The 62,043-nt window shown below is 46.4% G+C and overlaps 1 protein-coding gene across 1 annotated transcript; it reads right to left on the bottom strand.

Moving 5' to 3' along the window:
* Window positions 1-3,246: 3,246 nt before the first annotated feature.
* Window positions 3,247-42,993, bottom strand: LOC107189022 (B-cell receptor CD22-like). The gene is made up of 12 exons (XM_015577451.1): window positions 42,856-42,993; window positions 29,715-29,898; window positions 29,007-29,142; window positions 26,116-26,324; window positions 15,341-15,610; window positions 14,704-14,812; window positions 13,794-13,980; window positions 11,758-11,896; window positions 10,696-10,883; window positions 10,174-10,307; window positions 9,311-9,545; window positions 3,247-3,406 (listed from the first exon to the last, which is right to left on the bottom strand). Exons 1-12 carry the CDS (start codon window positions 42,991-42,993, stop codon window positions 3,299-3,301), a joined length of 2,037 nt encoding a protein of 678 aa, XP_015432937.1. The 3' UTR covers window positions 3,247-3,298.
* Between the last annotated feature and the right edge of the window lie 19,050 nt (window positions 42,994-62,043).

The raw sequence follows: 62,043 nt of genomic DNA, 5'->3' as shown, positions 1-62,043 counted from the left end.
GAGTACCACTATTTTTTGAACGGTGGCGCCACCCGTGGCGAATCGCTGAAACTGGTAGCCATATAATTGACTAGCAGTTTCAGCGATTCGCCACGGATGGCGCCACCGTTCAAAAAAATAGTGGTACTCCGCGATTAAATGCGATTTTAACAGTGTTCTGGTCGTTTATTGTTATTATCAATAAGAGTGGATTAATCTACGTTCCTTCAGCTTCAAACTGAATGCTGGGACAAGACGAGAGCTGTGCTTCAAACTGAATGCTGGGACAAGACGGGAGCTGTCAGCATAACGTTGGAAGAGTAGTCCGAAGTGTGCTAACCGGCGCACACATGACGAGATACACTGTCAACCGTTGCAAACAATTGAGATTTTATCAATGTTTTGTAATTACTGGTACCCAGCCGCTGGAGAGTATTAATCTGCGTTCTTTAAACGTTGTATCTAATGCAAGACGAAGAAGAATGATGCCCGTTTAGCTGTGTAAATCCGATAGAAATCTGTACAAACAGGGTTGTCGCTCCATAAGGGTCAACGTTAATACAGGCATAAATAATTTTACTAGTCCTGGGGTTCTGCAGTATTGAGTCGATGCGTTAAACCCTCAGGAACAATTTGAGACTAATGACGTTCATTTTGAACACTGAATTACTGAGATATTCGCATTTTTCCGTCACTAGGAATTTTCACTCACCTGTCGGTATGATTTGGCTAGCAGTTTGAGCGAATTGCCACGGGTGGCGCCACGGGTCAAAAAAATAGTGGTAATCCGCGATTAAATGCGATTTTGACAGTGTTCTGGTTGTTTATTGTTATTATCAATGACAGGGGATTAATCTATGTTCTTTAAGCTTCAATCTGAATGCTTGGTCAACACGCGAACCGTCAGCATAACGTTGGAAGAGTGGTCCAAAGTGAACTAACCGGGGTACGCATGACGAGATACAGTGTCAACCGTTGCAAGCAAATCCTATTTTAACAATGTTCTTGTAATTACTGGTGTCCAGCCGTTACAGAATAGTAATCTACGTTCTTTAAACGTCGTGTCTAATGCAAAATGAAGAAGAATCATGCCCGTTTAGCGGTGTAAATGCGATCGAAATCTTTTGCAATTAGTCCTGAGGGACAATATGAGACTAATGACGTTCATTTTGAGCGCTTAATTATTGAGATATTTGCATTTTGCCATCACTAGAAATTTCCATGTTTTAATGCGTGACGAAGAAAAATGATGCCCGTTCTCACAAGTACTAGTTTCTAACTTCGTTTATGAAAATACAAATTCCTAAATATTCTCGCGCCACACGTCTAGGGCAGTTCTGTCCTGATCTTACGCACAAAACGTAATTAAAATCATTTTAAAAAAATAATTAATATTTCATATTTCTCATAAATACTAAGACGGGGTTGTTGTTTAATAATTTATGATAAAATACAAGTTATTCATTTATAAAGCTTCATTACAAGATCCACTAAATAATTTTCTATAACATTCAAAGTTCTAGACATTTTTAGAACACTGAATCTCATATCGATTTCTAAAATAATCCTAGTTCGATGTAATATAGAACGTTATTTTATGAGATAGATTCGAAGTTCGCAGCCATTAGCTCGATATTGTCATCAGTTTACAGTATTTTACCGATGATAATACCGATTCCCAGGCCTCACCACGAGGAGGTTGCTGCGAGTGGAGGCCCAAGGCAGGTAGATGGAATCACAAGTTCTACATCTTCCCACCTTTCACAATAAACCTTATAAATAACTTAAATCTTAACTATCTAATACTATCGGTACCTATACCTAGGTTAGGTATAGGTCTATCCTATACCTAGTCGATGATACCACGATAAACGAGGAAGAAAACGACAGCGGCGCTATCTATGGTAAAACGACCAAGCTACTGATCACTTTGTACTATGTTCTTGACGTTAGACAGCGTTATAATACTCTTTAGACGTACTTTTGACTAAAAGTTTATGAAATACACAATTATATTAATACGACAAACTACAATAAATAACTTGGTAGACATATAGTATTTAATTGTCGCGTCACTGTCGCTTGTTATGTCTTTTACTTAATGTTTATTTTTTTATTAAAACAAACCCGAAAAAGTATTGTTGCATCATCTAGCGACAGGAAAATGATTCTAATTGGCTAGCAGTTTAGCTGTTCTGCCGTAGATGGCGTCAGAAATGTCTCGAGTAATTATCAGACATATTTAATCAAATTGAATTATAACATTAAGGATATCCGTTGATCTCATGCGATCGTGGGCCTTGGATCACAAGTAAATTTAACTGTTCATGTCACTACGGAAATTGATCAAGGACTTCGTAATTTTTTTTTATAGGAGTAACTAGTAACTACAGCAAACCATATTTTATTTACGTTTCAGTGACAATAACCATTGGTCGGGACTGTTGGTCAATTATAACACTAAGTTCTTGCACAATTCCTTTATTGAAAGTCTCTGAGTGATATCAGCAACAGTTACGCAGAAAATAAAGGAACGCTCTCCCCCCGGAGAAGTCGCGTGGCGACGCGAGCCGTCAAGACATTTCGTCGCGCAGTATTAATAAAACCAGTAACTGCTGAAAATCACCGCTTTATTAACAACATTATCGTAAGCATTATAAATACGATTTCATATAGTTCTCATTTTGATTTGGTTCCGACCGGTGTCGTACAGATCTCGTCCGTTAAAAATCGGACCATTATACTGGCAGTATTGTTTTTTGCGAGAGAATGATCTTCACTATGGAAAACTCTATCGATTAACATTGGCGAGCGGATCGCGTCTTTCCGTGTTTCTCGACGATAATCTCGACGATCGTATCGACGACCGACAACAACGAACGACGAGAACAATCACAAATTCTTGCGCGTCCAAACGACGATCCTCGTTGGAAACGTTTAGGTACTGTCGCGCGACGAAAAAGACCGAGTTCACCGAAGAACCCATTGATCTGGAATATCCAGGCGACGATGAGAATCACACTCGGCCTGAGACAAAGTCGAATCTATCCCGTGTGCAAGTCATACGTGTACGAACGACGAACAAGTGAAACGGGAGGAGAACGAATTACGGTCGGTCACCTTGTTTTGATTGCTTGCCACTTTTTCAGTCTCTTCCCTGTCCTACAGATTATTCTCTTCTCTCCCATCCCTCTGCGATTTTCCTCATCCTCTCTCTCTCTCTCTCTCTCTCTCTCTTTTTTCCCTACGGCGCGCGGCGTGTGCGTGTGTTTCTTTTTTTGCGTGTGTACATCGATAGAAAATAGAAATAGCAAAATCTTCAGTTGTTCGAGCTCGGCTTGAACGTCGTGTACTGTGGCGGCTTCTCGATCTTGCAGTGGGGCTTCAGTGTCGCTAAACGATCTGGTTTGAGAAACAGCTGCTCCCCCTGCACAATTTTCATCTTAAGGATCTTAAGGGGATCACCAGCGATCGTTGCATGGGGGAGTCGCGAGAGCGTATATGTCTACCGTCTCTGTGCAGCAACGGTAAGAATCTTTTAAACAATTACTACGATTCTACGGGTTGTTGCGTGGCAAACGGGACGATGGTAAACTGATTAGTCGGAGCAAAATCATGCTTGGTCGCCGAACCCTTGAAAGGTCTTCCTGCTTAATTGCCCCACGTTCAACCGGTTCAATATATCGGATGACGATGGAAACGGGCCTCGTGCGGCCGTTACTGAATTTGTTCCGACTATAGGAATCGCGTGCGGTGTTGTGCAGTGTCATAGGTGAAGTGAAAAAGTAAGCAGGGCCGTTTTACTCTTCGTATACCGATAAGATTATTGTTCTTTAACGGTGCTGTTCAACTGATCGTGCGTTTCAGTGTTTTCTAACCCAAGAGTACATACTCCTCCTTCATGCGAAATCAAAACAGAAGAAGCCTTTGCGCGTGTTCAATATCGTTGTACGAAACGACAGGATCACGCGTTTCGAATTCTGAATATTTACCAGCCCCGAATAAACACCACGTGCACGTTAATACAGTCGATACGGTAAGCAACGTTGCGGTGAACATTGCGTTAATAAAAATAATAACAGCGCGTAATCGACAAAATCAAAGTATTCTCCTGTTTCCCTTCCATTTCCGTTCGGATGAAAACGGTCCTGCACGATGTGTGTGTGTGTGTCTAGAAAGCTGAATCTGAAGAAGATGCCGGGGAAACTGAAGCAAGCAAGAGTCCCGTGTGTTTGTTTTTACTGTACAAAATTGAAAGCAGGACTCTCCTCCGCCGGTTTCACGTTACAATTTTATTTCGTGTTCAGTCGTGGAGGAGCCTTGCTTCCGATCGATCAGAGTGTGACTCGCGGTGTCTCGGTAACGGCATGCTTTTGGCGAACGTGACAGTTTCGTCAAGGGTGCAAGGGGGGTTTTACGTTGACGGTGGGGCGAGGTGTGGTGGGTGGTTCCGATGAGGATAGAGCGCTCGAAGTTCGTTCGAACCGTTTCCAATAGATCGCAACAGCCATCGGTACGAGATTGCGGTCGGTCGATTACAGACCCGAAAGATTTCGGCTTGGTAGCGTCGCCGCAATTTCGTACACAAGTGACGCGCGCGGTGCAATTCGGCGGGGACTTATGCTTTGCAATAATGCCACGCGCGCAATATCCGCGAAGAAATAACGAGATCGCGAACAAGACGCATCCGTGTTGTTCGTGTGCACCGAACATTAACCCGGTTGGTTGGCGACAAGCGGTTTCGAGTCACGAGGCAGCGATGAAATTAATCGTTACAATGATCTCTCGATAACGGTAACAACGCGGCGTGTCGCGATCAAATTAAACGGAGAAACCGGCGCGAGGTGAAAATAAACTCGGCCCGTATCTGGACGTTAACATTATTATGTGTATGTGTACAGGGTGCTCTTTACCGTTTTGCGATCCGATTGAGGATCCAGTTGAACGAACTCCAATCAACTGAGCCGCATGTACGCGCAGGCCAGTTAAGAAGCGCGCGAGTCAGCTCTCTGGCCACTGCTACTTAATTGCGCCTGCGCGTACGTGCAGCCGACTGCTCAGCTGATCGGAGTTCGTTCGAATGATAATATCTCGGAAACGGTGCTTCAGATTACAAAACGGTAAAGGACTTTTCGATTGGTATTTGCATGAGGAATATGCACGTTGCGGTTTGTCCCATCATTTTGGAACACTCTGTACATACGCGGGCAGTACATAAACGTATGTAGTCCGAGCAGATCGTACGCGGTCGTAAAACGAATTCGCGACGATATCGGTCGGGTAACGGAGGGGCGGAAGGGGGGGATCGTTGCCACTAAACGCAACCAACGGAAATTTTCCCTTGAGCGATTAAATCGTTTACGGTTCGCTAACGAGCGTGCACGTTATTCCTCTCTCTCTCTTTCTCACCCACACACACACACACACATTCTCTCTCTCTCTCTCTCTCTCTCTCTCTCTCTCTCTCTCTCGGTGTATCGATTTAAGTAACTAGATGCACGTATGCGCTCAGCGATCCGTGTGTGGTTGTTCGAATGGACGCGCGTGCACAGGCCAGGCTAACTTCCGTCGTTCATCGACACCGTAAAGCCACCTTAAATAAACGTCGGCGTGTTCGCTTCTATTAATTAACGTTACGTAACACCCGCGGACAGTTTTCACGTTATTTTTATCCTCGCAAGCCGCCAGCCAACGCAACGGTTCGATATCGTGGCGCGTGTAAATCGATTAACCGTGGGCTTCGTTAATTAATAACACCCGTGGACGGCGGTTGCACGCCGCTCGAATATCCCTCGGCCACGTGATTTCTTCCAACGACGATTCATTTTATAACCCAACTACTCTCACAACCGTGATATACTCGATAGCTTCTTTCGTAACAATCGTTGCAACATGATCGCGACAATGTTCAGCCGATGGTATATAATTACGAAAGGAATACACTTAATGCGAGTCAGTCTTTCGTTTGGAAACATACGTGGAAGGATGCGCGCGCTGCCGTCGCCGGAAACGGCTCAGTTTTGATGGAAAAACGATGGATGGTAACGTACATCGATTGGTTAGAACGAAAAGCTTGGAACGCAATCGCTTCTCGTCGATACAAGTCGCTTCTTCCATAATGCGGATCAACGTTCATCGGTACATTGGACCCATCCTAGTTAATACCTGATACACGAGAGACTTCTTATGCAGATGATATGTCGCGAAACTGGGCCGTGTTGAATAATTTCGATTGGAAGTCAGGTAGGGGATGGACCGAGTGACATTCGTTAGGCCTGAAGAACCTGGGGCTGCGTCAGGCCTGAACTCGATTTCACTAAACATTTCAATGCTCGAGCCTGGCGAAGTTAAATCGAGGGCAGACTACAGACGTTTTGATTAAACTTCGATTAGATCCGGGCTAGGCTCGAAACGAGGCATGTGCACAGTGAGTGACACTCTCGCTATCAGGAGATCTCTTATAAAATATTCATGATTCATTAAGGAAATGAACGAAACGTATAACATGGTACATGTACCTATTCCGTGCCTCTAGCATTACCATTTTTTTTTACAATCGATAACAATAGCGAACACGTTTTCCTATTAAGTGGGTTCGCTTCTCGTCGAACAAGCGATATGGAAGTTTCTACCATTAATGTAGACATCCCTGTCAAGCCTTCTCGATTTTGTATTAGATCCAACAGGGAGTCCAATTAAACTAAAACTGGCTGTGGTTTGGGTTAGGTCGGGGATACGCGCAAATTGCTCTTCATACTTTCCCACGATAGCACCACCAGTTACGATTGCGTTTGGAACTAATTATTTTCTGCTAAACGTACGGAGTGTTGTCAAACAGAAGTGCAATCGTACCGATTACTACGTTCAAGTCCCGATACTGCGAGAATGGTATCGGTACCATTCTCGATTGAAGCCGCTATAACAACAATTCCTTTCGATCCGGTACCGTTTCGACGTTTGTCTCGACCCAGTTTCGCGGGTCAACGTGCAACGAGAAAATCGTTCGTTCGTTCGTTCGTGGTCCAACCTAACGATCGTTCGTCGTTAATTAATGCGGAAACGGTGTACACCCCGTGTTCGGCTGGCACCGGAAGATCGTAATCGCGTTATGGGAGAAGTGGCTGTATCCGCTACTTACGTACCACGTACCTAAATTAAATTACCTACAAGGAGATTGCGGGTAATTGGGAAAGGGACACCGGCGGGGGAGTGGATGCAACCAAATGCATGCGTAATGCACTCTGCCGACCGCATAAATCACTCAAATGACTATCTAGATCGGGGGGTGGTGGAACGAAGGAGGAGTGGGTGACAAGGGTGACGATGGTCAATACCTGCGAGAGCCTATATTACGAGCGTTATTGCACGAATATTACGGTAAAACTCGTCTTTTCTTTTGACGTATATATACACACGAGTATGTGATGATTGAAACGTTAATCGACACTTTAGGAGCGGTATACAGTAAATCGTCGATGAGTGTTCGAAGGCTCCTCGGCACTGAACATTAAATATTCCATAAACTAATGGCCATATGGGGCTGAAACAAATAACATTGGCTTCAGAATTCCAAGGTCTAACACTGCACTAAACCTCATTAACCTCTTAGCTGTGAGTGACGAGTATACTCTTCATAAATTAATGGTAATTTCTTCGTGTGATGTCGAGTATATGCGTAGTGTGAGAAGAGTAATAACCATTTGTTAATGAAATTACAATTTTCGTGATAACTGAGACATATTTGTTAATTTTAGAATTTTTTAGAATATTTTGAGACAACTTAGGTACACTTTTAAAAAGCGGCAACACAGCTAAGAGGTTAAAAAGTCTGCGTTACACCTGGGGATCTCTCCTTGTCAAGAGCCTTCGAGCACTCATCGACGATTCACTGTATATTACTGCACCCTCACCGTTCGTAACGCGTGTATGTATGTATGTACAGAGGACTCTCGAAGACGAGATATTTGTTTCGTCGGTAATGTACGACGTCGAAATTCTCGGCGAACGGTGAGGGTGAGCTGTTCCCTCGAAACGAGGGAAGGTTTTAACATGGAAACGCGATCGATCGGGGGACGAAAACAGCTAGAATTAAATGATCGCGGCCCAATAGACGGACTGCTCTTATTCATCGGGATTATCTGCATTCGAGTCGAGCACGTGCGCACTCACCGATCTCTCTCGAATACGTGTTCAATATATGTGTATGTATATATACCAGCACGATGCTTTCGTTACGAGAGACCACTTCTCGATAAGTGCGAACGGAAAGTTAGGGGAGGTAGACAGGGAGAGAAAGAAAGGTGAAGTACCAAGGGGGATCGGGAATATCGACGATGTCGCGCGTTTAGAGGGATCTCGAACATCTCGATGGAACGAAAACGGATATAGGAGGATGTGCGTCGACAAGCACGCCTACGCTAATACGTGCGGTTTTAAAAACGATCTCGTTCAAAGGTGGGGATGGGGTTGCAAACGCTTGCAGAGTACTCGAACTAACCACTAGATTCGAAAACTAAGGGGTTCGTTCATGCCAGACGGAACACTCCGATTCTTGCGAAGGTCTCGATCTCGTGTAAACATCTGAAAACGTGTAACGGGGATGACTAGATGGACTCTCGAACTGGGCCCCGCTACATTCTGTGTGTAAAATCATCGATCGAACGCTAAAAATCGTCCATTCTTTTCTAACCCCGTCGAAACTCTCGCTAGGGGGAGGGGGGTAAAAATCATGCTTCGTAAACCTCTAACCGAACGTAATCGCATCGCAAAACGGGGCTAAAGCGCGAACGGAACGAGACGCCGGCACGAGATTCGACCCTTTCTATGCGCGGACCATTCGCGGTACGCAGGTTTTCTCCAGTTTCCTCGGGGCTCTCGTTGGCAAAAACTATCAAAAAAAAAAAAAGAAAAAAAGGAAAAAGGAAAAAGGAACCGTATCTCCGTCCGGTGGTCGACGGAGTAAAAACACAGCGTGAATTAGAGCCGAGAGGGAATTTTATAAATGATTTCGGAGAATTTGCGGGGCGAACGTTGCCGGTGCGCGTAAAACGATTCAACCGGAGGAATCGCGGGAGTATTAAAAAATCTCTTGGAAAAAAACCAACGGGGCTCCTCGAATGGTCAGGGTCTGTGTGCTGCGTCGTTCGCGTGCGTTCGCGCAACTATCCAGGTGAACGAGGGAGCGTAAAGGTGAACGGAGGGGTGAAGGGGAATAAAGTGAAGTCCAAGGGACGTCGCTCAGCGACATCGTTCTCTACTTTTTTTTTTTCATTTTTTTTTGCGAGAATAATTTTTTCGTCTCTTTGTTTCTCTGTCTATCAACTTATCTGACCTGAAGAGTGTATTGTGGTCCGTGGTGTTGCCCGTGGTGATGATGATGCCTCTGATAGTGTTGCTGGGGGTGCGGCGGCGGATCGTGCTGATAACACTCCTGTTGGTACTGTTGCGACGGGACCGGCTTCAGAACGTGATTGGGCCGTTTTTCCGAGGCGTACTGCTGGCTGCCACGTTCCATCGTCTCCACGGCCAAACGTGGATCCTCGATCATCGTGTTCGAGGCCTTTGTACTGAAATAGACCAACCTGTCCGCTCGAATCCCGACAGATTCTATTTCTTTTCGTGATCTTTCCTCGCGGGTTATTCCATTTTTTGTGAACCCACCATCATGGGCGTAGCCAGGTTATCAGTCAAAAATATTAACACCTCGACTGCTACAGTGAAAAGGCTGTACGTAGCCAGACACTTTAGTTTGTTTTTCAAGTCATAATTCATTGCAAATGTATGCGTTTTGTTAACAGAGGCTGTTGGTCGTGTTTCAAATTATACTGCAATATTAAATATTATGCAAAAATTTTGTGACTCTGGGAAGGGAGGGGGGGCGGCAAAAAACCCTCTGCCACCCCTTGGCTACGCCCATGCCCACTATATGAACGTGGTACTAGTGAGCTATGTGTACTACTCAATGACTTGTCTGATCATTATTCGATGCTTCTACTGGTCAGTGGAATGGGAACGACGGGTATTATGGGATCGGGATTTGGGGCCTCCTACTAGGGAGAGATTGGGTCCTAATTTTTTTCCAAATCGACGTTTGGCTAGTTCGAAAGAGTTCCCCCCTCCCGGTTCTCCATGTAAATTACTTCGACGTTTATTCGTGGAAGTAACCAGCGAGGGACGCAAACACCGTGTGCTTACCAATGCACTTGCTGTAGCGCAGGTACCGTATTCCTGGCAACGCAGCATCTATCCGAACGTAGGAAACAAACGAATCCCATTATCAGGACGGAGAGCACCGTAAACCCAGCTACAGCGCCGATAACGAGCGGAATCTGTAACAAATACGGGAGACGAAAAAAAGCTTTCTCCCGCGGCCACGTTGGAACGAGAACCTCGGTCCGCTGCACGCGTACCGAATATTTATGCTCGTTTTAATGAAATACCAAGAGGGACTCCCATACCCCACCTCCCCCCGTGATTTAATTGGGCCGTCGTTCGCCTGGATCGCCACCTGAGCTCGTTCGTTCCCAACGGAACAACGTGGAATATGTACAAGGTGTCCTAAAATAGCTTCGATTTTTATTAAGGAAAGACTGTTTCAAATCACCCAAGGAACCTCTCATTTCCGGGAGTCGAAGCTATTTTGGGACACTCTGTATTATACGAACAACAGGGGTGGGGGTCCGTTCCACGAGTCGCGAGAAACATCATTATAATTACCTGGCCCGGTTCGTCGACTCTCAACATTAACGCCCGACGATCGCTGCCTCGCTCGTTTTCAACGATTACGTGGTACAACCGCTGATCCTCCTTGACCGTGCTGGTCAGCTCCAAAACGGCTGTGTAACAGTCCTCCACCGCCAATGGCTCTAGATCCAGGGCTCGATACCGTGACTCGAGGACCTCACCTACGAATATTCAGACGATCCTCGGTACACGACGGTGTTTACGCTTCCCTGTGCGATTCCGCCTTGAGACCTCGAGGGGCCTTTTCACGCGGGACACTTAGCGATCTTGTGTTCTCGAGTTCTAACTGGCATTGGATTTTTTTTTCTGTTATAGTAATTGAGATTGGCCAGGATTTAAGCCTTGTTACAAGTGTTGCCACATTTTCCGTGTTAATTGTACAATTGAAGTATTTATACCTTATAAAACATTCGAATTCGAACACAGGAATGATACAGACAGTATGAACTTATCGAAGAAACTAATCACCAGCTACCGAGTGTCCGTGAAAAGGCCCCGGTCATTATCTACTATTAATCAGGAGAGAACGAAGGAAGGAAACTGAACTAAGATTCTTCCACGACACTTCGATCGGGAAAAAAGTGAAAGAAATCAAAGCGGGGATTAATGTGTCTGGTACATACGGAGGACAATCGAAATTCTACCGAGGGGAAGAGGTAAAGGTGTCTCTGGATTCGAGAGGCTCGACGGCGCACGATCGAACGGCGTCGTCGTTGATTCTCGGTAGCATCGCTCCGGAGCAGGAAGGATCGAAGGGTCTCCCGTCGCGGAAGTTGCTGGCAGGGCTCGAGGATGACGCGGGAAAAAAGGCGAGTAATTAAAGGGGAGTTCGCGGCTAAAAGGGATGCTCGAATTAATTAATCGCGAGTGTACCACTTTTCAGCGATAAGGAGTACCAATTAGTGGAGAAGAGACGTAGGTAATAAAAAAGAAAAAAAGAAAAATGAAAAAGGAAGGAAAAATGAAGAGACTGAAAGGGCAAACCAAAGACTCGAATACTTTTTCGGCGGTAGAGCTAGGGAGAAGCGGTCTAACCGGCGTGGAGTCTGGTGCTGCCCCATTCCCAGGCCACCAGCCGGGGCTTCGGGTCGGAGCACAGTCGGATTTCTAATTTCGCCGGGCTCCCCTCGGTCGTCGCGACGACAAACTTCTCGGTGATGGCCGGCTTTACCACCTACGACACGCGTTTAACAACTCCTTGAATCGGTCAACTCCCCGGATCTTCTCCGTTCTCAAGATCCGTCCTTGTCCTACGTTTAATAGAGTTTACAGTGGGTGATCAAATTATTATGAACAGACGGAGAAATTACATATTTTATGTTTTTGGTGTTATTATGACTTCATTAAGGACGAAGTATACCTTTTCTTCTTATTTTTAACGTGTAGATACAGAATTTCACTATATTTGTATGTTCAGTAATCGGTGTATACAATAAAACGCATATTTGCACAATAAGAAGTTACCAATTGTGTACTACCGTTGATATTTTGTAAATATGACTTGTTACTGTTATTGCGGCGTACTGGCGATAGGTAAATTAATATCGCGGAGCTCGTTGGAAAGATGGTTTGTTGGTGTGTGGTAATATGCGTTCTAAATGATTCACACAACTTAGTAACAGACTTAGACTTTAATATAAACTTTACAATGTGATGTATGTGTATGTGTGTACTGGTTGTGTTCTGACTGATCGATGTGTTCTTTTTCACGGTTGAATGTGTTCTGGTGAATGAGTGAATGTATAGATGCTTATTGGAACGGATCGAGTCGTGATTGGTGGAAAATGCATAATTTTGGTTGGTGTAGATGGTCCAAGAGGTGGTAGTACGAGTTGAAAGAAGTGTATTTTCAATTCCGCCCCTGATCAAAATTTAAATGACTGGTACTTCGAAGTGTTCGTAATAATTTGATCACACACTGTACAGCTACACCTGTTTTCGATCGCTCCTCCACCTTCGTTCGTTTCTGAACTTTCGGACAATCATTCTATCACTTTCATCGAAATCGGTTTCGATCGATCGCGTCAAGGTGCAGAAGTATGTCCGCTAGCACTCTGTTTTTCAACGTCTCTATGTTTCGACAGCGTTTTCGAATCAACATTTATGCACTGAAATCACAACGTTCCAATCGATTCCGGGAAATATCCAGGAACCACGCAAATGGTCCTCGATGGTTCACGGATCGAAATACGCGGAGGTGATGCGAATGAAAACATTGTAGCTGCAATCAACCGACGGGAGTATTTCGTGAAAATGACGTTCCATTCGGATGTATATTTTTTTTTCTCTACCTCTTCCGTTCGCTCTTCGCCCGGTTAAATATGAATTTTTCATTTCATATTTAAACACGTCGCGGTGGTAGTTGGCGCGTGTGTGCGCGCGTGTGCGTCAACAGTTCACGATGTACACGCCCGCATAGCTGTACAGTGATTTTATTAATTATTCGTGGACGGCAATCCTCTGTTTCTCTCGATTACATTGATTTCGCAATAAAAACACCGAGAACCGTTGACACGGGTACCAGTGACGCGTTAAAAACGTCGGTTTCCGCGATTCCCGATATTTTCCGGTGGCTGGAGAGCGATTAAATTTTTAACAGATTCCGATCGATTTATTACTAGCCCCGGGTCTAAAGTTTTCCAGATAAATTTTCCGACGAAACGGGGAATCATGCAACGTTTTACGTTTGTCGTTCGTGTGTACAGTGTGTTAAGAAATAATAAATTCTGTCATAATTAATGGTCGTCACTCATGAACAAATTCAGTCGATCCGAAATTTGCAGGGTATTAGGCACTAATATACTAATAAACTTCTACGTTACACATTATTTAAAGATATCATGACAAAACAAAATTAGAAATTTTAAAATAATAAATGATAGCTTATGTTGTAAAAAATGTGGTGAAATGATCTGTCAATGTTCAAAGACTTAATATATCATGAAAATTAATAAGCTTACTAAATATTAATTTTCATGATACACATATTAAGTTTTATTACGCATTTCTTACCACACTGTATCTTTAGCTTTTATCTTTATACTTGATTACTCGACGGTCGTGGATCTTACCCTGGGCGCGCCGACCACTTGCAGAGACACAGGGTCGCTTTTAACTTCTCTGACGTTCCCGTTGATCTTGTTCGAGGCGAGACATATGTATTGACCCTGCTGCTCGTACGTAACGTTCGTCAGGATCAATCGCTGCCCGGTGCCGCACTCCATTGGCATCCGGCCGTCGGCGAAGATCTGGGCCCATCTGCTCCCACGGAAAGAACCATTGTCGCGGTTTCGAATACGACGTTGCCTATTACCCTATCGCGTGCAACGGTGCTTTGGCTATTTGGCAAACGGAAACACGTCTACGGCCGTGCGAAGCGTAATGTTTCTAGGTACAAAGAAAAAGAAACAAAGGAAACTTAAGAAAAAAAAAAAAGAGAAACTATAAGTGTGCAAATAAACGGTAATAAATGAGATTAAGAACTTCGTGCAACTACTGAATCGGTGCTCTTCTTCTTGTGTTTTTAACAGAAAGAAAGTAAGGAAGGTTTCTTAATTCCTGGATTTTAATTGAAGAGCACTGATTTAAAAAATAGTAATGGAAAAATATTTCAGTTGTTATTCTTCGTTTGCGATAAAAAGACATCTTTTTCCATGGCATAAAAATAATATTTAAATTTCAAATCAATGGGTTTTCGAACGCCCATTTAGGAGTTCAGAAGCTTAATTTGGGTGTAAAAATGAAAATTTCGAAACCAAACTTGGTAAAAATGTATTCAATGTTCATATTTATTAAACAAAAATATAAAATTCCCATTTTTACATCGAAATTAAGCTTCAGAACTCCTAAATCGGCGTTCTGTACTACTGTGCGACAGTCGTAAAGTGGAAACGGTTCTTGTACCGGAACCGAACCGTTTCCACACAAACTGTTCTTTTTCCACCCCTGGTTAAGTGTCGGAGAGCACGCAGATCAGGTCACCTGTATTCAGCCGGCGGTATTGAGTCGGCGTTGCACTCGAACGAAGCGCCGGAAAAGAGGAGCGCTGTAGTCAGCCGATCGGGTCCGACCGAGCTGATCGTCGGTGGATCTGCATGGAAACGAGAAACGACCCTATTGAATGCGCGAACGTTAATATTATGAGGGGGGATAAACGTTTAAGCAGCCACGAATCGGTTCGTGAATCGACGCTCGCGCATCCAACGGTGAAAAGACTGTTTTAACGTCTGATTAATTCGCGACAATGATCGATGCTCGGCGTACATTCTAATCCCGACGCTGTTCAAAGCCCTCCGATTCGCAAACATTTAAATGCACAATGTGTCACCGTTGCATATGATTCGATAGCGTTTGCCTTTCCGAGATCGATATTCGTCGAGTACTATTTCAGGACGCATGCTTGTCGCGATAATAAACGACGATAATAAAGCCTCTATTCTTAGGAAAGAACAATCATCTTTCTCGACGATTAATCGTGTGTGTCTGTGCCTCTTACTTAACAGACCGTTTATGTGTCAGCATGGTAGAAGGGTTAATCGCGGATATTTTCAGGACGGTTCACAGATACGGTATATATATAGACAACAGGGGAGTGGAAACGAGGACAGGAAACACTTACAGTTCACAGATACTTGAACGGACACGGGGCTGCTTTCACCCTCGGTGTTCGCCGCCTCGCAGATATAGACCGCCGCGTGATTCCTGTAGATCGGCGAGAACAGCAGGGACTCCCCTATGCTCGCCACCTCCGTCACACCGAGGCTCTTTGTTTTCCTCCAGAGGATCGAAGCCGGTGGATTCGCGTCGGCCAGGCATCGAATCTCCAGTTGATCTCGACCTTCTTCCAGCTGGCCGGTCGGTACGCCGACCAGTCTCGTTTCGGGCGCGTCTGAAAAGTGTATATATCGTAGAATTTGGAACAGAGAGTATGTATTTGTAAGCTCGTGACACATACACCTGGCTACCTAGGATCTAAAGTCCTCGATATATCACGACGACTTAAAACGGTGTTATCCATGTCCTCGCTGTATTCATGTCGGAACGATTCCACATTGTTCACCCCCCATTATCTCCTCCGAATAATCGGGGATTTTAATTACACCCCCTCGGTAATCGCGGTAAACACCCCGCAGAGGACCAATCTAGAGAAATTAATTTTCTCCTTAAAAAAGTTCCCCGTTGTCCGGCGGTGGGGGCAAAAGGCGAGGGGTAGCGCGACGGGGTGGTCCGACAAACGAGACGGGAGATTTAATCGGAATGGCACAGAACGGGAATTTGCTATCACGGTTTTAATCATACCGAGGCGAGTCCATTCGCGGCGAACGCAGGAGCACTGGCGAAAAATAAACACTCGGCGATGGGAGGGAGGGGCAAGAGTAAACGCGGCCCTCGAGCGGCGAGTTTTCAGATTTAAATCCTTCGTTAATGAGCGCGTAATTAAAAGTAGATCCGGGACTGTGTCGTTCGTAAGCCTCGTCGTCGATTCGGTACGCGCCTCTCCAGTTCGGGGGCCGAACCGATGCGACTGTGACACGATTCGATCGATTCCGGTCGGCTGCCGCCTCGTACACCCGCTCGAAACAAAGACTATACTGGTTCTCTCTGTATCGGGAGCAGAGTGAAAAACGAAAAGAAGAAAGAAACAACGATCGGGAAACCGATAATGGAATGGAAAACAATAGAGCACACGCGGGCGTATACCGAAGCGAAGCGACACGACGCGAAACCCGCGTGGATTCGAGGCACGAAATAATGAATCAGAGTCGAGGCCGGTCGCCTCCGAGGTATTTCGTTATTCCTTGTCAGAAATAATTAGTTAGCCCGCGTGGCTCGCGAAAAAATTCAATTACACCTGCGAGCACGCGAGCGCGGTTAATCCCACGGCTGTTTTCCCAACGGAAGAGGAACCGGAAACCTGGGTGGAATCTATATCGGAGCCGATTCCGGTCCGCTTGGTTAATCGATGCGCGCGCCCCGCCTGGAAAAATCGTCGGCCAACGGAGTTCTTTTTGTTCCCACGGAGAATAATTAATCGACGAATTCAACAGCGATCGATTAACCGTTCGTGCCCGACAAAAGAAGTTAATTGGCCCTCCGCGATGAAAGATCGGAGCTTGCAACGTTCCCCCGGAATAATACATCGTCGCGAGCCCGTGGCTCGATGAATGCGGTTCGAATCGTTCGATTTTTTTCTTTCTCTTTCACGAACGTTCCACGGCCGGGCTGAGAATCGCGTGTCCCATCGTTTGATTAATGTCGCTCGACAAATGCACGTTTATGACGCAGCTTGCGTGCTGGTTTTGTGTTCGGAACAATTACGAACGGAAAGACGACTCGCAGTGGTTCGGTATAAACATTTGACAGCGCATATTATTATTTTACTTATATTATTATATGTTATATAACACAATTATTAGTCGTTATTATATAAATAAAGAAAAATACAAGCTTTTTCTCGCAATATCCGGTAGATGGAAGTTTCGATCTTATTAATTAATTGTTCGAAAAATTTATCTAATATAATTATAATAGTAAGTCGATATGAGTTTCTTGGAAGATAAAAGAAATTTCTTTTCGAGCACCTGAACAGTTAGATTTTGATTCCGGACCATTATGCAACTGGCCATCGTAGCGGGCCACGTACGAGTTCCATTGAGTCGGTTAACCGATCTGAACGTAATGTGGCTCGACTCTGATGTCCGTCGAAATGACGTATTAACCACGCTGCTTTAGCAGAAAGCAATTTACATGGTTAAATAGTCGCTCAGTGGAATCGCATCGTGGATACGAAAAGTTTCGCGAGAAGTCGGTGCTTGATTTTAGTTCCGGTCCATGGTTGAAACAAAAGTCTCGATCCGTGGTGGTCGGGCGTGGAAAACAATTTACCGTGTTAATACGCAATTATTCCTGCCCCTCCCTTCCTCCCCCCGGCTACCCTCGACCTCGGGCTCTTCCCGTTGATTTAAACGAATGAAACTGCGTCCCGACCGCCGAGAAACGTCACAAATGACGGTTAATTAATGTTGGAGCACAGATCCAAATTGTATTAATTAATAATTTCAACCCCGACCTATTTCCCGAGTGGGCAAAAATAACAAGCTTCCATTCAGACTTGGAAAATACGATTACGCGACTGGCAAAGAGAGAACAGTGTAGCTGACGACCGTGGAAGCTCATCATCCCCCGTGCGTCTTACCCTTGTCGCAACTCGCGCTCCGAGCCAGGGGCACAACCGGGCTAACTTGCTTCCAACAGTAATTATTTCTTTTGTCTCTCGGATCAACGACCGCCACGAAGCTCCTGGAACGATCAAACGTTTCCCTATTTCTCTTAGAAGACCAACGGGTGGTTCTTGGTAGGATTCTTCGATCGGTCGATCGAACACGAACTAGAGAGAAACATCGAAGACCCATCCTGTTCCCTAATCGTCTTCCCTAGCGCAAAGAAGAAACGAAATCCTTCCGTGAGACGAGAGGGATGGATTCCGTGATCGGTAATGACGTTGTCTGTCTGTCGGTAAAAAATACTCGTTCCTCGGTGTGTTCGTTCCAACGATCGGAAAAGCAGCCATTATTCTTTCGTTGGGAAATAGCGTGCAAGTAGAAACAGCCAACCAACAGACAGACACACAGCCGTACGATAAAACCACCAACGCACGAAGCGAGGGTTTACTCGATCCGTCCCGAGGAAAATATCGTCGAACGTGAGTAGGTTTTACCAGGAGGATAAAACATATACAGGGTGTAACAAAAATGTTGTCCGACCAGGAAATGGGGCACTCAGCGGGTGAATTGGAACAAGTTTTTCTTTAGCAATGTAATCTGAGGCTTCGTTCCAGAGATATTAACGAAAAACCCCGACCAATCAGAGCGCGAGTTTGCCAGCTGAGTTCCCGCGGTAGATCACTGACTCAGATACATTATTGCTAAGGAAAAACTTGTTCCAATTCACCCCCGAGTGCCCCATTTACGAGTCGGACAACATTTTTGTTACACCCTGTATATTCAGAAGGGAATCGTCTGAAAAATCTCGGTCGAGGAATTAGCTTTTCTTTGAATCTGTGGGCGAGTGTTTCAGGTGCGAACGCGGAAAGTCGAAATTCAAGCCGAGAGTTGGGGTCGGAGGTGAACGATGAAAAAGTCGGCCGTCGGGGCGCGGGATGCGCCCGAATCGAATCGTCGTTTCTATGGGCAGTGCGGGTAGCTTGCGCAGCTGTTCATTTCACGTAACAATGATTTCGAAATACGCGCGAACGAACACTCGCTGACCCATTCACAATTTCAGTTGCACTCTCTCTTTCTCTCTGTTTCGTCCACCGTATACTTGTTTCTGTTCTTCCTTTTCCCTTTATTACCCTTTTTTACCGTAGCTGTCGGCATTTTGTAGCAAGTCGCGCGCACGCTTGCGGGGTCTGGGTGATCCTCTGGGCGATACTCTTCCCGCCTATTCGGCCAACTGGACGGCCCTATTTGTGTGGTTGCACAGCGTGTTTCTCCGCGGCAGAACCTCCGCCAGCTGTTTCGAAACCCCAATCCCCACTTTCGTTCACGTTTGTTTCTATTTCATTCCGTCGACGAATTCCATTCCACGGGCTTCGCACGCGCCGTTGCTCGTCAACGCGGCGTGATTGACATCTTTGGATCGTCACTGCTGCGCTTTTATTTTTGCAATCCTTTTTTGCGATCGATTCTTCGGCCGGTAACAGTGTATGCAATCGATTCTCCGAACTTTTCAACGATCGATCACAGTTTCCCCTGAACGGGGCTTGTTTGAATATTAATTTTGCGTAAGAACGTAGCAATTTTATAGGAAATTGTTAATTAACACGTTGATTGCCACGTTACACAGATATAGGTGACACGTTGCACAAGGGACTGGATTATTTAAATATCCTTGCAAAATGGTTGCGTAAAATTAATATCACGGTACACAAGACCAACAGCCTTTATTGACTGGACGTGTACAGGGTGCTCCGATTGAATCGACCCACTCGAATATCTCCGAAAGTATTGACGATATTGGGAAATGTTTCAGACAAAAGTTTAATGATAACAAGGAGCACACTGTTTGATATGTGGATGTATAGAGACAATATGGAGGTCAACTTTGTTTTTTTTAAATGTAATCGTATATTTTTTAATGCACCTTGATGTTACTTGCAGTTTCCTACATAAATATAAGATATATCTCAAAACTTTATACATTAACACCTAAATGGACAATTCTAAGCGTTCATATAGAAAAAGTTACATCAGAAAGTATGCCCCCTATACCATTTAACTTTTGTCTGAAACATTTTTTAATATCGACAAAAGTTATGAAGACATTCAAGTGGATCGTTTTATATAGGCAATCCTGTATACTGTCGACGATTTATGACTTAAAAAACGAAGTAAAGCCGTGTCTGGCTAGGCACGGCCTTTTTCACTGTGCCAATCAACGTGTCAGAGTAGCGACAGCTGCATGAACCACGGTACTTTCAATGCGACGCGCCGCGACAATAATCGAGCTGCATATCTTCTGGAATCCGAAGGATCACGAGATAATTTCGAGTTTAAGTACAGTGATATAGTTTTCCATGATTCAACAGCTTGACTCGTCCCCAGCGCTTATACGGTTCACTATTTCCATCCCGATATTACCGTTCGCGACCTCGTCGTCGTCGATTTTATTAGCGAATAATTTCCCCTCGGCTCGGGGATCTCGCTGGGGGAATATTTACGCCCGGGGAATAGAAAACGCGGAACCGACCTCGAAACAGTAATAACTGGGGAGCCCGGATCAATTGCTCGTATCATATTAAATTAATGCGAGTGACACGGTAGTCGACGTGTTTTGCTCTTCCGTGTGGCGTGCGTGCGGGCCACGCCGTGATTCCCAACGAATTTGATTATCGACGGCCCAATACTCCGGAACGGAACCGAACGAAACGGTACGAGAGACCAGAATGAAACGGATGCGCGACGGAATATCGATCGGGGGGAAAAAGGGGATGGTACAAAAAAATTTCGTATTCAGGTACGGTCGATCCATGGGGGGGGGCTCACGAACTACAACGTTATTATCAGAGCGGCCGTTTTGAAGTTTACCGAAGACTGCAGGTGGGCAGGGGGTGGTGGCGAAACATCCAACCCCCAGCTGTACATTCGAAAACTACGTGCCCTCGGTGCATAAATCGCGTCAGTCTCTCTCTCTTGGAGTTTTCAATAAATTTCGCAAGCCCCGGGTATTCGTTTTCGGACAATGCTTCATGAATATTCGATCGGCATCGGTGCCAGTAAATTACGGGCAAACGAGCGCAACGTTGATCGAAACAAATTCATTATCGCGTAGCGGGACGACGACGACGGGTCGCGGGGCGGCCGATAAATTTCCCCGTAACGCGGACAGGAGAAATGTCCGATCGAGCTAGCGCAGCAGCAGACTGTCCAACGTCCTCGTTACGTTGGGATTCCTGTTTCTGGATGTACAGTACATCCTCGGTTAGTGTTCGAAGACTTCTCGTCTGTACCAAGGACAGGTTTTCCCAGGTGTAACGCTGACTTTTTAACCTCCTAGCTGTGTCTCCTTACCTACAAATGGTAATTATTTCTTTTACATGACGCGTATACTTGTTGTTACGTAAAGAAATTGCTATTTCTTCATGATGAGTATACTCGTCACTCACAGCTAAGAGGTTAATGAAGTTTAGCACAGTGATAGAGATTGGAATTCCGAGACCAATAATATTTGTTTCAGCCACATGTGACTATTAGTTCAGGAAATATTTAATCTTCAGTGGCGAGGAGCCTTCGAACACTCATCGAGGGTTCACTCGAAGGAACTTTTCATTTGGGTCTCGATTGTACCGTTTCGGGTGGAAAATTTGCTGTTGGAAAATCAGTGAAAGCGACGGAATCTCATGTAACCGACAAATATACATATACTCGTCGACGTATTTAAATACTTGTCACACCGTGTCAACGTTGCTATTGTGTCCCGTGTATTCCAGTAAGGGCGTACAACATGGTTTTAGACGATACTCCGGATAAAAGTTAATTAACGAATTTGTGCACGCGCCGTGGCTTAATTAAAGAGAGCGTGGTGGGTGCGCGCGCGCGTACGACGGCGCGATGAAAAATTCTCGGGAAACGTTGAAACAGAAATTCCCGCTGCGCGACACAATAGATGCAAAATGTTCGTTACTACGCCCTCGAAACGTGTTTCCTTGTTTCTCCCGGGTATTCTCCCTCACTCAACCCCTGCCCTTTCACCCCCCGCCCCTTTTGTTCGATCCATGGTCACAGTCGCCGGCAAAAACAGAGGTGTTTGAAGTTTACCCAAAGACCCACCAGGAATACGGTTCAACGAATTCGCCGGTTGGACTCTCCTCCGCGTCAGCTGCACGTTCGGAAGCCTGCACATCCGCTGTGCATAAATTCGACCGATCCGTTCCTCAATCCTCGGCCCCCCGGAAAAAACGTGACTTTTCAACGAACTTCGTTTACGACTGTCTGTGTCCCGGAGAGAAATTCCCGATGGACGTTAATACAATGTTCCGAGCGTTACTGTATACAGTAAATCCTCGATCAGTGTTTGAAGGCTCCTCGATATTGAATGGCCGTGTGCGGCTGAGACAAATATCATTGGCTTCAGAATTTCAAGCTCTATCAATTTGCTAAATCTGATTAAAAAGTCAGCATTACACCTGGGGACGTCTCCTTGTCAGTGCCTAGGAGTCTTCGAACACTCATCAAGGATTTACTGTATTACGAGCCGAGACAAAAGAACATGGAAAATCTAAGGTTTGTGGAATATGGGACGGTCGAAGCTTTAATCGATGATCGTTGATGTCGTTAGCCGCCGTTCTAATGAAGTTTCCAAAGTGGAACGACCTCGTTAGCTAAAAGACCGTAGAAAGTATTTCAATCTGTACTGTGCACACTCGTATGGAAAATTCTAGTCTCATTTACGACCACAAAAATGCACACATTACTGTGATATGTGAACGAGTGTGGTATAGGTTGGAGTATGTGACCGAATGCAGTGTAGATCGGTCGTGGGTATGATTGTAGCTGAGCGAGAGAGGTTTCCAAGAGGGAAGTGCGAATGACGTCCTGTTTCGTTTCGTGGGACTGTTTAGGCTGGGTACCGGGTGATTGGAATTTCTAGGAATGTTGTGCAGTTCGAGAGCGAGGAATGCAAGGTTTGGGTGTGTGTTGTAGATGTGGATGCTTAACAGATGGTAGAGTGCATGATTTCGGGTTAGTCTGTTAGATGAAAGTAGAATTATCTGTCGTTCTCATATACAGTGACTCGCAAGTTTGTTCAGATACTACTGAAATAACAATTGGGTGTTAAAATGTCTGGCTACGTACAGCCTTTTCCACTGTGGCATTCGATGTGTTAATATTTTTGCCCCCACCCCGACTGATAACCTGGCTACGCCCATGGTTTCATATTTGCATAAAAATCCTCAGTCTATTTATTATTACTTGTTGTGTGTCTACCTTTTAGTACACCCGTTTATACAATCTCTTATTCCCACCCGTCCACACTCGACTTTATTTTATTGCAGAAACGACTGAAAAGATTCTCGGAAGCGACGCGTGACCTCGCCTCTCGGGGCAACCCTTTTATCTCTAAGTTTCTCCCGTAAGAACCATCCAGAAATTGAAGGGCAGACAGTTCGAAACAGCAGCAAACAGTCGACAATCCATTCGCATCGGTTGCTCACCGGTTGAGGAGTGTATCAACGGAGTGCAGGCAGCCGTTGCGGCAAAGTAAACGTCGGGTGTTGAGAACACGGAACGGTGACGAGGAGCGGTGGTGGAGTCAAGGAGCAAGAGGGTGGAGACACGACGACGGGACGATTCGAAATTCCCGTGGGGACGGGGGTTCGGGTCGACGCGACATCCGAATGCATCTCCAGGTCCTGGGCGAACTTTTCAATTTGCGTCGGAAAAGTCCCAGCCGGCTAATCCCCCCTAATCAATACACGCGATCAGTCGCCACCCCTGCGGTTTTTCATCCGTAATACTTGTAAATCGCGTCCAGAACGTGGCAATCCCGCGAGAATCGTCCTGGGAATGGGGTTCGATCGAGATTTCATGGGATAGATTTCCACGGGGTAGGTAGAAGGAAAAATTTTACTAAAAATTGTGATCGCCCAATCGACTCTGCGATTCATTACAAATGAACCGTTTGTTGAGATTAAATAACCCACTTTGAGTCTGCTGCGAAAGAGGAAAAGGGGTAGAATTATTCATGATTCTATCCACTGTGTTAGTTTCCACTGATAGATCAAACGGATGAGGAATTATAATTATTGATAAACTGGATAAACTAGTCCAATTGCCAACGTGATAATCTGGGAAATGTGTAAACTATAAAACGGTTGTTTACGTACTCTTCCTCGCTGGGAACACTAAAACACAAGCGTCGCGGGTTTTTATTATCTGCCGGTCGTCGCGTAACTTTTTCCGTACTTCTGTTCCCGGTTCTTCTTTTTTTTTTACGATTCCACCAGGACACAACGTTTATATCCTCGTTTCCCGGTCGATGACTCTGTCGATTAAGTTGATTTTCAGCGAGCAAGGGGATATCTTTCTGGATTACCCCGTGAGCCAGAGGAGGAACGACGGTTTTCGAGCGGCTCGAACAGATTCGCTGGCCATCAGTCACTGTTGCCCCCGCGGAACCGGTGTTTCGCAAAAACCGATTCAAAATCGTCGAACGATGCAGCGGAGCTCGAATTGTCGATAAGGTCGAAAAGCAGGATGTCAGGACGCGGCATTTTGAGGGAGATTGATGAGGGCTTGCGGTTAGCGGCGTGTGTACAGAGTTAAATTGCTGCACGGTGGGGGTAGTTCCGAGCTCGTTGGCAGCGAGGGGAGGGGTGGTTGAGGTCAGCTCGCCCCTGCACACGCAGCTTTCCTGTCTGGCTGTCGTTAACACCGATTTATTTGTTGCTCCAACGTTCTTCCGCGTTTTTACGCGGCAAATAACCGTGTAGGTACCGGTAAATACGTTCCTAACTGCACAGATCCGTGAGTAACATTTGTTTCACGCGTTATTAACGTCGTTGATACGTGATTAGTCGGACAGTCACATCAGGTATAAAAATATAGTACTGATAATTTGCATTATAGCTCCATGTGACTTTGTAATCAAGTACCGATATATCGATATTTCTTTGGTTTAATTAACTTTTTGCCGAGATATCGGAGTAATAATGGAATCTTTGAAAATTTTAAATTCATTGTTAATTTGTGTTTAGAGGTTAATATTTGTTGGTCTTACGTTGTATAAATTTTGTTATAGTCACGAAGAAAATTCAGGCTGTAGAGGGTTAAAAATTAACCTATAATTAAGCTTTCTAAATTTAAGCTTGTTTATTAATATGTACCTACGACGGTATAATAAATATATCAGAAGACGTAAGAAGAACGATGTAAAGACGAGAAGATAAATGACATGAATTATACGACTTCATTCATACAAACACAGTAATGTTTAATTCCTTGCACTAGTATTCCGTGATATTGTAACTCGCCTGATCACTCAAATAAGGAAAGAACGTTCCGTAACCATACTGAAAGGAATAATCCTTTTTTCCCCGTTCTCCTACCCGAGCAAAAGCCACGGCAGCGTGATTTTAATTTCACTCTTCGCCTTAGCTTCGTTCGGAGCGCGCGCGCGCGCGCGTCGCAATTCAAACAAATTCGATGCATTCCGGCAACCGTGCGATCGAACTCCGCCCGATATCCCGGAATTACTTGCGCGCTTCTACCGGGAAAATTGTTTCCATCGTCAAGAATCTCGTTAAAAAAGAAGCTGAAGCAACGCACCGACGCGGGGGCCACGGGCAAAAAGTTGGCTGCTCGACTATTATCCAACGGAATCTCTTTTCCTCGACGAGTGGGGGTGTTTTCACGACGGTTATTCTTAAATATTAATCCGTTCCATGATCCGTATTAGTATTAAGCGCCGCTGGAACGTTATAGGACGTACGTATAATATAAAGGGACGCTTTACGGTAAACTTAAATCCCGTTTATGCTAAAACCCTCCGGGTACGATCCGTTCTAACTCTCTCCCAATATATCGTCTGTTAAACTAGTTCCCGGAATTAATTTCGCCTGATCTTAATCCCCGTTGCTCGGCCGGGCCACGATCGTTTTCCCGTTAAAATGCCAAACCGATAGAAAAATATTTGCTTTCAATATCGTCCACGGACAGACTGTCGTCGACGTTCGATCGGTGGCTTCCATATGACGGGTTCTTGGTTGCTATATACATCCTCCATACGTTGACAATAATAAAATATCGAGACTAAAGATTATATTACGAAATAACGTACAAACTGTAAACACTAAGAATAGAAAGAAAAATAAAGAAAACAGTGTATACTCACATCGTACGTCGAATCTCACTTCCGTGCTGGAGGACATGGTCGGGTTCGCGTACGCCGGATGAATCGCGACGCACCTAATCGGCTGTCCGTAACGTGACCGTTCCGCCATAATCTCGCAGATGCTGTACGTCGCCCAAGTCCGGGGATTATCTATCTCCGTTGAGTTTACCTGAGGCCTCAGAGTCCTCAGCTCGGTCTCGCCCACGTACCTGCGCGGAATTTCACCCCCACCCCGATAAATTTGCATTTCCAATGGCCGTTTCTGTAACAACCTCCGCACGGGCTGAAATCCCACGGACACCGACCCCTCGCGCGCTCTCGCCCCCACCCTTAAATCTTCTTCTTCGACTTACACTCCGTTCCCCCTTCACCTACGCAAACTATCACCCTAACTCTCTCTCTCTATTCCTCTCTTTAGTTACGTCTATCCTTGTCCCAACTGTTTTCCCTTCTCGTGCTTCGGCTTCGTTGCGAAACCAAAGATTGGAGCGGGTAATCACCCCGAGAGGTTTGCCTCTCCACTTGGGAATCTCAGAGTATCTCGAGTTCTAAAGTGGAGATTTCGTTGTTCCCCCCCCCCCGGGGGGGGGGGGGGGGGAGGGAGGAGTCACGTTGTAGCACGAGTCGCGAGGGAATTGCGATTTTCTAGCCCCGAAATCGAGGCTCCGCGAGTCAATGGAGCCAGGGCGACGCGACCGCAGGAGGAGGCGTGCATTCCAGGCACCATAAACTTTACCCTCGACGCGGCTCTCACCGATACGTGTCTGTACAGAAACGGCGGGATCCATTTACCCGGGATTATTTACTGCACAGATTGCGTCCGTTTCGCGGGCACGGATTATCGCAATAAATAACGACGCGTGTGTACGATCATCTGGGGTTACGGGAGCTGTTTATTCCGATGAAAAAAGAACATTCTCGAATAGAAGGAAAGGAGGATCGATGGAATAATCTCGGGGCACAGTGGTCAAGAATTAAAATTTAGTTTGAGTGGTCAAACACAAATTTCTTTTATGTTAAAATAAAAAAATAAAATTGATTTATTAACCATCAAGGTTTGTTCCATGGATTAATGCACGAACTTAGAGCGTTTCGTATCAGAAATCTCAAAAATTCGGAAAATGACGTATTACGTGAAAACAAAATCTCTAGAAAGTTCATTTTAAACTTGAAAAATAGAGGAGAGTTCCCTGCATACAGCAGTGTATTTATTTATTAAATTGGTAATTATTAAGAATTAGAAGAAAGGAAGATAGCGTTGCTGCACTAAAACTTATCAGCGAAGTAATAAATGACTAACAATTAAATGTTCATTCTGGACTACTGTGCGACGTCAGGAAATCAGAAATCTCTTCGTGTTACTAATAAACGCACGATATAATCCCGGAAGCTCCGCAGAGATTCCCGAGTTCTCGATGCAGTTTAGCTACGCGATCAAACTGCTCGACGCGTATTCACACTCTCGGCAACGTCAATTAAGTCGATTCACAGGCGACAGGTAGGATAGGGGATCCCCACACGTAGGCGATGGTGTGGGAAACGAGTTTCCCTCGAAATTCCGCGGGGTTGCTCCGGCACGCGCCCCGAGTCGCTACCCCCGCTAACTTTCCGGGACGAGTCAAAGTTTCTCGGCCGAACCGAAGCGGCTGGTTTTCCGTTCGCCTATAAATTAATTAACGTTCTCTCCCTCCTCGGCGTAGCTTATCATCTTGAACGCCGTGGCCCCTCGAGCCGGTTATGATCCACGTTTCGATCCGTCGCCGTCGAGCTTTCTGTTATTTCTACGCCTCGGGAGCGCGGGAAAATCCTGTAGCTCCTTAACTTCGCCTACATAGATACCTCCAGCCCCGAGAGTGGATCATGATTATTCATAGGGGCAGTCGAACAGAGCCGTGCCGCTACCATCGGAGAAGATCCACAAGGTGCATTAGGGGCCTGGGGATGTTCGCGAGGGGAAAACTAACCGGGGCGGGGCCTCGAACAAACGAGGAGGGGTCTGTGCATGTATTGGCGAAGGCTGGTTGGATGGTTACGAGTCCAGAGGTTCTGCCACTTTCAGAATAATACCGAGCTATCTCTCCTCTTCGTTTCTTTTTGCTGTTCGTTAAATCTGCAGTTACGATTCATAAAGCCACTCGTTTCCCTTCCATCGCGCTGGCCTCCAGCGACCAGAGGATTGAATTTAAAAATTAGATTAGCAATCCCTATTTCACGTTTCCTGCGTGTAGCCCTCTACCTCCGGTTTTACTTGTCGAGGGATGGTCGGTCGGGAGGAGGATATTTAGCTCGAGACGCTCCGTTCGATCTCGGGAAACTCGGAGTAATTACAGCGGTAATCGTTCGATCACCGGGAAAGCTCGTTCTTCCAACTGGGAGGCGCGAAATACACTGCCTGGAATTAAGTTGTAGAAAGTCGGCGGGACGAAATCAACTCGGAGAACCTGGAGGGGGGGGGGGGGCTAATCGAATGAATCCTGAAAAGGAGCACCGTTTCTCTGAGTTGATTGAACTTCGAGTAGAAAGAGGGATAGAGAGAGAACCACGCAATCTAGACGCATTGAAACGTTTCTTTAAAAAGCAACCCTGTTACCGGAAAACACAACGCCCCAGCGAGATACACTTAGTTCTCCCCAAGTTCGATTCCCCTCGGTTATCTTCGCGTCGGTTGCGAGCGAAAAATTCGAACAAACACGACAAAGAGTGGCGTCGAATCGAACCACACCGGAGGCGAGCCCGCGGAAGCTCGATCCGATGGAATCGATCGACAGCCTCCTCCTTCATTTTCAAGTGAATTTCGCATGGGTGGTTGGGGGAAAACGGGTAGGCCGGTGCGAAAGGGGTCGGCGGTGAACGGTAAGTAGTACGGTGTCTACGGTGCAACGATTACGAACCATTTAATTAGAGGCGAAGGATTCCCATACCGCGCTCTGCAAGTGAGCGTAGCGATCTCACCTGCTCGGGCTGTCACGTTGCTGCCGGGTAGAATTAGACGATCCGCGTACTCTATCTGCGGTCGCCTAGGACTAACTGGAACGAGAAAATTAGGCGAAGGTTAATTTCGGTCGATTCTACCGCGGTTGGATACCGCGAAAGTATTCGTTTATCCGATGACGATCATTTCTGATTACGGTCAATTTGTCGAAGAACTACTTCCTCACTGATTCTGATGATTTTTGAATATCTTGTAGAAATTAACATTCTGAATAACTTTGTCTCTATGTTTGTCGAGTACACTCGTCAACGCCTGATTTCAATTACGCCCGTAGATACACATTTCCAACGAAAAATTCCACCGTTTAAAGTTTAAGCGTAATCAAGACTTATCGAGTCTTATCTTATCAATTAGACTGCGGATTTTTATGCAAAATAAAAGTTTCCGAAGGAATTTATAAAGATAGGAGCAATCGTAGAAATTTATTTGCCCTCTGAAGCATCTCATTGGGTTCAAAATAAAGTAGAAAACTCGTTGGATCCGATGAAAGTTTTGTTCTTTGTTGTATTGCACAAAGCCCTATAGGCTATAAATGCATAAAATCCGCAGTCTACTTATTATCGACTGTTTCGTGCACAAAAATTATTTTTATTTTATTAGAACTTACCCCTGACGACCAGCCTCGCCGGCTCGGATGCCAACGCGTCTTGCGTTGTGAAGTCACTGGCTGTGACCTGGCACTGCCACAGTCCGTCGTCGAACTCCAGGGTCGCCGAGCGTACCCATAGCGAGCAGTCGCCGATATCCGGAGAGCCCACCCACTCGTACTTCTTCAAGTGCATGCCGATTGGCTGAAACAATTCGGGTTCTCGTTCAGTTCTTGTTACATGCAGTGCCAATCAATCGACCGAACCCTTCTCCCTTTAACCCACTTTATCTCTTGTACGCTCTACCAAATCCCATCCTTCCGTTTTCCACCTTTCCCCAGCCGCGAACCACCGTCCCTTTTGCCTGGCCCTTTTTTTCATTCATGGTTGCACGTTTGCTTTGGCTAAAGCTTCGTTGCTGACCTGGACAATTTCCTCTCGCCGTCGAAGGTTTTCTTATTCTCTCTTATTCTCTCTTTACTCGAGGTTTTCGTGAGACCTTCGATTTAGGGTGTTCTTTTCGGAGTTTACGGGGCAACAATAAATTGAAATAAACAACGGGAAAACTTGAAGCGTCAGGCAATAGGTTTGAACCGAACATTCGGGACTTGAAGTGGCAGCAAACGGATTCGGCAACAGATGACCGGTGTGTGTCAGCGTTTTGAGCGATCGCTTTAATCGACGAATGAAGGGACGTCGATCGTACCTCGTTACCGGAATTCTCCCTACCCTGGCTTCCCTCTCGTTTTCATCGTCTCCTCCACCTCGATCTGTTCTCGTCGAAGCGTTCGCGTTCCCTTCGAAATGAATCATCGGCTTCCGGGGGTTCGAGCCTCGGAGCCGCCGCGCTGCTCATCTCTTCTTTCTCGTAGATTAATTCGCTGTCGGTAGGAAAGTGCGGCCTTAGCAAGTTTCGCAGTCATAATGTGGCCGTAATTCAAGGATCGATCCTCCACGGTGCCCATATAATCTATCCGCCTCCTACCACTCCGCGTTCACCCCCTACCTCTACAACCCCCTATTTTAGAGGCCAGTTTTCACCTCCTTCCCTCTCGGCTGATGGGTTATCGAGGCCACACCGTTATAATACCGCTTGTACATTATCTGTGCGCCGCTGCTAAACTGGATCACGCCGTTCGGATTCCCTCCCCGCTCCATCCCACCACCGGTTTACCCCCGGAAAAATCTCGTCGTTCGTCATTTAAAGCCATTAACCGGTTAACGAGTTTCCGTAATCCCTGGCCGACTCTCTGCGCGCCATGGTAAATCCTCCTTGAGTTAGTTCCGCAGAGTCTTTTGCCCAGGGAATTGCGATTTTTTCGGTCACTATTCCAACATCTTCGCAATCGATCGCGTCCCTCGAAACTTTCAATTTCGCCGCTTTTTTTCGTTTCAAGCTCGCCCTCGTCGGAATGTTTAACCAAAACTGCGAGTTCTTCGAAGCGTATAATTCCGAATGGTTCGTTTTAATTCGCACCGCAGCTTCGCCACGGTTTCCATCACAGTATGCTTTCATGTAACTCCGAGAGGAAACTAGATTTTTGTTACGTACACACGTAAGCATATCCGAATCCCCGTCCCGCGACTATATTAGTAATGAACGCGACACAGTTTCCGCGGGAGCTGCAGCAGTTTATCATTCAACAGCAGACACAATAATACAATGGGAAGTCCTAGCGATGATTATTTGCGCGAAGCGTAGATGAAAGGGGTGAGGGGGAGATGCAGGGCACGGTACAGAACCAGGCGCGCCCCTAGGACAAGAAGAATAATGAGTTGCTGGCGCGTTGACGTTCTACGTCGTGAGACGAAGCGACGCGTACGCAATTACACGTTGTATTAGCGTATTACGCGCTCTCCTCTGGTACTATTCCCCTCGATTTTTCACTTAACCATCCCCCGCACCCCGTGGGAGGTCCGAGGACAAGTGGAAATCCAGTTACGCGAGAAACGAATCTCTGTTTTCTCAACGGAACCTGAGAAACAAGGCGTTGGTACTTCGTGTCGCGTGACTTAAAGTATTTTCCTACATTTTATCCCCAGGAGGGCGAATCAAGAGTTCTCCGTGGAAAGGAAGCATGCAACAATTCTCATTGGCAGACTTCGAAAAGGAGAAGGCATACAATTCGATGTGTATATGTATACACTAAATCATCGATGAATGTTCGAAGGCGCCTGGGCACCGACAAGAAGAGGTCCCCATGTGATAACGCTGACTTTTTAATAGGGTTCAGCACAGGGATAGAGCTTGGAATTCTAAAGCCAATGATATTTGTTTCAGCCGCATATGGCCATTAGTTTATGAAATATTCAATGTTCAGTGGCGAGGAGCTTTCCAACACTCATCGATGATTTACTGTATGCCTTTTTATGCATGTCCAGCGATTACTCTGCAACGAATGGACCAATCGAGTTGAAACCTTTTGAATCTTGTAGATGATATTCCCGCGGTGGTTCAGTTTGAAAAAAATTTCCAACCTTTTGAATTTATTACAACCTATTCTTTTCACTCATAAATCATAAGCTTCCAGATAGTCCAAAGTACTTCCCTCTAATTCGTTCTTGACGCTTCTCGAGTAATACTTCAAAAATGTTTCGCCGATCGGTGCATCAACGAACGAAGAACTCGGGACAAGAAAAACACCATCAAGCAAGGTAAGTTGGATGTCTTCTCTACAGGAGAAATCGAGGAGAGGAGAGGATCAGAGGGCAAGTCACCGTCACCGGTGACTTCATTCATTTAAAGGATTAAAATCCGCGCGCGACCGTCCGGGAACGGTACCGACGTTCACTTACTTAACGGAAAGAGGGCCCTTATTCCCTTTTCCCCCTCCTTTCACGTTGGTTCACGGCCTCCAGGACGGCGTCTTCGTTCCTCCAGGCAGGATCCACCCACGCCACCACCTTTCCACCTTTTCGTTCGCCTCTCTGTTCTCTCCGGAGAGAGGGGCCGCGACCAGCAATCAGCGTAATGCACCCGCAGACACACCCCGCGGCCCACCCCCGTCTTTCCTCCCACCCCTCTGTCCACACAATCGCGCGCCTACGGCACATCGACGAGCACCCATACACACCGAGCTCTCTTCGTAAACGTCGTGTATACAGTGGTGCACGTACGTACGTACGTACGTACGGTGATCGGTCGGAGGAGCAAACGGCCAGGGTACACAGCCCCCTGGGCCAAAGGCCCTGATAACACGAGCGAGAGCTTGAGTAATGCAGACGCAACGGCAATCTCTTCGAGAGCAACGAAATAGATCGCAGAACGGTGCGATCGATCTCGTGGCTCCTCGAGCAAACCACCGCCGTCTCCTCCCGCCCCCTTTTCCATCCCCTGTTCATGCGACCAACCACTTCCACTCTGGAAGGCTCTATCTCTTGTTCTCGGACTTTCGCCTCCCTTCTTACCGCAGCTGGCCGAGCTCCTTTTGCGCGGGGAAAAAAGTTGTTAACTTCGAGATTCATTGCAGACTCTTTGGAGGTATGAGTAGTCGAGGCCCGGTCGTACAGGGTTGGTTGTTCGCGCCATGGCTCACAGTCATCATTGGGGTTGATGCGGGTTGAACGAGCGTAAAAGGCGCAGCAGGAGGTAGCTACCCTACAGAGAATTTCTCCGTTGGGTAAAAAGAGGCTGCGAAGAAGCCCGGTTAGAGAGCCGACAGACGGTGGCGGTGGGGTGGGGACGGGGGTGGTTTCTGGTAATCCGGTGAAGGCGATTCCGCACACCTATTTCGCTAAAGTGATTTCGTGCCTTCGAAGGATTCGACGTTTCTTTGGAGAATCACGCCACGGTCCCGGGGAACCTGGTGTCGGTTGCTGGCTCTCTTTTACCCCCTTCGGATTTCTCTCGTCGGGGAAAAGTGTACCTCGTAAAGCTCCCGGAGGCGCATGTCCCGTTCGTTTCTCTAATTCCGGTATTACGTATACCGCTGCGTTATTTCTCGAATGGAGGAATCCTTCTTTAAACCGTCGTAAGTATGCAACTCGCTTCACCGAGGAGAGTTCAATCGATCGAACTGGAATTTGATGCACTCGTAACCCGCCTGGAAAGATTGTCCGAAATTTTCCCTGTTCTTTTAATTTGTCACGTTTACCTTTCAACTGGCGTTGTATCAGAGAAGCTGATAGCTAGGTCATCAGTCAAGGGAGAGTAAAATTTATCTTAAGGTAGGTTTCATAATATTATTTCAAATAGATTTTAGATTCTTCATATATAAAACATTAGTTAATATAATATTTTTCTCCTTTACAGGGAAGGAGAGGGGAGATCCAATTTTTTCCCTTCTAGGTTATGGTAAAGGCCATTTTTTCCCTCGAGGAAAGGTCCTCCCAGCTACACCCATGGGAACAACTAATCGCGTTAAAGTTGGGAACCTCGGCTTTGCTCCCGCGCGTTTCTCTCCTTTAGTGAGCGATTTTTATCGGCATATTTTCCAGCCAATTTCCCCCGCATAAAGCACGAATCAAGGAGTCCGTTTGTTGGCGTCTCGATGGCCGACTCGGAGGGGAGGGCGGCAAACGGGGCGACGCGTTCGCGAACGACGCCGACAAACGAGCACCTAGAGGGTTCGTGGGAAATTGCGGGGAAAGGGGATCGACGCGTCGTCGTAAACAAGCGTGCACTCGGATCTCCCGAGAAAATTATCCTGGTCGTTATTTACATCTTTCATAAATATACCTCGGCCACCACGGTGGGAAATGGAGAAAGAGGAATCGGCGGGCTGGCACGACGGGCGTGCAGGAAAGACGAAGAAGAAAGGAGGGACTGGTCCCAAACAGGAAGTAACGAGAGACCGCGAAGGGTATAAATCTCGCGTGAGGTTTCGGAGGGCGATCTCGTTTCAGGATCACCTCCCACGAAAAGGGTTGCTCGACGGTGTTGCCACTTTGGACGGTAATACGATATTCTTGCCACCTAAACGAACGTTCCACGCTTGTTCGTGCTTCGAGAACAACGACGGCATTCTTGGGATAATATTTGCATCGTTGTCATAACGGTTGCGGGAATTTCGACGTCGAATTTACAATCGATTCTCTCTCGCAAACAACCCTGCACTGTTTCCCTTCTTCCTGCTAACGTTCGTCGACTACCGCATTCGATTACCGTCGCTAATCTGTTGTTGTCAGTTTCACTCTAACAGCCTGTCTTCGAGAGACCGAAACTCGTTTCCACCGTGTACGTACAGCTCTCGCAATATGCGTTACAAATGATTAAACAGAGCTCGGAAACGAATGGCTTCCGGTAAACTCGTTTACATCCGGCGAATCCCGTCTGTGTCTGTCCATGTCTTGTTCGAAACCGTGCGCGCGCACTTTCGAGCAAACGCAGCAGCGCCTAATTTGAACGTGGGCGCTCAGGTAAATCGTTCAGAAGCTCGTGTATACAAGGGGTCGCAAAATAGCTTCGACTCACCCTGTATATCGGACTTTCTGTGATGAAAAATATGTAAGTTACACGCGTCACCGTATGTACAATCGCGGTCTTTCTCTACTCTACAATAAAATGGCCTGCAATAAACGAGTTTCAACTGTACACTCCCGTTCCCAGTGGCTACAATTCGCGACACATTGGAAGCGGAACCGCCGGGAACTCCGACGAGGAAAACGTTTGAAATTATTTCCATTTCCGCGGGCGCTCGTTTTCCCGTCGACTCGCCGCGGCCTGTTCCTTTTTTTTCCGTCGTTTCTTAGCCCCCGAGATAAATATAATCGCGCGGTTCCGCAGAAGCTGCCCGAGAAGCTCGCGGGCTCGCAAAAACCGGGCAACGAGCGCGTATTCACGGCCCTTTTAATTAATATATTTCCCCGTATCTTTCCGCAGGGAGAACGCGCGTTCCCCCGTTCCTCGCTGCGAACGAAAAAACCCTTGCTAGGGAAAAAGGGATTTGCTCTAGATCGAGAGGGCGCAATTTTTAGTCGAAGGTTGCTTTCCAGAGCAATGACTACTAAATATCTCAAAATTTGTAATTCTGCACATAAGGGGCTTCTGAAATAAGCGATTCATGTCCCGATTAACCGGAATCCACTGTATATAAGATTATTGTCCGAAAGCGTACCCGAGTTCGGGACGATAATCGAAAGGCGTCTGTATGAAGTATCCTAGAGACGGTTGAACCATCAGCGATGCAGACCCGCCGTTCTTGATCGGGGCTTTGTCGCCGATCGGTTTCGGCTAATTACTCGTATTAATTATACATTCGCCGGCGTGGAAGAGGTTACACGAGGACAAACGCGCGTGTCGGGCTTTGTATCCAAATAACGAGGCCGCGAGAGGGAGAGACAGAGAAAGCAGAGTGGCCGGTTTTCACGATGCCTCGAGGGGCAAACAAAAGGGGGTCGCGCACAAAGTGGACGGATAAGTGGCGGTCGAGTGGCCGCCGGTTGCTTTGGAAATTTATCATTTAATCTTTTCGCGTCGTATTCGCGGCATTGTGGTCTGGGCAAAGGCTGCATACTATAGCTGGCATTCTTGGCCGCGGGCTAAACGCGTTTCGAGGGACTCCAACCACGTGTCCTGTCTCCCTGATACCGTATACGTTTCCCTACGTACGTCGTGTAGAGCTTCGAACACACACTTAGGTCTACTGTCCACTAGGGCGTCTCGTCATAGACATGTCAGCGTAGCGTACAACATGACGATTACGCTACGAAGAGGACCTTATCGCCTTATGTTGTAATAAATATTCGACGACGTAAAAGTCGGATAAATTATTTGGTCACATCCTTAGATAGAAAAGAACATAAATGATCCATGTATTTCATTCTTTCTATAGAATGAATAAAAATACGTGCAAGAATTTAGTGCGTTTGGTAGCTCCGCTAATAAAAAAACAAGACAACTAAAATGCGATGTTGTGTTTCCAGCGACGAAAACGCGACGTTGAAGCGTATGTGGACACACGTCCATTGATTTATATCGGTCGCTACATGGAAGCGTCCTGCAAGCGTCAAATGTCTATGAAGCGTCTATGGCGAGACGCCTTAGTGGACAGTAAGCCTTACGCGTACATTTATTTCACACTGGGTGGGTGAGGGGGATCAGGTTGAGCGCGTATGCGTTCACACACACATTTCCGTCTTGTTGGCTATATAAAACCGGTGCGTGCATTAATTTGCATATTAATTCGCCGAGGGTAATCCGCTTTAATGACATCTGGATTAGGGAAAACGTTGCCGGGAGATACACACGCTGCTCTCTCACCTGGGCTGTTTCAAGAATATCCATGGTATATAAATACGTTTTCATAACCGTTTTCCGTTATATTAGAGTGCCCGCCATCGGGCCACGGATTACCCGAGGCTTTCGATCACGCGGTTTCCGCGTGCTTCCGGTACTACGTACACCCAACGATCACGATTCCATTAAATCGATCGGTTTGCCCGTCGGTTTCGGTCGGTCGAATCGCTCTGCGAGCCTGGCACAGGGTAGATTTTACGAACGTTAATTTGAATATTAATTCGTCGAGTAATTCGGGGTTGATGACATCGGGATCAAGGGAAAACGCGGATGTAACCGTGTACGGAAATGGTTTTCCGGCGATTCTTCCTCTGTCGATGCCGCGGTAATACGTTAATTATCGGCGTTTGGATTATTATTCGCTTCCCCTATGTGACTCGTGTGCTCGAAAACATTTTATACCCACTGCAGCTCATTAACGCTTCTTTGCGTTTCTTAATTAACGGATCTGGAGGACCGAGTGGAGACGGGACAACGGCGCCGTTTTGTCGTCAAAGGAATTCATTCGATCCAAGAAAGGACGGTCTCGCGCGTTAGCCGTCGTTCCGCGACAAAGACACGGCACGATTCTTCTATCTTTCCTGGCAGTCGACCATCCGCGAATTTCCAACCGTGCTCGTTGTTCTACGTAATTACGCGAGGGCTCGCGGTACAGCCCGAGGAAACGAGCGTAACCAAAGAATTCCGCGACGTCGATTGTCCATTCGTTTCTCGCCGCGCAGCGGTCGACGCGAGGCAACACGTGCTGCTCGTTTACGAAGGGAAACAGAAGAGTCGAGGAAGGAGTAAAAAGGCGTGCAGGGAACACGCGTGCAAAAAGAAATTGCATTAAACGTCTCCGGAGGGGGGAGCTCGGTCAAAAGATTTCTCCAAGTCTGGGGTAGTTCACGATTTCCTCGGAACGCGCGTGCCTTTCGTCTTTCTCTTCCTTTCCTCGACGATTTCAGTCCCTCTGTGTCTCTTTCATCCCCTTTCTTTTTTACTTTCTCCCTCTCTCGCGTGGCGGACCTCAGTTCCCCTCGGTTCTTCGCTCGAACGCGGCTGGCTTTTCACCCCTGACTGCCGAGAGTTTTTTCAGTCGAAGCGTTGTAACGACTTCAATTTAGACGGCGCGTTTCGCAGCGTACGCAACCCACCCCTCGTCGTTCTCCTACCTTGTGACGGGCCAAGAAGCTTTCTCGTTTCGCGACGTTTTCACGGAGAGGGGAGTGGAAGAGGTAAGAAAAGCTGCGGAAGGAAGTCGATGGCGAGACGGTAACTGGTGAACGCGCGCCCGGCATGAACGTTACGGAGATAGGAAGAAACGCAAGAAACACGGAGTAAACGAACCTGAACGCCGCGTTTAGCATCGCGATTGCCGTAATATCATCGTACGATCGTAAATCTGCCGGCACAGACAGAGGACCGTCTCCTATTTATCCGGTTTTTCTTACGTTCTATCCCCTGAAAACTTTCAAGGGTTTGTTAACGCCTGTTCACGTGTGTCAGAGAGAATATAAAGATAGGTAAGGCTTAAGCAAAAGGCAGAAAAGAAAAACGAGAAAATTGTGCAGTTCGCACAAATTATTTGAACGTGTAAGGAGGCCTTAAACGGGTCTTAAACAGGTCTTACACGTGTATTAACGTGTCTTCTGTGAAATAATTCCTGTGCGAACCAATGTCTCGATAAAACAGACTTTCCTACTGGCTCTTTTCCCATCAGAGTTCAATACGATAAGAGTGAAAGAGTGGAAACACTGAGCACGAGACAGAATGAGGAAATGATTATGGCTCCGGTAGCGTCTGTTCCAAATTTTCGACCGCTGGGCCAAGTATTTTCCTCGTGACCCGACTTCCCGGTCAGCGTAATTTGCCGGCGCGAACGCCAGAAAAATTGCGGCTCTTGACCCCGGCCGACAATGCGGCGAGAAAAAAACGGGGCTGGCTGCCGTGTAATTCTCGCGGATTTGTATTTTAATTCGGCGCCCGTCTGCCCCCTTCCCAGTTTGTCGCCGGTATCGCGTCCGACGATTCCACGAGCTGTTGGAGAACCAGCTTTTTCCGCCCATCGTGTGATTTTAGTCTGGATCCCGTAACGCGATAATCTTGCGCTAAAGTGGGTTATATTTTCTTCTACGATCTTCCCCTCGAAACGTTTGCCATTTCCCGCCGCGGAACTTCCAAGATTCTTCTGGATTGCAACGATCGCTATCGTCTATACGGATACTAACCTGAACGCAAAGACTTCGAAACGTCTGATCTTTCGTTGACGTCGAGATCATGACCAGCGTAGCCCCAATTGTTGCGCGACTCTTTCATCACTCGGTCCAGCGAGAGCACCGTGAAGAACTTAATTACAAGGAAAAAATGATTACGCCGAGAGGAGGAGGTGGCGCGGAAAAGAATGTGGGATAGCTGAAAGAAAGATGTAAGGCCAGGTGGGGAGGAGGGCTAAGAGGAAGTATCTGCCAGGCAGTTGCACGACGGAATAAAAAGTTTCCTCGGGATTAACGACAAAGATGATAATGAAGGCCAGTGTCGGGGACGGACGATTATTATCCGACGTCAGATATCCTCGAATCCGGGAGAGTGAGGCTTTTCTTCGCCGCGAGTTTCAGCAGTCGTTCCTTTTTACCTTCGATCGTTCGACGATGATTTCCCCCTCTCCCTCCTTAGTTCCGTTGTTAAGAACGTTCCGCGGCAGGAACGAAAGAAATTCCCCACGGGGATTGGTAGCCTCGGCCATCTTTTTTTTCTTTCTTTTTTTTTCAAACATCCCGTAAGGAATTTCATTCCGTCATTTGGCAGCCTCGTCCGGTGGTTTTCCGACCGCGTCTTCTCATCCGAGTTCACGCAGAGAGTGCGTTCCAGTTATGAAATCGCATTTGGTCGACGGTAATCTCGCTGAAACGACATTCGTCGAGACCCAGTGACCGCGGCGGGCGGTCACACAAAGGCTGTTAGAGAGAAAGGCCACCAGAGAGAGACAGCCTGCTGCTATCCTGGGGCTGTTACACCCGTTCGTTAAACTCAACACCGTTGTGTACCGTGCTGCGTCTTTTTCCCGAGTTTAAAGTTCGCGTGGAATCAGAGACTGGTCAATCAAGACCCTTTCCCCCTCCCCACTTTACTCGTTTCCTTCCTTTTCCTTTAATCCGCCCTCTAGCCGCGTAGAGTCGAGAGTTTCGAGACGCTTCTGTGCCTTCCGGCAGTTCTCATCTTCGATCAAGTGGCAGACGGATAAATACATATACAGCCGTCTACTCTCGTTCGACGAACGTGGCGCGCATACCTGTCGAGAAAAGGCTTCCTCGCACCTTCCCCCTCCTGGATTATGTACTGGGCGTATGTACTTGGTGGAAGGTGGTCATAGAATCAAGCAGGTGCTAAAGCACTATTCTTTTGGACACCGTAAAACATGGATTAAAAGGTCCGAGTGCCTGCGTGAGTCTATAAATGATTTGGCCATTTCGAAAACACAGGGCAACACAAATTCGACGAAGGGAAACTAGGAGTGTCCTTGAAACAGGTCGAACATGAGAACCATCCATCTGAACCGACACGCGACATTTAGCAGAGTATAATCGCGATCCGTCCTAACATGATCCACGAAGCCTCCCGCCGGCTTTCTTTTCAATCTAGCCGGATCCATTTGGCGGTAGGTGCATACCAAGCTGTATGAATGCTCGCGATAACAAAACTGCTAGCTTCCCGTGGACTTTAACCAGGCAATTGTACGCAAATGAGCCGAGCCTCGACGGTCTGAGACGTTAGCCCAAGAAAATGTAGGCGCTCTGAAAGCCGTGGCTCGGATTTAATTAAAAAATTTTTTCAAACGGACAGCCTCGTGCGCCGTCGTTGAATGCCCGTATTACCGCGCCACTTTCTTCAACCGTGGACAGATTCAGCCGGCAATTTATACGGACAACGTGTACGTTATAATCTTCGCGAAAGAACGGGAGAAGGGCAGAATATGCTGCCTGTGCGGAAACGGCTGCGAGGATTTAAAAAAAAATTGAGAAATATTACCTAGCGCTGGAATTTTCTCTGATAACAATACGGTGATCCCGACCCCGACTATTATCGCGGATACAAATGCTTGTATGCTTGTATACAAAATGCTACTATAACCCTTTAACCGCCAGTGTGACGTACACATCGCAACCTGCATTAGTGTCATAATTTAAGGGTCTGGGGCGTTAAAGGGTTAACGGTTCGACCCTCTTTAAAATCGAGCCACGTATTTCGAGACCTTTAAAAATTAATATTACCTAATTGTACACCCATTTACGACAAGTTCGGAAGTAAATGTTATCCCTACCTCACATTTTCCCCTAGCGGAAGCCGAGTTTGCTCGTGAGTGTACGTATTCGTGGTGTCGTTAGCAGGTTTGATGATCGTATGAAAACTAGATTACTTCGTGTAAACGATGCTTGATTATATTTCATCTGTATGCACATACTATACGAGGACTGCATTACCTGTCCTGTAAATCCATTCATATTCGTTCCATCGATATTATTTTCGCAAGATCGCCTGGGTGCTCTGTCTAACCGAGGGAAACCTGGTATAAATTTATCGAACAAGAACACCAACCTAAATGGCTGTATCGTTCCCACCACCACGCTCGAATTTCCTTTTCGCCGCAAAACGCAAACGCCACGGAATTTTGATCCGCGTCAGCACCGAGTGGATCGATCGGAGGGGACTGCACGGGAGTACGACATAATGAAAATAACATTTCCGTTTTGACTTTCAATTTTGTACCTCCCCTCGGAGCTTTGCGCCGGTGTGCTGATCCCTCGTTCGAAATGGATTTACACGACCGCCAATATGGGCTTGGCGGCGGTTTATCGAGCCCCCGATGTTCCTATCACGCGGATTTGTTAATTTAAAAGGTAATATCCGTGCGCGCGAGCGCGGCCACGCATGAAATACTACCGCATCGACCGATAATCCACGGGTGTATCCGTTCGCGGATATTTCCGTTTCCGGTCCCTCCCATTCTTCTCTATTTTTTTGCGTTTTTTTTTTCAACGTTTTTTCCCCCACCTGCCCTCGCCACTCTTCCGCCGATTCTATCCGCGGATTTTCATCAAGCTCGATTCACCTCTCGTTCCCAGGATATTTCAACGGGTGTAAACTATTTGTTAATTCTATTTTTCCGATTGTGCCCCACCGAATGGTCCCCTTTGTCCAAAGTAATGGACGGTCGAGGCACGGACGGTGTGCACGCGACACGAAACGTCTCCAGTATTTTACTTAAGTTCGACCATTCGGACTCGGACCCGGCCTCCTTGCCGGTCACCGGCGGCGAACGAGTATTTATTGTCGTCGAACGCGTAACGTCCACTCTCGGGTCTGTGGAAACTTATCTGGAGCCGAAGTTTTACCGGCGTAACGGAGAAAAGTTCGTTCAGCCAGGAATGGGGGTTACACAGAACGCCCTGGCAACAATGAACCGCCTGGAATCGCGATAGACGACTCAGCGCCACATGATCTTTCGCTCTTTCTATCCTGCACGGAGAACGACTCGTTGAATTTTTCAAATTTCACCGTCGAACTGCCGGCACGCGTCACGCGTCCCGTTCACGCTCCCTGAATTCTTTCATTTGCCGGCAGAGTTGTTTTTTCAATTCGTCCTGGCCTCCTCACCCTACCACGACGAATTTCCCCGGCGGTTTTTTTCATCAACTTGCCGGCGATAGCGTTTTAATTTCCCCGGCCACGCGCGCGAATCGTGGTGCTTTCAATTTGTTTTACAACACGGCACTTGAATATATTTCGTTGCTTTTAGCCTCGGCTATTTTTCTTTGTGAAGGCTTTTAAATCGCGTGATGTAGCTAGTTTATGAGAAGAATCGAAGGAAAATTGTTTCTGTTCGCTCGACGAGAACGAAGATTGAATTATCGTGGAAACGGACAGTTCGAACATAGTTCACCTACCTTTTGATCCTTTTGCCAGATGCATTGACCCCGTTTGCCGAGCACGCGACAGATCAGCTTCGCGTCCTGCATGGGATTCACCTCGGTGTACTGGGGTGTCTCCTCGAACTGCTGAATGCCGCGACACACTGCAAGCATTTCGGAAAAAGGGACTCGTTAGAAATGGCAAAAAAAAAAACAATTGTTTGGGGTGTTAAGGTGCGTATCGACTTGTTGCGTATCCTAGTATCGTATCACCATACGACACATTTTTATATGCGACGATGCAACTGTTGCCCATCCACATTGATACACGACGGTGATACGATACGAGGATACGCAACAAGTGGATACGCACCTTTAGAGTATAACATACGGAAGTATAGGATCGATGTAGACTATAGTCACTTAGTTTTCTTGTATATACGTTACAACAAAATGTTTATTTTCACATTCGTAGGCAAGATTCAAATTTTGCGGGGTCGCCGGTAACCCCAGGGTGACGTTCCAGGGATAAACTGGTGTATGTGTAAATAAGAGCACGGTTTTATGCGCACCAACGAGACGAGTCAGTAAAAATATGCAAAACATTCGTTTGCAAAGCCAAGCTATTCGCTGGCTTAGGTCTCTGTTCCACCTAAATGGTAATCACCTTCTTTTGTTCATAGCTACTGACTCGACTCGTTGGATGAGGTATATGCTGAAGATACTGGCTTTAACATCGCACTATTCTGTATACTCGAGCCTGTTGTAATAAAAACTTTATTATCCTCGCTTGTTCGATCGATAGAAAACAAGAAAGAAAAAGCAGAAAAAATCCTCGTATCGCGAATGAACGGAAAAGTTGTGTTGTCGAAACGAGGAAAAGGTAGCTCTCGGCCCGAACGTACAAGCACAGGGCTTAAGCCCAGCTATTAAAGCAGGCCGTTGCTCGTTAAAGTTGTTATTTAATTCGCAACTTCGGCAAATTCGTTTAACCGGCTCGATCCGGATCCCCGTCCCTCACCCGGTAATTCATCTCCCGGGTTCGCCGATAAATTCTATCAACGGGGATAATCGCGTCCGTCGTCGAAAACGATGCGCCCTTAATTCCGACACGGGCGAGTCGTCGTAGACGTCGACGTCAGTCGATTGATCAGACCGTCTCCGATTATTTCTTCGTCCCGATTCCCACCGAGCTTCATCCCCTCTAGCGACTGATTTTCCCGACGATTAAACGAACGGAACGACGAGACCAGCCGAAAAACGGGTGCTGCGTATTTTCATCGATTCACTCGGCTAGCGTGGATGACGTGAAAGTTTTACGCGGCGGCGGCAGCAGCGGGCCCCGTTCTCGCTCGTCGGATTGCGTCGTTAAAAATTCAATTTTTCACCGAGATGAGAATGATTAATAAAGCCCAGTTTTTGCTCGGGAATGCCGGAGAGGACGGCTGCGTGCGCTTGCTCGCGAGGAAATAACTTTGCAAAATTAACAAACCGACGGTACCGAAACTCGTTTCCTCGCGACGATCGTGGTGGGCGTTTTACTGCCAGGGAGAAAGGACAAGAGAGACGAATAACATACGATGATTTTGATTTGTCGAAATAAGTAGGTCTTGAGATATCACTGTACAATGCTTGTGCCATGATTAAGTAGTACGTACAATCGATCCAGTATTCTGAATTATATTTTGAGAGAAACAATTGCACCAATGAATGAACACTTGAGAGATTTTCACTAAAAAGGACACTAAAGTATTCAAGACTAAAATCTACCCGGAAATAGGACGCACCAAACCTTAAGCTCAATTTTCCTTATCTTTGTAGACCTGTCACCTATAAAATGTAATATTTTTGTAAATTAATGCGCTTTGTTCCGTGGAAATAAATATTATTATTATTATCATCTTAGTTCCAATAATACCACCAGTACGGTGACACCCATTACAGAGAAACGAAGTTTCGAAATCCATCGTTCCTAAACAGCGATCATTGAAATCGTTCCCGTTGAACACGATTCACCGGAGGAACAAACAGCTGCGGAGTATCGGTGTGCTCGCGGGATCTTCGATAAGCTACGTACGGACTCCGGGAAAATAATTTATGGCGGTGATTCACGGCCGAGACAAAGACCTTGCCAGAAGTTACGATGTAACTTCCTCGATGAATTATGCATCCCCGAGAACCCAGGCCGGGGACTTATTTTCGCCCGGGTACTGGGAGATAAAGCGACGCGGGAATTCGCAGAGTTCCGGGCTACTTGTTTGCGCTGCGGCGGCGGCGACGGCCTCCCGATGAAATTAATATCGCGGTGTCGAAAATACTTCGTGGCGGAGAATGTTTTAAGCGAAGTATTCGTAGTGGTTCCAGGGAGGGAGAGATATCGATGCCAGCGATGCAGCGGCGTTTGGTATCGCGAACTTTGCCCTTGGAATCCATTGGAATCCAACAGCCGTACTCTCGATTTGGGTTAATCTTTTCGATATTGATGCCAAGTATACTCGTTATTCCCTTGTTTAATGACGAGTATACCTGCCAGTAAACAAAAAAACTTTACCGTTGTTATTTAAAGTAAAATTTAGGTAAAATAAAAAACATAATCGTAATTTTAACACATTTTAGAATAGTTTATCCCGAAATAAGCGAAACATATAAGGAAACAAAATTCTTTGACGCAAACGGCTATCACATCGTGATAAAAAAATAGAGATGACCTTGAAATCTCTAAGTGTCACAATATGCCCCCCTCTATACCATGTAAGTTTTGTATATAAAAGGTCTCTGAATTATTTCGGTCTCTCTGTATACCTCAAGTATACCTACTCGCCTATAGCTTAAAAATAATTAAGCGCACAAGTGCTTATTTTTAGAGTGAAATAAAACAGTTAACGGGTTAAAGACGCGGGACATAACACGATCGCCGATAAGAGGAATACGCGGGTGTTCGAGTAGTAGATCCTTTCGCAACAGGTCGAGCGTATATACGGCGATGAAGGCTCGAAGGTCCGACGTCGGTTGCACACGTTCGACTTGCTAATTGCGTTTGCGTATCGTGCTCGCGCAGGGCTAGTATCAATGGCAAACACGCTCGCGGCGGAATCCCGCGGATCATCCTCGCCGCGAACACCGTGTTTCGACGCGGAAACTTGAATCCATTCGATCCACTATTTTCTATTTACAGGATCGGATATGAAGTACACCCGCGACCGACGAAGTTTAGCGGATAAATAACGTTGTTTGCACACCGGGCCCCGGGCAAAGGAATGGAGATTAAAACGGGGAAAACAAGCCGTTGATGATAAAGTAACCTCCCACTGTAGGATGGAACATTAGAATCTACGGCTGGTTCGCACCCCTTGGTTGTAGTATGCTAGTTGAACTTGACGAAAAACACTCCACCGTGATATACAGGGTGGTAATTTTAACTCGAGCACCTAAATTATTTCCGCTACTATTGGAAGTAAGAAAAAATTACTAAATAGGATGTGCATGGTTTTAAAGCGTTGATTAAGGCGATATATTTTCGTTTTACTTCTGCATTCTTCAAACTGAAGCTGAGTTCTTCCCCTCCAAGGTCACTTCAAGGTCATGGTGTGTAGTGTTGAAACCATATACACATCCAAAGGTATAACGAAACCGATATATTACCGAAAACCGAAATATATATCGGTATAGTGCCGGTATTTCATGTTTCGGTAGAAGTCCCTGTAAAATACCGGTATATATTTCAGTTTTCGGTAATATATCGGTTTCGGTATACCTTCGGTATTATATCGGTATTTTTCGGTTGTCCCTTCAAGATCTTATACAAATCGAAATACAAATATTTACTCGTAATTTTTTAAGATCATTACAATTTTCAAGATATTTTTTATTATATTTCTACGACGCAAAACTTGAAAGAACAATTTCAAAGAATGTATGTGCATGAAGGAATGAAAGAACGGATCCAGAGTGGATTTCAGCTTCGACGAGCGTAAAACAGCATGGAACAATCCCAGATTTAACGACCGTAATTCTAAGCATAGTTAGTCATTTTATACTCAATTAAATACATTTGATTTTACACTACACTTGTCCAGCCTCGATTAACAAAAACCAATTAAATTCTACAGTAATTGTAACACGGCATTCACTATTATCTACTCACCAACATTCAACCACACCAGCACCAACTGCGATAACCAGTTGATTGAAAACTCCCCGTGTCGATAAACAGACAATGCGGCCGAACACACCACTCGTCCGTCAAAAAGTAAAAACTCCGAAACACACACGAAAGTTATTACGGGCCACGATTTACAGGCACGTAGCGTTCCACATAAACAATCCCTGAGAAAACACTTCTCGTTCATTTCTTGTATAGGTATGTTCCTACAGTTTGACGTTGGCTTGTACGAAAGTGCATCGACTAGATTCGCCCGGCTATTGGGGTGCTTGAAAATTTACGATGTTCCTTCGCGAGCGAGTAAATCAATACTGTGTCACGAGCATCGTGCAATAAAATGCTTTATCCCTGTTATTAGTAGCGGTAATGTTTTTCTCTCCCCTCTTCCTACCCTATAGCGGAGTCCTTTCCCTTTGAACTGAGTCCCACTTCACCATTCGACGCGCTTTCGGCACTCCTGGCCCGCATTACGGTTTTCCGTCTCGCTGGTTCGCATTGATTGGCTTTTGAATCGTCCAATTATTAATCTCTCATCCGGTTTTCCGCGGGAACTAAACCAGTCAGGTAGCGTGTGATAGGTCGTTGCCGGAGTCGTTCAACCGTGCCTATTAATCGTGTTTACAGAACAGACGACCACAGAGGGTATTGGTAACACCTTGCACGAAAACCTCTATCACGTCTTTGACTCGTCTCCTTGAACGTTTTACCCTAGAACGACGATAGCTATTTCTGTCTCGAGTTGCATTCTAATGTACAAACCTCGTTAAACGAACAGTTCGCTATTTATCGCGAGTCGTGGAAAACGATTCAGGTAGAGCGTTACGAAATTGCCCGGAATTTAGAGGTGTCGAATAAAAAGTTTTCAAGTTAAATTTATCAATGCACCTGTATCGACTAAAGGGAGGGGGACAAAAAGCTGAAAGTCTGTCTAGGAATGAACCACGTAATGTTGCCAATGCGAGCAATTTCACGCCAAGCGATTCCCGGGCTCGATTCGGTTTCGATTGTGCCCACGGATTACGAAGCAATTACAGCCGTCTCTCGTGTCCGATCGTTTAAAGAGCTGACCTTTTCGACATCGTCGACGGTTTGTAATTTGTTTCCGATCAGCGTTCCCATAGACAGATATTACGGATCGTCGAGCGCTTATTACATATCCCATACCACCGAAACACTTCCTCGGACATAAAAAACTCTCATCCGCGGAGAAACGAAATGAAAGGATGCTGCTCTTTAAAAATCACCTCAAGTTCTGGACACCGCCTCCATGGACTAAAAAGACGTTATCTTCCGTAACGAGCAGCCGGCGAGTGTACCTTCAGACAAGATTCACAGCGCCGATACTGGACCGAGATTATTAATTATTAACATTTGTCGCGGTAACGACGCCATCTTACAGCAGACACCCCGTACAAATATCCCTCGATATTTTACACGTTCCTTGAGGGTACCACTCGATATTTCAGAGATTCCTACGCGCACAGCCTCCCCGCAAGAAAATACGACTCCCAATTAATGTCACAAACACTTCAGCGTCCAGCAATGATTAATTCCCATACTTTGCTTTCTTACATCAACGTCACGAGAAAAAAGGGGAAGTAAGAAGGAACCACCACAGAAGACACTGCACAGACGCACACATAAAGTTTCACAGGGATCCCCTAGGGGATTCACGATGGTATCCAATGATCCTCACAGATATTCCAAACAATGCTTCGTTCGCTGAAACAATTCGTTCGCGCATCTATTTCACAGCGATGCTCGCGGCGATTTGTCCGCGAACGAACGGAATGGGGCAGCAAATTCTTCCCAACGACGGTACCGTACCAGACAATTTTCCGATAAACAGACTCCCTTCCCCCACCCCTTTGGAGCTGGTTACCGTTCCAGCGGATTTACATCGATCCGCCGTTGGCACGCGCGACAATAACTCAAAAGGACAACGTTTTTCCAGCACTATCCGCTCGGACCTGTCGAATGAAAAAAAAAAAAAAAAATACAGTTACGTCGCGTTCGAGGTAAAATGCGCGACGTCAGTACAGTTATTCGAGCTTCGGCCGTGGCACTTAAACTAAAGTGTTTCTAGACTGTTTTCCAATTCGTTCCACGAACATCGTTGCGCAGTGATGGGGAGGGGGAGGAAAGATATTCAGAATATTCGTGCGATCGACACGCGCCCCCTAATTTGCCCCCTTTAATTAGATTCTGGGGAACGAGGGAACGAACACCGAATATATTGTCCTTGGGCCGTATAAAATGGCTCGTTTAAGGAACGTTTAAAAACACAGCCGGTCCACGCCGGTTTCGGTTCAATTTATTTGCTCGAGGGGGTGGGAGGAGAGCCGAAACGGCCTGGACGGAATCTCGTGAATAATGAACGTTACGATACATTTCTTTCCCGGCAGAATGAAACAGAGAGGTTCGAGGGGAAGGGAAATTAATGAAAAAAAAAAAAAAAAAAAAAGAAATTCAGGCGAGGAACGAAGAAAAAAAGAGAGTAGTTTCAATATATCGTCGGGCCCGCGACAGTTTTTAATCGCAGAAGTACGTTATTGGTGACTCGACTATATCGTATTCTCCCCGGCAGCGCAGCGGCGGTCGCGTACAATTTTTTTAACCGGCTGCCCGTGTGCGTCCCACACGACCCTGTGGCTCTCGGACTTTTGCCTCCATCGATGTTCGCCGTTGCAATGTTCCCGGGCACTCTCTGTATTTCCCGCGGAGCCCCGACTGCGTCTTCTTCGTCGACAGTTTCGCGAATTAAACGCTGGCCGCGATGTATATCGAAATTGTTTTGCGGCACTGTGTGCGTGTATGTATAGCCACGGCTATATACATATAGTGGAACACTAGCAGTTTGTCGCGCCTTATTCGACATCGATCTTAGCCCTGTTACCTCGACGAAAGTTTCAATTTTGGAACGGTGAGAAATTTCTGAGGAAATTCCTGTCTCCTTATCGAATGTAATAATGATGACAGTGATTCCGAGAAAACGGAATCTGGCAAATTACCGAGCTCGCATGTGCAGAAAACGGTTAATGTACGCATTGCCTGACCAGAGTTTCTTGAGAATACTTAACTTCATATTGCCGGATGTAATTTGAGAAATCATCATTTGTTTCAAGCACAATTTCATGGAACGAATTATGGATGTTTCAAACCGTTAAACCGCGTATACAGGCTATAGCTAAATGCTAAATACGGCTGTAATACGGCAATAGCTTCAGATGGGCCCAAATGACTCTGCATTCGTTGTACGAGGGTTAAGTAGTACAGCAATTTTCAAAGTCGATTTTCTCCAAACTAAAGTCTGCTTGTTGCCTATAAGAAACAAGCCAGAGAAATGGCAGTAATAAACGACAGAATAAACAGTTTAACAATAATAACGATAAAAAACAACAGAGACCACGAATGGCATCATAACGGAAAGGAAACGTACAGGAGGAAGATGAGCAACAGAGAATTGATTTAACAATATACGATAAAATGGTCCTTATAAACGCGTTCAGGTATTTCATTGTACCCTCATCCGTATTCCACGGTATATTCCCTGAAATAACGTCCGTTCGAATGATTCCGCGATTTTATATTCACTGCGCCGTCCCCGGTAATAAACGAGCCGACTTCGCAGCGTCGCGCTTTATCGTGATTAAATGTCAATACGATCGGAGCCAGCGACATTGAGTTTTCTAAAAATTTGCGGCAATCCTGGCCGGGTCGTTGCCACCACCCTGAGCCGGTAATACACCCACTCGACGAAGTATTCTTTTTTCCCCGGTATCGTTCGAACTCTCGCCTGGTTAAACCCACTCCGTTTTAAGTTGCGCCGAGGAGTGGGAGGAACCGTTTTATCGCGGGCAGATTGTTAATATCGCTGCGAGCGGTCCGCGACCAATTTCTCTGTTCGTTGATTAATTTCGCCAAGGTGGAAACGCCGCGAATTTAATAGCACCGCGAACGTAATCGGCGAGTATCAAGAACCCCTGCCCCGTTACCCGCCGTTTCCACACTCTCTGCGCGAATCCGCGAGAATCGTGGGGGTCAACGACACGGCATTCGCAAAGGGCGAACTTTTAAATCCAGGTGGCAATCGACTGTGTATATCGGGAATAATAAAATTGTTCCTTTCCTTTCAGTAATTCACGCTAGTTCTCTGGAACCGACAAAGGTAAACCGGGATCGAACCAGAGCGCAGACAAACAGATCGCAGAGATCGTTCCAAGAGAATTTCTCCTTCGACCTCGTCCTCTTTGTTTTTCTGCATACGTAATCTATCGCGGATGTGGTTGGTTAATTTATTGCTACGCTACTGCTCGTTCGTTTGAGAAAAACCGATGGTATACGGGAAAGAACGTCGATGGCGAAAAGCTGCGAGGAAATTTCTCTCGAGTCGACGGGGATCGAGCTCGACTCGGTCTCGCCGCAAATACGGCGAAGCCAAGCGAGGAGCCACTACGCCGAAAAATTACCGGTTTAAAGGGGGAACGCCACTGTCGGCACACGACAGAGAAAATCGTTATTTTACCCTTGGTGTTCTTCAGGTTCTCCTCGAGTGGCGGACGGTACGCAAATTTACTCTTTCAGCGAGTCACAGAACGGGCGAGTAATTGCGAGCGTAATTCGTGCTATCGACCGGGAAACGAGTTCGCCCGATATACACACACGCGTGCGCGCAGTCGGTTGATTTCGAGAAAAGTTTCGACACGGGATCGAGCCCCGATCCTCGCGTGGACAGAGTTCGAAACAACTCTCGGGACGCCCCTCTTTCGCGTGGGTGCGTTTTCCCTCGGTTTTCCCCTGGCCAGGCGGCTTTATGAAAGGCCATCTATCTTGATATTTGGTCGGCACACAGCCCACGAGGTTTCCGCGACCGAAAACGAATGCGTTTCGCGTCAAGCTCTCCCTCGAATTATGTTGATAGAGTTCATCGTGGTTTCCGGTTTTTTCTCCATTTTTTTACGCACTGCAAACGTGCCTCGTCCCATACCCAAGTAATTGAGATTTTTCTACAGTGCACACCGTACGATACCTCGCCGTCTGTGTTTATTTTTCCGTCAAGCATCGTGGAATACGCTTTTCCGACGTTCGATCCTGACTGTAACGGTAAAAAAAAAAAAACAAAAACAAGAGGAATGTTTGCGTCTGAGCCGCAGCTTTGAAAAAATATCATGCCCCGTTTTTCGACCCCTTTGCGCGCGTTTATATCGCTTCCAATCCTGCGCTACGCCGTCTCGGACCGGGCGAAATTAATTTTCGTGAAACGTCCCGTGTGTCGCGTCGCTCGCAAGTAACGAACGGTTCTACCGTGTTTTTCATCGGTTCCGCTGGGGGAAAACGCACACGGACACGCGATGTATAAAATTATACCGTGACACTGTGACAAAGAAAATATTTCCATAGGCGAAATACGTTGTCGTACATCGTGTAAAACTGTTCTCGTTGTCGGTTCTATAAATTGATCGAAATATTTGTTCCGATCGGGCCGCTGTTCCCGCGTCGAGAAAAGCACGCGAAATTAATATAAGTCGATGAGATAAATATCGAATTTCGGTAACGTCGAAACAGGCCAGGATGAAGAGTTTTTGTAGCCCAGAGCTATCAGATTTTCGGATTAACGTGATGCCTGACACCATGTCGCGAAATTCTGTTTCAATTCGTGTTCACATCGACAGGGAAAATTACCAGGCTGTTATACGCGGGCGAAGGCATCGCAAGGCATGAAATTATGCACCTCGAAATTCCGCAGGAGATGTACACATAGTTCCGCGAACATTCGAGATGCGCTCGTATAAGTCTAATTAACGAGACGACTCCGTTTTCAGAATCGGGTTTTCAGCAAACGAGGAGATGAAAATATTGTTCTCGTTTTGTGCGCCAAAACGAAAGGGAAAACAGAGAGAACGATTCTCGACGATACTCGCGTCTCTCGGCCGCGCGATGAAACCTCTCCCGCAGCTTTCGATCGATTTAATCTTTTGCATTTCCGGCAGGGGAACGGAACGCGTCATCCGGACCCGACGAGTCAGCCGAATTTTTTTTCTCCGCTCGAAATTTTCATCTGGCAATTTCCGTTCGCCGATTTAACCCCGTTTTTTTTTTCTTCATCATCCCTCCCTCCCTCTTCACTCTCTGACCGCTTTTTTCGTTAGAATTTTGACGAATTTGAACGCGTTAATACCATTTGGGTGGTCGGTTCCACGGGACATCCTTGCGTTTATGTTTGATGATACATACGACTGGAATGAGAATTGGAAATTGCTACAATTTTCCTGGCACGCGATGTATGGCAAAATAACAAGATACAATATATATGTATATGTATAGTTTCTTAATTTTGAAATTACGATTTAAAGGTCTGGGTGTTAAAGGGTCACACAATCCACCTCCATTTAGGGAAAGGGCCTCCTACTACTTGGTACATTTAATTCAAATACCAAAATAAATGTTCAATTGAATGTTAATTTGACATAAATTTCATTAATTCCCGAGACCAAGTGATAGAAGGCCTTTCTCCTAGACTGCTTTTTCCCCTAGCGGAAGCAGAGTTTGCTCGTGAGAGTACGGTCAAAGTGTTAAAATAAAAGTCACAGCACCTCGGATAAATTTACCTACACATGTCAGAATACCCTCCACTATTCGTCAGAAAAATGCATGAAATTGCCAGAAGGACGGATCAGGATTAAATGCCATCTAAAAGACAGTCATCGTTGCGACAAACTTTCGCCTTTTGCTGGAACTTCTGGGTACGAAACGCTGGACTCGTTATCGTCTCGTTCCAGGGCCAATCTCGCCCACCAAAATTATTGTACTTCAGAATATTCCACGCAGCCGTTCCCACGCGTTACAATACTACGTGTCGAACTTTTCACGGCGAACTTTCGCGACGGTATTCCCGTCGCGCGCGTGCACGGAGAGAACAACAGGCCGGCTTAATCGAAAAAGTGGCGCGCGTTCGCGCCAGATTCGAAGTTTAATCATGAATCTTGAATGAGAGAGCGCCGTGCCGCGTCGATCTCCCGTGGGGGGTTTATTTCGATATTTCCTGCAGTTGCTTGCGCACCTCTATAAACGGGGATCGTGCCGTCAACGACGACAACGCTCGACCTACGAATACAACGTCGCGCCGATTCTCTCCTCTCTTTTTTTTTCTCGCTCGTCCCACCACCCCGCCTCTCATCCGGGGAAAATTCCGCTTTAACTGTGTGTACGTATATCTGTGACCCCGATTTCTAGAGCTGGTACACAGACCCCGGCTACGCGCGTCATTTAACGTCGCGACAACCCACGACTTCGACCGTATTGTTCGATATTGCGAGCAGACTGCGCCCGAGAATCCCGAAAGAGGACAACACTGTGTCCTACCAACTGATACCAAAGTATTCCTAGGAATCCGGTGCTGTCGTAGTTCTCGCGCGCTTTCGTTTCCTTTATTTCACTTGGCGCCGTTAAATGAAAGGGGAACGGTTCCCAAAAGGATCAACCATTGGGTCACAATACAAGTGGTTACATTAACGCCTTGCCTTATAACATCGGGTCGGACTCGTGTCGACAATTTTAAAATCGATTCAATAAAGAAGAATATCATTCAGTTTTCTTTGAGTCGAAGTGATGTGTCAGATTTCTGGCATTAATATTTAACTTTGAAACTTGAATATTTTCTTACGGGACTGTATTTTGTACGATCAGTTGTACGACTAATCGTATCTCGTCTATGGAGCGTTTAAGGATACGAGCGACACAAATTTCCGGGTTCTCGGACGCGTTGGGGGTTATAACGTTCGAGGAGCGAAACACAGTGACGCAGGGTCGATTGTTATATCGCGATCGTGATCTCATCCTCTAGTTTCGCGTGCTCTCCATTTAACGAGACACCCGCGGCGTCTGGCATACTTTTAATTGCGTTCCTTCGCACCAGGGACTTGTCGGCTGTACGCGTCTGGGACGTTTCCGGAAAACGGTTGTGTGCGCGTCACAAAAGCCTCGGGAGAGGTTCAAGGGGAAAACGAGCGAACGGCATCCCGCGCTTGCGACATCCGTATGCTCCACCCGTGGTTAACGACGTTTTCCGCGTCCCCGAAAGCTCCGTAAAAAAACGGAGGGATCGGGCAAAAAACTGTCGCGCGGATCTTCTTGTTAACGAGGATCGCGGGACCTTTGTACCCCACACCGGTCGAGAGAAAAAGGACGGTGAAGAAAGAAGTGGAAAAAGCTCGTCGTGGATAGCGTTGCAACCCTTGTCTCGCCCGTGGATTCTTCTTCTTGAGCAGCGAAATTGTCCATTATCGAATTTCTACTTTGGTTCCGACTGAACTGTACATCGATAATACAGGGTGAACCACGAATCGTGATCAGTAGAGATTACTCTGTTATTAGCAGTCCGATGGAAGATATTTTTATCAGGTATAGCATGGTTTCAAGAGGGCTCTAACGTGATTATAGCAAATTTTTTGTCAACTCTTTGTTTTTATGATTTCCCAAGGTCAGCTTCAATTTTTTGCAAATAAATTTTTTACGTCTACCTGTTAGAGGATTTCAAGACGAATTCGGTAAGTATCATAACATAACATGTGTTACTTTTTTTTCCATCTGGGTCGAGACAAGATTAAAGAAATATTCGAACTGTAATGTTACAAAGAGTATCGTATGTTACGCCATTGTCCGCGTTCGATACATTGACGTTCAACATTTCGTTCTGTACATTGGAACACATCTAATGATATCTACTGATCACGACTAGTGGTTTAACGTGTAAATGTTAAAACCACGTTGAACTCAAGGAAAAGGCCTGTACCCTCTGAGTAGATCCATCCCTTGACACGGAATCACATGGTATACTTGTTGCTCGTAGGAATCGACGAGCAACGACACGAAGAGGTACGAACCGCGTAACGGTTAACGTCACTTCTCCTGCCTCGGTTCGAGCAACGATAAGCTTATCAGTTTATGAATATATCGATCGAATCTCAGTCACGTTTTCGCGAACGATACCTACTCCAGCCTCTGTCATACGCTCTGATTTCGTCGGGCTCACTCAGCTTATCTTCCGCGTCATGTTCCCCGTTCGGTCCCGACTGTCTTGAACAATAGAGTCCTGGGCATTTCCATCACGATACGCCGAAATCACGTAATGAAAACAGTCGACGCGAATGGGGCACGAGAACACGTAGATTCCTCGTGGGTACACGGAGATCAGCGTGCTAGCTGGCAAAAAAGGGCCCCTTGCTAACTAAGGGGACGAAGGGTGGACGGAGGGAACGGGGTTGGCCGGGTTTGTAGTACGCGATAATTCACTCTCGGTCGCAGAAGCGGCAACCTCTGGAAATGGAGTCACCACCCTCCCAGGAGTCACCTGTCCCAGTGGGCTGGGGAGCGTGGGGGTGGTGGCCGGCTTAAACGGGTTTGTATCCTCGATGAGGGCAAAATTAGGTTAGCGCGAAAACAGCCTATACACTGTGCTCTCTCTCTTCTCTTTCGTGCCACGCTGCAGGCTACATCGTTTGCTACCAATACACTGGCCCAAATTGCTGTAAAGTCACCGTGTTTTTTTATGAATTCTTATAATTATTCCATACCAATGATGAATTTAAAAAATAAACGAAAAAGTAATTCAACGGAACAGAAAATGCGAAGTTTCTATAAAGCCATTCGCTTTTTATATAAGTACAATTGAAATTACAAAAACAATCATAGATATTTTCAACTACCACCGACCTAAAGAAAATTGAAACTCCTACGCCTTCGCGTGTTATCTGTGCGCTATTATTGTACTGTGTCACAGTTCTAGTGTTAAAGATTTGGGCGTTAAAGGGGGGTCGTTATTATGGGAGCCTTTTACCCTAGACACCTCGTTCCATTTACTTTCAATTCGTTGTCGTTTCTTCAAAATTCCCGCTTTGTCCTACCTTGCCGACGTTCACCAGTTCCCCGAATCCGTGAACCACTCGTCGTCCCGTCCAATCATCGGCGGGGCGACAAAATCCTTTCGACGTCGCGTGCAAACACATGTAACGAAAATAAAAAATAGGTCGCTCGACAGAAAGAGCCGTCAAAAACAGGCACACGTATTCATCGAGGGGTTGAACGACTGACCCTCCCAGCTGGCCCGGTCTGTTGGTGGAACACCGTGCGCAAACAGCCACGCTTGTACCGGTGTTGAACGCGCGATGACGAGTTTTGGAAATACGTGGATAGAGCCTCGAACAGTGAGAGACAAAGAGTGTGTGTAAGAGAGGGAGAGCTTGCCCGCCGTGGACGAGAATATTCCGCGTTTTGTGTTTTGATAAACGACCACTAGAGAATTAAATTCCTCCCTTCCCTCCCGCGGGGTCGCGCTACTCCCATTTTTGCCCCTGCGCCGCGTCTCCCTTTTTCTCGTTTTAGGGGAGGGGGGGGGCTGTCGCCGTCTCCCGTCCCCTTTTTCTCTGCGTTGCTGCCTGTAACTCGGCCACGGGCCACGTCCAGAACGTAACACAGATTAATCTGTTTGTTGATCCTATTCCCCTGGGTTTTTTTCACCCCCAACGTTTCTCCTCCCACGCCCTCCACCCCGCCGCCACCCTTTTCCTCTCGCTCCGCGAGATTTTCTCTTTTCGCCACCGTCCAGCTGCGACCCATGGATTTCCTCGTCTCCACGCTAGCAACGCCTGCCGTTTCATCATATCGCGCCCCTCCCTGTCCTGCTTTTTTTCTCCGAACTCCTTTTTTCATTCCTGTAGATCCTTATTTTTTACGTTGTTTCCTCCTGCATTTGCGCTGAAGCATTTTTTCTCTAAACGATCGATCAACCGAGTAGCCACGTGATGTAACCATATTCGTCATGCCTGCGATCGTTGGATTATGGATGCTTGTGTATATCTATACTATAGATTCTATAAATATAATCGTCGGTCCACGATTTTTGAGGAATTCTGTACATGAAACCGAAGTAGACGAAAATTTCGGCTCTATCGGCAGAAACGCTTAATGGAGCGCCGCCGTAATGAAACGCGCCGAGTGGATGGGGAGGGTCGTGGAAGCGGCGGCGAAAGAGTTGGAAGGTGCCTGCCTTATTTTCTATTTTCCCCCGTCGTCGGTGAATGCCGATGACCCACGGGAAAGAACAAAGGAAGGGCGAGGAGGCGTACGTTTGGCGCGGGGTTACGAGAAAAATTGATCGTTATCCCACGAGCGCAAAGCCACGAGGCGGCAATGGTCAAGCATGAAAAAGGGGATGAGGTCCGGCGCAATTAAGATCAAAAGTTCGTCTATCGACGCTACCTACTTAATGAGCAAGCAAAGGCAGGGATACCCGAAGCCAGACGCTTTCACGGGGTTGTTTCTGAGAAGCTGCATAAAATTAGCGATGCTTCTTTCTCGTTCCTTGGCTCCCAGAGAGCTCGGGAATAATACGTATAATCGCTTGTGCAAAAAAAAAAAAGTACGTCCCTTTTATGCAAAGCGACTCACGAGGTACACGATGCCGATGCGATTCCAGCAGCTGCGCAACGGAGTCCGTTGCACGGTGGTTATTATTTATCTGGTTACCCGTTTAATATCGAACAACAGGTACACTTCGGTGTACAGGAGGAAACGACAAGATAAGGCTGTTCAGAAGCGAAGAAAGTGCAGCAGCATTGTCCACCGTATAAAGGAACACAGTGGAGAGTCCTCGGTAGGTCCGTATTATTCATTAACGTACAATAGCCGCGGAGTGCCTAAGGCTCGACGAAAACTCTATTCGCGGACTCCCAAGCGACGAGACACCACGACGACGACGACGACGACTCGTTGTCCTGATTTGTCTCGGCCGAGTGGAAACCAGGCAGAGAATTCTCTCTGCTCGCGAGGGAAACGGAGGGAAATTCGACGAATTAAAATATCACGGTTTTAACGGCCGGATGATCGATGTTTCGCGACAACGAACCAGACGGAATTCTTCGGTCGACAAGGGCGTTTTCTTGGCTGCTCCTGGAACGCGGAATGTTACAAATGTTATATATATATTATATCGCGAGAAAGATCAAACGGCGTCGCCGGAGAACGGCATTGCACTTTGTGGTAAAGACCGTCGATAAGTCACGCCGTCTCCTTTGACGTCTCCTTCGTCGTCGTCGCGAAGTTACTTTCCTTTCTGCTCGATCCTTCCGTCTTGAATAATTTTTTTCCTCCTTCCACTGCTTCTAGTAGAAGAAAGGCTTGACGGGGAGCACATTGCCTCTTCCTCGGGCAACTAATGCGGCCTTTATTGCCCTCGATGGAGCGACAAAAGGTTCCACTCGTCCTCCTGCAATTAATTGCTCTTCTCGAGAGGGCTTGCATTATGGAAATAAATACCGGGAATAATTTATAACCGCGGTTTTAAACCCTCTTTCTAGTGACGATCGATCGTATCAACTTTGAGGAGAACTCAACGATCCCCTAGGTTTTTACAATTTTATTTTTTTGCTCGACCTTACGCGCGTTCGTTTTTTCCGTCGCGGTGACGCCGTGAAACGGCCGCGCGAGTGCGTTCGATCGACGATAATCTCGAAGGCGGTAATGGTTATCCGGTTTCGCTTCCGCTCCTCGCACACGCTCATTCTTTCCAACCCATTCTCCGGCTCTCTCTGTGTTTTTTGTCGCGCCCACCCCTCTGTCGTCTAGCTTTTTCGAGTCAATGTACTTTTTTAAGCTGCTTCGATAACGATTCGATTCGCACCGACCTGTCTTCACGAGCCCGTTAACTTTTCAATATCATTCGTTGCTCCACCCGTCGCGCGACATCCGCTTTCTGGGCATTCATCGTCGGCTCGAAATGTCATCATCGAAACGCTGAAACGCGAATCTTGCATTGTTTACGTCGATCAATCGTCCTGTAATACAGCTATGGGCTACTTTTTGACCGACTTCGAAAGGTACACAATTCGGTGTTTATGTATCCTCGTGAGCAAAGTCGACTTCCGTTAGGGGAAAAAATGATGTAAGGGAAATACAACCTATCACTTGATCACGGAGTAACTGAAACTTTTGCCAAATTAATAAAAAATGTCGCCCGTACTTCTAAATGCGGTAACAAGTAGAAAACAATTTCTATTCTTATTATTCAAGAAAACTTATTCCCTCTTACTAAATATGTTGTTACGAGTTTCCCAAGGAAACGCGCGCGACTTTTCGCTGTCCTCGAGATCACAGTTCGCGCTTAATAATTCACGATGTCAACCCTTTATTCCGTCTAAATCTTTTCACGGTGACATTTAGGATTCCGTAACGTTCACTACCGATACCATTTGTTCGCCACTGTTGATCCTGTTTCCGTTACTTTTTTATTCACATGTTCAATCTCCCGGCGTTTGTCGGCGATCCTCGTCCAATCCAGGATCTCGTCACTCTATTTTCTAATTTATATTCCGGAACGCTTTGCCACGCTTGCTACTGTAGCGTAGACAGGACCCGATCGCGCGCCGATTTCGCGAATTTCGACCGCGGTTCGTTCGTTTCCAAGTCATCCGTGCGCGCCCGTCACGATCCGTCGATACAATATTTATCGCGGCTCGCGTCCGTCATCAAATAATTGCGACCGTGCGACGCCTTTGTGCGGCTTGACGTTACGGAAACCAGTTCCATTGTTTCCCTCCGGCGAATATATTCCCACTCGATCCAACCGCGGCGCTATTCGAGAAACGCCGATTAAAAACCAACGAGCAAAAAAAAGGAGACAAGAAAAATGAATGATAAAAATGTCTGTCATACCACCAATCGTTATCGTCATCGAGCCTCGTCGACTCGAAAAAATTGATTCCGCTTCCAGGGATTTTTTGTATCATTTTTTTTATTTATTTAGGTATTATACGAGTATAAACCGAGTATGGATACACAACAGTTAAGTAAAAGTAAATATAGAAACAGTTACAGCCACAAGGAATCAATCGTAAAAGAGTGTAATGTTAGACGCCAAGGTCATTAGTTTCAGCGAATTCTAGTAATTCGTGACCATCAAGATTATAATTAAATAGTATACAGGATGAAATCCACGGGACGAGTGAGATTACGATATATTTTGTTTTCTCTACACCAATCATAAATTATCGAATGGTCGGAAAATCTAGGCTTTCAGCCACTAAAGAGAAAAAAAACAAAACCAAAAAATAAAATAAAGCTCCAACGTTTAATACAAAGAGTAATGGAAAAACACGCGTAATCGATAGACTGAAAACCGTTGGGAAAAAGCGAAAACCAAAATTCTCGCGAGTCAATATTTTCCCCGGGGGCTGGAAATCCTAGCCAACGTGCGATGAAAAATTAGTCGACGTCGACGTTCCTCCTCTTTCTCTGGAAATCTCTCCGTTCCGAATGCATTCCCGTTCGAGCCACCGATTCGTTTGCCGGATCATTAGTAACTCCCTTTGTTTCTTTCCGTGGAACGCGTATCCTGGCGGCCGCCCCCATCACTGTCCGAAGAAGACATCTCACGCAGCCCTTTCCCCTCGCCGGCCATCCTTGTTTTCGACTTGGACGCATTCACCGAATGAAATATGTTCCGGCCAGGCCGGATCATCGATTTCTCCGCCGGGCATATCCTTCCTTTTAACGAGGCTGGCGTTTTAAAACGATCTCTGGTTTCACAGGCAGCCATCGATCCACCCACCCAAGCCTCCACATTTCCATCCGGGCTAATCAATTCCACGCCGGCTAATTCGACGCGGATTCGTCTCTACCCGTGGAAAATTTCGTTCGAAACACGAAACCTTGGGAGCACTTGCTCTCCCCACGTTTAAATTCCACGATTCTCGGCGTGGGAGGTAACGTCTCGTCGTCTCGACTTGACCGGCGAGAAGCAATATCCTTGTCTGAAAGACGCGACAACAACACCCGTACCTACCAACCCCGAGGCAAATCGAGTAACGCTTGATTCTCCCGAGGTCTGGGAATGCGGCAGGGAATAAAGTCAAGGGATGTGGAATCAACGGCCACGACGTATACAAGAGACCGACACCGAGAGTCGCGTCTTCCCTCGAACAGAGAAGAACCCAAGCCGCTATATATCGATTATTTCGCTCTCGGATCGGGAAGATTTTCTATTACTTCGTCGAAAGGTGGGGAGGGAA

This window comes from Dufourea novaeangliae, unplaced genomic scaffold (genome assembly GCF_001272555.1).
Source record: "Dufourea novaeangliae isolate 0120121106 unplaced genomic scaffold, ASM127255v1 scaffold125, whole genome shotgun sequence".
Lineage (NCBI taxonomy): Eukaryota > Metazoa > Arthropoda > Insecta > Hymenoptera > Halictidae > Dufourea > Dufourea novaeangliae.
Note: the sequence above shows the minus strand (reverse complement) of the source record. Positions and strands in the feature narration are given on the sequence as shown.

Coding starts and splice junctions, on each gene's coding strand:
- LOC107189022 (XM_015577451.1), bottom strand. CDS start 42,993: ATGCTTGCAGTGTGTCGCGGCATTCAGCAGTTCGAGGAGACACCCCAG. Junction 15,611..26,115: donor AGTGAGATTCGACGTACGAT/GTGAGTATACAC, acceptor TACACTTTTCAG/ACGCGCCCGAAACGAGACTG. Junction 9,546..10,173: donor GCGCTACAGCAAGTGCATTG/GTAAGCACACGG, acceptor GGTCTATTTCAG/TACAAAGGCCTCGAACACGA.